Source organism: Lygodium microphyllum, chromosome 3, assembly GCF_053477565.2.
Source record: "Lygodium microphyllum isolate KBCC chromosome 3, Lygodium_microphyllum_v1.1.10, whole genome shotgun sequence".
Lineage (NCBI taxonomy): Eukaryota > Viridiplantae > Streptophyta > Polypodiopsida > Schizaeales > Lygodiaceae > Lygodium > Lygodium microphyllum.
In genome coordinates, this window is record NC_141137.1 from 42,865,365 (window position 1) to 42,937,453 (window position 72,089).

General features: G+C 38.0%; 1 pseudogene; it reads right to left on the reverse strand.

Annotated features, from left to right (window-relative positions):
* Positions 1-797: 797 nt before the first annotated feature.
* LOC148038271 (uncharacterized) lies at positions 798-28,310 on the reverse strand (annotated as a pseudogene).
* Between the last annotated feature and the right edge of the window lie 43,779 nt (positions 28,311-72,089).

Here is a 72,089-nt window from a genome sequence, read left to right on the forward strand (position 1 = left end):
GTCCCCTCTATATATTCCTATCATGTGTGCTCAGGTGACACACTTCTGGGGTTTCACTTTCAGTGTCTCGTGTCTCTCTTCTCCTCTCTCTTCCTCCGTTCCTCATCTTTCTCGCGCACTGTTCAATAGAGTAGACATCCCAATAGGTGTAACAAATCCTACAGGTGATGTAGCTCCACCATAATGATGAGACAGAGACATTGCATTGGTGCCTCCACAACAACCACTTAAGCCACCCTCTCTCAAACCTGCACGAGAACAAGGAGTAGCACCTATATCTCAAGTCAACCGCAAGCTCACTGCATCCATGCCTCCATAGCATCCCCCAAAACTACTCTGTGTGTCTGGTCCAAGTATTTAGCGTGAAGAAATAGACAAATGATGTATACTCTAGGAAGAACTATTTTGAATCCCATATGCATAGCGAGGAGAGTGGAACAACCCGAATTCTATAAAGCATTGTACTTGACTATCACTGTTACATGAAATGAATATAATGTTATGATGCTTTGTACGTTCATTTAAGTGTCTTGTTATTGTCGATCTTACACAAGATTGTATTTATAAGTCCAAGATAATCTATCTTGGAACCTAATTAACTTGTGTAATAGTTTGTCTCTACTTGTCCATGTCATTATGAGTTTGGTCTTCATTTTTCATCCACCATAGCTTGTGTCACGCTCTAGATCCGCATCTTGTAACATGGTATCAGAGCCTAGTTGGGCATAGCACCGCTCATACTCTGAATCTCTAGTCTCCCTTCACCTTTGGTGATCTCTAACTAGCTCACATTCAGCTCATGTCTCTAGTTTCAACTCCAAATCTGAGTTGGACCTTGTGGTAGCCAGAGCCAAGACTGTACCTCCCCACCTTGGAGCTTCTGGATCCCTCTCTATAGGGCATATCTTTAAGTGATTCCTTCTGGAGGTATCTTTTTCTGCTCAAGATGCTTCATCCTGGAACTCAGTAGATCACATTAGTACTCCCCAACTCTAGCATTGTAGAAATCAAAACACCTTCTCTTGTTTACGCCCCATCCTCTATCGTATGCTTAAATCTATTCATACATGCCGCTATTGATCCTGTGGATATAAGGCAAAGGAAGCCCATAAAGTAGGCTTACTTCTCACAAAAGGACTCCTAGAAATATTTATTGTATGAGTTGTACCAACTGAATACTCAGTCGCTTGTTAAACCCTAATCTAGGAAGCCATAGCCAAAACTTTAAAAATTTGATAATTTTCACAGGTTCTTCTCACTGAAGTTATCAACAATGATTTTAATCACTGAGAAATACTCTTTGAAGTTCATTAGAGTTCTGGAAGTGCCCAAGAAGCTTAGAAGTCATCTACGGAGTTTGTGAGAGAAAGCAGATCAAGTAATGACTAGTATCTACTAATACTCAACTAGTGTCAATTTGACACTGATTCTCTTGTGTCTCTTGACACATTTAAATACAATATTTTTCTCATTAACTGAAGTTTAGCAACATGGAAAAGCTTAAGCAAATAGCTAAATTCAATGGTGAAGGATTTCATGCCTGGAAGGAGAAGACCATGTATCACTTGAAGCGAAAGGACTTGTAGGACTTGTTTGATGATGATGCAGATAGCAAGATTGAAGATGATGAAGACAAGTTCGTTGAAGAAGACTAGTTCAAAACCAAAGAATGAAAGAAGATGAATAACAAGTCACTAGGTATCATTGCCTGGGGACTAAGTGATGATGTGCTGCATCATACCTCTGACATAAGAAATGCTAGAATTGCTTGGGAGAAACTTGACAAAATGTTTGGCACCCAAGCAAGGAACTCAAAGGTAAAATTACTCATGCACTTTTATAAAGTAGATATCAAATATAGTGCTTCTATGACCACACACATTAACAAGTTTAAGAGCCTAAAAACCCAATTTGCAACTCTTAAGAAGAATATTGATGAGATGAAGCAATAGTCGTACTACTTGCAAGTATAAGCAAGGATCCATATGAGAACCTTGTGTCCACTCTAAGTAATGTTCCTAGTCTCTCACTCAAAGATATTGCGCAATCACTGCTTGATGGAGAAAGAAAATTTAAAAGCAAAGATGTAAAAGAGACCAGCTCAAGGGAAAATCTCCTACACACCAAGGGAGCTATTGGACGCAAAGGAAGAGGTCAAGGATTCAACACCGACAGCAGAAGTCGGATGCAATGTCATTATTGTGGTAAGACTGGCCATATTGCCGATGAGTGCTTTCACAAAAAAAGAGCACAATATATGTAGAATGACCACAACCAAGGCCAATTCATGAATGAAGAAGAAGAAAAAGATACTTCCGCTACCATCACCAACTCTGATAGATTGTTCTAAGGAATTTGTTTCCCATAGTGGATGTAAAAAACCTACCAAGATGTAAAGTTTCAAGCCTTAACTTGACTAGGCTACCAAAGAGCTAGTCTCTTGGTCCATGTATACATGCAAGGGGGGCAAGAGCCAGCAAGGGTAGAGACTCATCATTTGAGGGGGGGTGTTACGAAATAGACAAATGATGTATGCTCTAGGAAGAGCTGTCTTGAATCCCATATGCATAGTGAGGAGAGTGGAACAACCCAAATTCTATAAAGCATTGTACTTGACAATCACTTTTATATGAAATGAATACAATGTCATGATGCTTTATACTTTCAGTTAAGTGTCTTGTTATTGTCGATCTTACACAAGATTGTGTTTATGAGTCTAGGCTAATCTATCTTGGAACTTGATTCACTTGTGTAATTGTTTGTCTCTACTACTTGCACTAAGCAAGTAGTAAGACCTTCCTATGACCTTCATCCTCATATTTGTAAATTTGATGGCAGAGATTTTCACCCGTGGCAAGTACTCATTAAGTACAAAATGATGGAGAAAGGTTATTGGCCTCTCATTCAAAGTACTAGAGCTCTTGATCCTACAAATCTTTGTGATGTGGAGGATGATCAACATGCTCAAGTAATAATCATGTTACAGTAAGATGAATCCTTGTTTCATCATGTTGATCAACTCTCCACTGCCAAGGAAAAATGGGATGAGCTTGAAAAGATCTATGGTGCTATAGGTGAAAACACTAAGATTTTCCTTAAGATTAAATTCTTCAGCTTGGAATATAGAGAAGGAGAAGACTTGGGAAATTTTATTCCTCATATGAAAGGCCTCATGACACATCTTTCTTTAGTGCAAGCAACAATCCATGATGAGGATGCTATTGCCATTCTTTTAAAAGCAGTCAAAAAGGTCTTTCCCACACTTGTAACAACCCTTACTAACATTCCCAATCTTACCTTGGCAAGTACCATCCAATCCTATTTGGATGAAGAAAAAAAGAATCACAAAGAAGGAAGCACTAGCCAGACATCTACTCTAACATCCCATGACCAAGTCTTAGTGCATACAGTTGTCAGTAAATGTAAATTTTTGTAAAAAAAAGGGGCATGTTGCAAACAATTGTTGGAAAAAATACCCAAAAAAGATTAAATGTAATCAATGCAAGAAGATAGGACATATTATCAGTAAATTTATTAATCATCTTGATGTACCTAAGGAATTGAAGGCTAATTTTGCCTCCCAATCCACAGATGATCGAGTCTTTTGATTCTTGTATCCCTTCTACCTATAACCATCCTTGTAAGCCTATTCTATAAAGGCATCCTAATTTGGGTTAGGGGGGGAATTCTCTTATGTTTTGTATTCCAATGCCACTTGGCATTGAGGGGGGGTGTTGAGAGTACAGGTTCATCAGCATATGAACCCTCCTTATGCAAGAGCGGATAAGGGCAGGTAGGTGTGAATGGTCCTAAGGGGAAGGGAAAACCCTAACCCATGCAAGTTGGGGCTAGATAGATAGCCTAGGGGTCTACATCAACCTTTGAGTGAGAGTGACCCAAGTTGTACTTTCATGAGCAACTTAATAAGCAAGACTTGTTATTGTACTTGTGAGCTCTTCTCTCCCTCTTATGCACACTTCAATATCAGCTTTCACTCTCATTTTCACATTTTCCTTCTTTCCAAAAACACCAACATCATCTAAAAAGACTCTCATAAAAGAGGTCAAATATGGATTGATATTCTGTTATGAAGCTCCTTGGAATTCTAGAGGACCATTCTTCAAACTGAAATTCATGACCATGCTAGCAGAAGCACTCGACTTAGTTATAAACATTATATTATCCATGTCATCAAGATGCATGCAAATGTGATTATAACCTAGAAACCCATCAATGAGGTTGTACATTTGGTTATCAGGCATAGGACGGCGTGATTGGTGACCGAAAACAACATTCATGGCAAGGTGGTCGAAAGAGATCATCAACTCTAACAACAATGGTGTTAAATACAAGGCGACGAATTAGCCCAGCATTGTGAGAGAGGGACTTCATGATAGTCCCTATTTTTTATATTTTCTCCTTCTTCTTTTGAATTTGTATTTACATGGAATCTCTCTCAATTCATCACTTTCCTCTTGATTTTGCACCCATCTATCTTCCTCTTTGCTTCCATTAAACCCGTTGTTTGGGTATTGACCTTTCATGAACCCTGATGATCACCTTGTAATCCTTCAATACTATATACTTCTACTAAGAGTAGTGAGTTAGTTGAGTCCATTGAAATGTAATTCTCACAATGGTCTGGGCATAGGTAGAAGTGCCAAATTTTGTCTCCTGAATCAGTAGTGATTTTACCCAAAGGCCATACTCTCTTTTAAATTCAAATTGGATTAGTGAATTCCTTGCATGAACATTAATAGACTATCTATTTTCTCTTAACAAATCAACTCTACCCTCCTTCAAATTCAAAGTAGATAAGTGAATTCATGTCACTAATAGTAGTAGACTATGTGTTTTCTCAACACCAATCAATCCATAATCCCAAAGATCTCTAATGAGACCTCTTCATGCACTCCAAAACAATCATATAGTCTTTAGTTTAATTTCTTCAAATTTTTTCCTAAGATTGTAGTAAAACACTATATTTTTTCCTTTACAACATAGACCAATTTAAGAGCAACTAAGAAGCACTCAAAAAACCTAGCACAAATCATGGGTGTTGTCCTTGTTGAGAGTTCCACACTGACCAATCACTTCAAAATTTGATCCAAGGTCCATAGATTGGGATTTTTATTTCTAAAAAATGTTTGACTTCTTTAGCCTTTTGAAAAGCTAAAGGCATAAAAGCCTTAGGCTTTTTGGGAAAGAAAAACACAATGTGTATGTGAATGTAGATGAAAAACTATATAGGGAGGTGTGAGAGGAGTCTTAGGGGCCTTGCTTCTTGATTCCAATTGTGTCTCGTGAGTGAGAAAAGAAGAGGGATGCAAGCAGGAGTGTGAACTCTTGTCGTGCTAGTGTGCATATTTCCTGCATTTTGCTGATGGCATCAATCTTGATTGGAGAAGGCTTTCGGCCATATGGGCCACACATATGCCCAGCCACAAGAACTTCTTCAACTCCAAAAACAGATTTAGCTCCTGAAAGAGTAAGATGGACTTCTTCCAGTTTAGACAAGATTTGAGCACAATCATTAATATGATCGAAAACAAACTTGCGGCATCCAAGCTCATTGAGCTCTTCATTCTTCTCATGAATTTCACATCCTTTGATCGGTACATCATCAAGAAAAGAAAGAGTAAGTTGGGGAATATAATCTCTCAATACTTTATGCATGGCATTCATCATGTGAGCCACTGAATTTGTAGCTCCTTGGGGTAGAGTACACATGCGGACTAAACCAAGAGGCATCTTCATTGTGGTAATGTCTCAGCTTTCCAAAGCAAGCTGAAATTGGTCATAGCTCGAATATAAATCACCCATGGAATAAATTGCTCTACCTGCAAAAGCCTCAGTAAATTCATCAACAATTGGACCCAAACCAACATTTCTAATAGTGACTTTATTGACATGCTGTAAATCTTGAATGAATCGCAAAGATCCATTCTTCTTAGGCACGGTAAACCATCGGTTAGAATACGGAGCTGAAGATGGCTCCAATATTCACATCTTTATCTTTTCATTTAAAAGCTCTAGTAACTTAGGAAAATGAGCCCTTGGTACTGGAATGGGTTTAAGATTCCAAGGGATGTGTGGGACCGTGAAAATCACCATTGGTGCCACAACACTTGGATCTACACAGCCAATTTCATGAGGCTGAAATGAAAAAGCTTTTCCATGTTTCTTCAATATTTGCATAAAAGATTGCTTTTCAACTGGCAAGAGAAAAGAGTCTTCACCATTTTTTAGCTCCCGTAAGCTTTCATTTGTAAATCGGTGACCAATGTCTTTGGGGTCACGAAGACTTGGCTGTTTGGATGCTATTTCAGCTAATCCCTCACTTTCGAGGGGTAGTGGAGTTGCCACCGGCTTGACCTTCTTGTTAACTATCTTGTACTTCATTTCTACTCTTGCCTCATCCTTGTTTGGTTGTCCAAAAGCTTCATGATCAGCAAAATCTTCAATTATGTCATAAATATCCAATGTGCATACCTGTATGGACTGATTTTCAGCCTGATTTTCAGCATGAACAGTTGCATATATTTCAGCCAATGTATCATTAAAAATCAGCCCATAAAACAGTCTTGAAATTTTTTCATTTTCAGCCAAAACATCAACTTGCTTTAGCTCCCGTTTCACATGACATAAATGCTTTCTTTCAGCCCTATTCATGGCTGAGAACCGTTTATAACAACCCACACTGTTGGCTGTAAATACTTGCAAATCAGCCTTTGACATAGCCCCCTTTACATGTGGAGGCAAATTTTTATTACATGAAGCACTGCCATAGCCTCCACTTACAGCAATGCAACCTAAAAACCCTTAAATTCTCAGGCATTAGAAGGTGCAGGATGATCTCTCAATCGATCTCTATTCCGGTGATGATTTACACAAACAGTCAGAAATTGGACAGCTTTGTCATTATTCTTACTTCTTATCTGAGCATAAGATGAACCATCATAAAGGGCCTTTGTCTCCAAACGAGACTCAGAAATAAAAGGTTGACCAAGAATGATAGGATAGCTACAAGAATCTTAAACAAAGAAATGAAATTCATCTTTTACATCACCAATAGTAACCCGTACATAAGGACATGCCGCATAGAGATCGCCAAAAGAATTATTGGCTGCTCTCATGCGCCATCCTAGGTCCGCATCTATGGGCCATCCGCCATTCTCATAGAGACTTCTTGACATGACATTGATCTTTGAACCATGGTCTATAAGGGCAATGCATGGAGTCTCTCTTTCTCTGATCTTGACAATGGTTTTGGTAGTCGCCCTTGCCCAATGGGTACGGGAGTAGTGACTACTTGGAATAAAACGAGCATCAATCTCTTCTTGCATGTTGTGAAGACGAGCTTCTTTCTTATGCATGGGCTACTCTTGGGATTAAGAAGACCCCACCATAACATTGTCTGCAATAGCTTCTTCAATTTCAGCTTCATAGATGTCTTCATCTTTGGTTTCTATGGTTGCAATCAATTCTTTGATTGCCTCCAATTGAATCCCTTGAGTATTCAGATTCTCTTCATCCTGCAAATACACATGAAGAGCTTGCAAAAAAGTATGCATAGATTCTTCTGTTTCTTCACCAACATATTGTCTTTTCCGTTTAATTATATCAATTATTACATCATGAAATCCTCGTTTTGCGATTCCGAGAATTTCACCCAATGTAAATTCAATTTTGCTTCCAAGAATCCTTTCTTCTAGGACCCGCTTGAGATCCGTCGCAGTCTCTATGTGAGACTGCAGCTTGTAGCCGGTGTCGAAGAGTTTAATGTTCATAATATAAATCATGGGATTCTTATGAACACAGAAGAGCTTCACTAGAAATTAAATAAGAAATTTGCATACAAAATTCAGACATTGTTATCCAATAACCACCTTAGTTAGACAAGTTTTTTTGTATTTAGCATATAATTTTAAGTTATACCATGTATACTTATGAAAAATAAGTCTATGGGAACCTACATCTGGAAGAAATTGACAGTCTGCAGGATAAATCACATTAATCAAATATGGTCAGAACCCAAGAAAGATGCCAAAAACTGCCAAAAGTCCACTAGGTCCACATGGGACCTGGAGTAACAAACTAAAGTGACCACCAAGTGACCTAGGCTGGTCAAAAAATGACCAGGGACAGAGCAGGGAGTAGCCCGCATTTTTTAGCGCAAAATGCGGGCTGCACTGTCTGAGGCAAACTGGAGAGAGCTGGAGCTATGGTGCATGAAATGGAGCATGCAAACTGAAGATCAACAGGCCCAAACTACTGAAGATGTAAACTTAGTGAGAGCTCCACTTCTCTGCCTCTTTGGTCTGACAAAAATGCATGCTGAAACAATCTATAAAAGAGGGAAATCTGAGAGAAGAGTATTTCAGCCTACTCTTATGCACGACTTCTCTCATTTTGTCTACCATATTCTTGGTCCAATGAAGCCCGACTTGTACCCAAGTACTTGAGTGACTTCGGGGCAAGTAAAGGGTGAGGATATTGAAGACATACGAGCTGTTATGGGCTGAAATAACCAGTCATAAACAGGGCAGCCCACTATTATGGTCCATTTTTATGAGCAAACATGGGTTTTTTATGGTTGTAATGGAAGGAAATGACCTCTTTTCTTCAGGACATTGTTCATGAATGATCAGAAGTGCTTCTTCTTGAGATTATGCACTCATTTTGAACTTGATTATGGGCTGAAATTTTCTGTTTTAAAACAGGGCTGAAGCTAAAATTATACTTTTTCAGTTCATTATATGTATCTTTGGCCCAAATCTTGGATGCATTTGAATCTATCAACAATATACTTGATCCAAAGGGTTGAAATCCATCTATGTACTTGAAATAAATGCCATTAGAACTTGCATTTGACATTCATAAATGAATTGAGAATCTATGTATGTATCCAGAGCCATTTGATGTAATCAAGGTAAGACTTATTCCTTCCGTTCATATATGCTAAGTACAAAGTGAAAATGCTTGAACTCTTCTTCCATACCTAAATCATTTCTAAATCCTGGATCTTATTAAACCCCAATCTATTTTCCCTTCCTGAATCTTGAATCCTAAACTCTTCTTCTGCACAAAAAGCCCCAGTGGTAGACCTTCAACTCTTAACGCGATGATAGTGGTGAACCCGACGTGAAGGTTTGCTGCGGAAGAAGAAGTCCAATGGGAGAATCATCAAGTTCGGGAGGAGATGCTTTGCAATAGTTAGTTCGTCTAATGCAAGAGAGCCAACAACAACAGCTGCAATTTGAGCAACAATTGCAATTGCAACAACAACGGAGACAAGAAGAAGAGCGGATTGATGCTGCTGCCATTAAGGCCTTAGAAGCAGTTGGGCATGAGCTCAAGCAATTTAATGGGAAAAATGTGTCCTCTTTTATCCGCCTCTACACTGACAAGATGGTCTTCTTTGGAGTGCCTCAACATGCCTGGAGCCGTTACTTTGCCCGCCTGGTTGTGCATGGTCTCCAGGACCGAATTCACGGTCTTTTCCAAAAAGATGCTGGATGGACTGTGTTCAAGAAGGCTCTTCGAGAAGAATTTTTCCTTGAAGATTTTGGCCTTATGACAAAGAAAGTCTTCACTGAATGGGTCAAAAGGCCCAATAAGGGTCTAACCACTACTGCTCTTCATCGAGAATTTGAAAGCAAATTTGCCCAACTAGATCCTGATGACCAACAAGGTATGGAAAGTCAAAAGATTGAATTATTTTTAAAGGCTGCAGATTCTTCTCTTCAGGAGAAATTGACTGACCGACTTGAAGACCCGGACTCTGAGTCGAGATTGAAGACTACTTGGAGTGATGTCACTGAAGCAGTTAATATGATTGCTCGAAGAGAGCAATTGCGCCTAAGATGGGGATCAACCCCTGCAACAACTGAATCTATGAAGGAGCCTGTTCTAGTTTCTCGACCTCCTGTCTCAATGGCCGAGCAATCAAGAAATTCTGATGTTCCTTCTTCAAAGAAGGATGTCATGGACGAGCTAATTAAAAGCATGTGGGATCTCCATCTTAATTTAACAGAAATAACTTCTAAAGTAGAAAGGCGATGTAAAAGTAGAAGAAAGGGGTCCGTCAACTGCCGAAAGGCCTGCAGGAGAAGGCTTCAAAAGATGCTGCATTTGGTGTGATAGCCTTTAGCATGACAAGAGGGAGTGCGGTGCATTCCGTGAAGCTGAAGCACAAAAATTAGTCTTTTGGAAGGATGGTAAAATTCATGCAACCGAAACCGGGCTTCCTCTTGAGCCAAACTTTGGCAACGGTGGCATGAAGAAAAGACTGGAAGATTGAGCAACAAGAACGGCCTATGCAGCTGTTGATGTTGCAACTTATGGGTTGCAAATTGAGCCAACTAATGAAATTGTTAAAACATGTAAAACTAATGCAGAATCTAAAGTGTGGACGCAGGCCTTGGAACACATGGAGCAAGGCAAGGCAACTAAGGATGATTTAACCACTGCCAGTCAATGTATTCGAGGGAGAACCGGATGGTTTGAGCCTGTGGATTCATTTTCAGCTTTTGCCTGGTTAACTGAAATTAATAATCAAGAAGCCATGATAGAAGAAAAGAGAAGAAGAGAAGAAGATGTTTTCCGGTCCTTCTTCTTCAGGACCGACTAAACGCATAACAAGAAGTAAACCAGACCAACAGAAGGCTGCTGAAAATCCACCGCCACCAGAATATGACATGGAAGATGCCCCTCAAGCAAAGAAGACAGAAGGAAAAAGAAAAAGCAAACATCCCAGTTACAAGTTGCAGTTTGGCATAGAGACCGCAACAGATCTTAAACGGATCCTAGAAGAAAGGATTCTTGGAAGTAGAATTGAATTTACATTAGGTAAAATTCTCGGTATTGCAAAACGAGGATTTCATGATGTAATAATTGATGTAATTAAACAAAATAGACAATATGTTGGTGAGGAAATTGAAGAATCTGTACATGCTTTTTTGCAAGTACTTCATGTGTATTTGCAGGATGAAGAGAAGCTGAAAACTCAAGGGATTCGATTGGAGGCAATCAAAGAATTGATTGCAGCCATTGAAGCCAAAGATGAAGACATTTATGAAGTAGAAGCTGAAGAAGCCGTAATGGTGGGAACTTCTCAATCTAAAGTGCAGCCCATGCATAAGAAAGAGACTCTTCTTCACAACATGCAGGAAGAAAGTGAAACTCACTTTATTCCTAGTATTCACTATTCGCGTACCCATTGGGCAAGGGCGACTACTGAAACTATTGTTAAAATCGGTGAAAAAGAAACTCCATGCATTGCCCTTATAGACTATGGTTCGAAAATTAATGTTATGTCAAGAAGTCTCTATGAGAATGGTGGATGGCCCATTGATGTGGACCTAGGATGGCGCATGAAGGCAGCCAATAACTCTTTTGGCGATCTTTATGCAGTGTGTCCTTATGTACAAGTTACTATTGGTAATGTAAAAGATGAATTTCATTTCTTTGTTCAAGATTCCCACAGTTATCCTATCATTCTTGGACAACCATTTATTTTCGAGTCTCGTTTAGAGACAAAGGCTCTTGATGATGGTTCATCATATGCTCAGATAAGAAGCAAGGATAATGATAAAGCTGTTTAATTCCTAACTGTCTGTGTTAATCACCATCGGAATAGGGATTGATTGAGAGATCATCTTGTTCCTCCTAATGCCCGAGAATTTAAGGGTTTTCGGGTAGCGCTGCTATAAGTAGAGGCTATGGCAGTGCATCATGTCACAAAGAATTGGCTCCACATATAAAGGAGGCAAGGTCAAAAGTGGATTTGCAGGTTTTTTCAGCCAATGGTGTGGGCTGTTATAAACAAGTTTCAGCCATGAACAAGGCTGAAAGAAAGTATTTAAGTCATATGGAGCAAGAGTTGAAGAAAATTGATGTTTTACCTAAAGATGAAGAAATTTCAGGACTATTTTATGGGCTAAATTATAATGATACAATGGCTGAATTTTATACAGCCGTTCATGCAGAAAATCAAGCTGAAAATCAGTCCATACAGGTATGTACATTGGATATGTATGACATAATTCAAGAATTTGCAGATTATGAAGCTTTTGGACAGCCAAGGATGAAGCAAGAGTAGAAACAAAGTATAAAACAATTGATAAGAAGGTCAAGCCGGTAGCTACTCCTCTACCACCTGAAAGCAAAGGACTGGAAGAAAGGGTATCCAAACAACCAAGCCTTCGTGATCCTAAAGATATCGGTCACCAATTTATACCAGAAAGTCTACAAAAGCTGAAAATTGGTGAAGACTCTTTTCTCTTGTCGACTGAAAAGCAAATCTTCATGCAGATGTTAAAGAACCATGGTAAAGACTTTTCATTTCAGCCACATGAAATTGGCTGTGTGGATCCAAGCATTGTGGCACCAATGGTAATTTTTATGGTCCCACATGTTCCTTGGAATCTTAAACCAATTCTGGTTCCAAGGGCTCATTTGCCTAAGTTATTGGAACTTTTATATGAAAAGATAAAAATGCGAATATTGGAGTCATCCTCAGCTCCATATTCCAACCGATGATTTACTGTACCCAAGAAGAATGGATCTTTACGATTCATTCAAGATTTACAACTTGTCAATAAAGTCACTATTAGAAATGTTGGATCAGGACCCATTGTGGATGAGTTTGCTGAGGCTTTTGCAGGTAGGGCAATCTATTCCATGGGAGACTTATATTCAGGCTACGACCAATTTCAGCTTACTTTGGAAAGCTGTGACATTACCACAATGAAGACGCCTCTTGGCCTAGTCCGCATGTGTACTCTACCTCAAGGGGCTACGAATTCAGTAGCTCACATGATGAATGCTATGCATAAAGTATTGAGAGATTATATTCCTCGATTGACGCTTCCTTTTCTTAACGATGTTCCAATCAAAGGATGTGAAGTTCATGAGAAAAATGAAGAACTCAATGAACTTGGATGTCGAAAGTTTTTCTTTGATCATATTAATGATTGTGCTCAAATCTTGTCTAAATTAGAAGAAGTCCATCTTACTCTTTCAGGAGCTAAATCTGTTTTTGGAGTCGAAGAAGTCCTTGTGGTTGGACATATGTGTGGTCCATTTGACCGAAAGCCTTCTCCATTCAAAATAGATGCAATCGAAAAAATGCAAGAAGAATGTACAAATGTTTCAGAGGTGAGAAGATTTCTTGGTGCATGTGTCTTCTACCTTATTTGGATTCCACATTTTTCCCATGTTACTGAAAGTCTTTATCAGCTTCTAAGAAAGGGCCAAAGGTTTCTATGGACAAAAGAACACACTCAGGCTATTCGAAAACTCAAGAAAATGCTAATTTGAGCCCCCACTTTAAATAGGGCTAACTACTCTAATGGACAGCCCATTATACTCACAGTGTACACAAGTCCTATCGGAATAGGATGGGCAGTTGGTCAAGATGACCTTGAAGACAACAGATATGTAATCTGCTTTAGAGCAAAGGTTCTTAATGAACGACAAAGAAGATATGCTCAAATTAAAAGAGAGCTTTGGGAAGTAGTAACTACATTAAAATGTGACAGGGAGTACTTCATGGGCGCACATGTTATAGTTGAGACAGATTGCCTTCCACTCTTGGGCATGATTGCCAACTATTCCACTCCTAACATAGCCATACTAAGATGGATAGCCTATATTAAATCCTTAAATCTTGATTTGAAACATATTGCAGGTAGAGATAATCCAGTTGCTGACATGCTTTCACCTGCCAAATATATGGATAATGAAAAAATGATGGATGAAGAAGAATCAGAGTTTATAAATGATGCTGTTAATGCAGGTACAAATCAGAAAATAGCAAGTATAGCTGAATCTAATATTGATTCAGCACTCAAAAATGCAGGTACAACAAAAATTACAGCAAGTACGACAGGTTCAACTGCTAAAACAAATTTTTCATCAGCAAGGAAGGATGAAACAACTAAAAAAAGACAATGGACAGCTAGTAAACAGCATAATCAATGTTTTGTCATGGTCACTTCAAAGAAGAATATTATGCAGATGATTGGCTAAAAATTGGCCAATTTTTGAGCACTATGACAAAGAAGGAAGATTGGACTAATGAAGAGTTCAAGAGAATTAAGAGAAAAGCCTATGGTTTTTTTCTTAAAGATGGTTACCTTTTGAGGCATGCAAAAAAGAAAGAAAGGGCGCATGTTCCTGTCTTAGGAGATAAAAAGACAAAGACAGGTCATGCAAGAATTCCATGAAAGCCTATTGGCTGGTCATAGAGGCATATGGGGCACTTTTGCCAAAATAAAAGAGAAATTTTGGTGGCAAAACATGTATAAAGACATTGAGCATTTTGTTGAGTCTTGTCATGTCTGTCAAATGTATTCTATGGTAAAGCATAGAGATGCGCTCCAGCCTACCTATCCTTTATCCATTCACTATAAATGGGTTATTGATTTAGTAGCCATGCCTACAAGAATTTGAAACATGAGATATCTAGTACTTTCTAGAGAAGATCTCACAAATCAAGTGGAAGAAAAGGCCTTGACAACAAAGTCCACTCATGTTGTTTGTAGATTTTTACCTGAAGAAGTATTTTGTAGGTATGGATGTGTTGCTAAAGTAACTGCTGATAGAGGGGAATTGGATGCCGATGAGGCTTGCCATTTCTTTGCTCAATTGGAAATTAATCTATCTCTTACTTCAGCCTACAATCTTGAAGGCAATGGTAAGAGTGAAAGGGGCCATCAACCAATTCTTAAAGCTTTAGCAAAATCATGCAAAGGAAAGTTGAGGGAATGGCCTAAAATGCTACCATTCGCATTATGGGCTGATAGAACCACCCATAGTGCAGTGACAGGATATATGCCAGCTGAACTCATGTATGGACAGCCACCCATTATGCCTATTGAGGAATCCATTGTCACATGGAGTATCTTGCCTTAGGATGAAGGCATGAATAGAGAAGAATTGCTGACTTTACGCATAAGGCAACTTGAAAGAAGGCCAGAAGATGTTAAAACAACCATTGAAAGTCTAAAAACAGCAAGATTAAAGAATAAGAAGAGGTTTGACAAGCATCATCGACTCCGTCCAAGAGCTATTCAAGAGAATGACTGGGTTCTTGTCTATGATACCAGTCTAGACAATCAATATAGTGCTCATAGGAAGTTAGCCAAGCGATGGTTTGGACCATATGTTGTAAAGGTAGTACATAATAATTCTACTTACTCTTTTGGCTGAAATGGATGGGACCATGATAAAGATCCCAATAGCTGGGAAACGAATCAAACTCTTCAAACAAAGAGAATCTTCAACTTATGAACTTGATGACTTAGAAATAAGCCCTTTACTTGAAGACATGCAGGAAGAAAAAGACTTAGAGAATGAAGATGAAGAAGAAGACCCTCCTTGACCTGTAATCTTATGAAATGGCACATGCCGGAGGATGTGCAGGTTAGGAGGCGGTGAATGTCAAAGATTTTACTATTCATAATATAAATCATGGGATTCTTATGAACACAGAAGAGCTTCACTGGAAATTAAATAAGAAATTTCCATACAAAATTCAGACATTGTTATCCAATAACAACCTTAGTTACACAAGTTCTTTTGTATTTAGCATATAATTTTAAGTTATACCATGTATACTTATGAAAAATAAGTCTATGGGAACCTACATCTGGAAGAAATTGACAGTCTGCAGGATAAATCACATTAATTCAGGTACAAAAATATGGTCAGAACCCAAGAAAGATGTCAAAAACTGCCAAAAGTCCACTAGGTCTACATGGGACCTAGAGTAACAAACTAAAGTGACCACCAAGTGACCTAGGCTGGTCAAAAAGTGACCAGGGACTGAGCAGGGAGCAGCCCGCATTTTTCGGCGCAAAATGCGGGCTGCACTGTCTGAGGCAAACTGGAGAGAGCTGGAGCTATGGTGCATGAAATGGAGCATGCAAACTGAAGATCAACAGGCCCAACTACTGAAGATGTAAACTAGGTGAGAGCTCCACTTCTCTGCCTCTTTGGTCTGACGAAAATGCATGCTGAAACAATCTATAAAAGAGGGAAATCTGAGAGAAGAGTATTTCAGCCTACTCTTATGCACGACTTCTCTCATTTTGTCTACCATATTCTTGATCCAATGAAGCCCGACTTGTACCCAAGTACTTGAGTGACTTCGGGGCAAGTAAAGGGTGAGGGTATTGAAGACATACAGGCTATTATGGGCTGAAATAACCAGTCATAAATAGGGCAGCCCACTGTTATGGTCCATTTTTATGAGCAAACATGGGTTTTTTATGGTTGTAATGGAAGGAAATGACATCTTTTCTTCAGGAAATTGTTCATGAATGATCAGAAGTGCTTCTTCTTGAGATTATGCACTCATTTTGAACTTGATTATGGGCTGGAATTTTCTGTTTTAAAACAGGGCTGAAGCTAAAATTATACTTTTTCAATTCATTTCATGTATCTTTGGCCCAAATCTTGGATGCATTTGAATCTATCAACAATATACTTGATCCAAAGGGTTGAAATCCATCTATGTACTTGAAATAAATGCCATTAGAACTTGCATTTGACATTCATAAATTAATTGAGAATCTATGTATGTATCCAGAGGCATTTGATGTAATCAAGGTAAGACTTATTCCTTCTGTTCATATATGCTAAGTACAAAGTGAAAAGGCTTGAACTCTTCTTCCGTACCTAAATCATTTCTAAGTCCCGGATCTTATTAAACCCCAATCTTTTTTCACTTCCCGAATCTTGAATCCTAAACTCTTCTTCTGCACTAAAAGCCCCGGTGGTAGACCTTCAACTCTTAACGCGACGACACCGGGATGTTTGCATTTTCTCTTTCCTTCCGTCTTCTTTGCTTGTGGGGCATCTTCCATGACATGCTCTAGCAGTGGTGGTGGATTTTCAGCAGCCTTCTACTGATCCGATTTACTTCTTGTCACACATTTGGTTGGCCCTGAAGAGGAGGGACCGGCAACATCCTCTTCTCTTTTCTTCTACCACAGCTTTTTGATTATTGATTTCAGCCAACCTTGAAAATGAATCAACCGGCTTGGTCCATCCGGTTCTTCCTCGGATGCATTGACTGGCAGTAGTCAAATCATCTTTGGATGCCTTGCCTCGCTCCATGCTATCTAAGGCCTGCATCCACACTTTAGATTTTACATTAGCTTTACATGCTTTAACAATCTCATTGGTTGGCTCAATTTGTAGCCCATAGGTAGCTACATCAATAGCTGTGTAGGTTGTTCTTATTGCCAAATCCTCCAGTCTTTTCTTCGTGCCACTGTTACCAAAATTTGGTTACCATCCTTCCAAAAGACCAATATTTGTGCCTCAGCTTCATGGAATGCATTGCACTCCCTCTTGTCATGCTATAGGCTGTCACACCAGATACATCATCTTTTGAAGCCTTCTCGTATGGGCCTTTGGGAAGCTGTCTGTCCTCTTTCTTCTACTTTCACATCAAGCCTTTCCACCTTGGAATTAATCGCTGTTAGATTAAGATGGAGATCCCGCATGCTCTTGATCAGCTCATCCATGACATTCTTCTTTGGAGGTGGAACAACAGGATTTCTTGGTTTCTCGTCCATAGAAACAGGAGGTCAAGATACAGGAACAGAATCTTTTATGGACTCAGATGGTGCACAGGTAGAACCCCACCTTAGATGTATCTGCTCTCTTCGAGAAATCATATTAACTGCTTCAGTGACATCACCCCAAGTAGTCTTCAATCCTGTCTCCGAGTCAGGATCTTCAAGCCGATCAGTCAGCTTCTCTTGAAGAAGAGAATCCACAGCCTTCAGAAACAATTCAATCTTTTGGCTCTCCATACTCTACTGATCATCAGGATAGAGCTGAGAAAATTTGCTTTCAAATTCGCGGTGAAGAGCAATGGCAGCTAGTCCCTTATTGGGCCTTTAAACCCATTTAGTGAAGATTTTCTTCGCCATGAGGCTAGAATCTTCAAGAAATAATTGGAGGCCATGCACGGCCAAATGAGCAAAGTATCAGCTCCAAGCATGATGAGGGACCCCAAAGAAGACCATCTTGTTAGTATAGAGGCAGATAAAAGAGGACACATTTTTCCCATTAAATTGCTTGAGCTCCTGCCCAACTGCCTCCAGATCTTTAATGGCAGCAGCATCACTCCGCTCTTCATCTTGCCTCTGTTGTTACTGTAGTTGCATCTACTGCCGAAATTGCAATTGTTATTATTGGTTCTCTTGCATTAGACGAACCAACTACTGCAAGGCATCTCCTCCCGAACCTAATGATTCTCCCATTGTGCTTTCTCTTTTGCAGCCGACCTTCACGTTGGGTTCACCACTGTCGTCATGTTGGGGGTGGAAGTTCTACCATCGAGGTTTAGAGCAGAAGAGGAGTGAGAAATTCAAAGGGAAGATAGGAAAAAGATTGGGGCTTGATGGATTCTCGGGTTATGGAGAGAGTAGATGAGATAGAGTAACCAATATCTTACATAGTCGTGTCACACAAGTTTATCATAATAAACTTGGATCCAATTACATCAATAACCTTAAGGTTCATGCATAGATCTATGTTAGATTTTGTTCCATTTCCTACAACAAATTCAAGCTCTAATGCCCTCCATTTCATGAAGATACATGTATTGAGACTTCAAGATACAAGATATAGAGAGATAGAACTCATTACAACTGACATAGAGTCCAAAGGATGATAAAAATGCATCAATAGAACCACAAATGTACTTCATCCCTGCATTAAAATAGTAATTTCCAGCCCTCAAACTTGACTCATAAATGTATACAAACTCATGGGAAAGTACCTCATTACAATCTCAACCAATGCCCTATTGTTTCGGGAGCATTGTCTACACAAGGAAGTGATTAGATTTCAAGAAACCCCTTCAAATTAATGAGTTTTAATGGCTGCCCTATTTATGATAGTTTTGGGAGAGCCGATTCAGCCCATACATTGGAAAAAATCACCTCTTGACTTGCCCCAAAGTCACTCAAGTACTTGGGCACAAGAAGGGATTCAATGGTACATGAATATGGTAAGAGAATGGAAGAAGAAGCTCATAAGAGCAGGTTGAATACTTTATCTCTGTTTTTCCTTTTCATGGACTGTCATACAACTCATTTTTGTGATACCAAATGGATGGGGCAAAAAGGTCTCTTACCTTCTTTGTTTGTATCTCCTCTTTATCTTCAGTTTGCTTTGTGTTTGCATGCTTTGGATCATTCACCATAGTCTTCAACTCTCCCTCCATCTTCCACAGGTGTGCAGGCCCAAAAAATGTGCTGCAAAATCCAAGCTAATGAACTTCATAAACCAATGTGACATAACATGTAAACTATCAAAGAACACCTGTAGTCCAAGCTGAAGGGCCTCATAGACTTTATTTTTATCAATTTGCATGATACAAACTGAAAATTACATGCCAAGTTACAAAGGAATTATGAACTAAGGAGAAAGCAAGGAAAAAATCTAAAGAGTTTGATACCAAAAGGTAAAAGATTCTACCCAAATGATTCACAAAGTTTAGAAAGGGCGATAGAATATTGATATCACTAGGAGAAAAGAGACAAATCAAACGAGCAAGCCCATCGAAGGACCTGCCAGTTTAAGGAGGTCAACTTGGCTAGCAAAGGTGAAAAACATGGGCTAGTGTTCATAGCAAATGACCTAACCATGGATGAGGAGGTTAACTTCAGTAGTCTCCTAAAAGATTTTTTTGATGTTTTCTCATGGTCCATTGAGGAGCTAAAAGATATCAATCCAAGCACAATAACCCACAACATCTGTACAATGCATGATACAATATTGCATGTGAAGCAAAGACCATACTCCATGAGCCTTAAGCATGCTCATGTGGTGAAACACTTGTACAAAATTGATTTCCTTTTTTTTTTTCATTTCTTCTGGTGAGTTGATAATAACCTAGTGCATTCAATGTTCCATTGCCCTACCATTCTCACCCCTACAAACTAAGAAGCATTGCTAATTTTCTCGAGAGAGGGGAGTGTTCAAATGCAAATGCAATCATCTCAAATTCAAACAGTCCATAGATCTATTAAAAATTATTATATTATGACAAGAAAAAGGTGTAAGGCTATGTATAATAGTTCAAATCTCTCTTAACCATGATTTTTTCCATTTCTTAGAGTCATACCAAAAATGGCTAGAGTCGATGTGACAAGGTGGTCTATGAGGGACATGGAAAGCCCCAAATCCCTTTCACCGATGCAAAGTAGGCAAAGGAAAATATGAGTGTAGACATCATGTGAAATGGAGACTTGAGGTATAGGCAAATACAAAATCTCAGACATGTGGTGGATGATGAACAAAAGGCAAAGGAATTGGTGGAATTATGCTCCCTAACAAAAGATGTGGAAATATTTGGAGGCAAGGTCAACCACCCAAAGTGCACCAAGTTCCTAACAAATTAAGATGGAAAAGAAAAACATGGACCATCATGGTGCAGACAGCTGAAGGGATGCAAATGGTGAAGATTCCACTTTCATAAGGCTTAGTGCATAGGGCCCTAGGATCGCCACAATGCCCTTTCAAACCAAAGACAAAGAAAGATGTAGTCGCCTAGTTTAATTTCACAAAACAACAGATGGGCAATGATGGAATTAAGTTTGGGGCCATACGAGACCGTGACTTGTAACTGCAATTCAAGTTCATCTACATGTTGTTCTCTAGTGCTTGGGACAATGCTACCATGAATAGGATCCACCTCACCATGTTCAAGGATTTGGTTTCAAGAGACTTGAAGGATGTAGACCACCTGAATGATTATACAAGAAGCACCATCCATGCAGTAGCTATACTACTCATAGAGCTTGTGGGCTTTGAGGAAGTCAAAGTCAAAAGTCATAAATCTACTAGGGGAAGGCCATTAGGAAAGTAGCTATGGTTACCTTCGGGGAATACTAACAACCCTTATTGAAAAAGCACTGAATTATTCCAACATCCCTAGAGAAGTAGTGATAGGTTCCCAGGAGGAGCATAGGACACCAAAAGCAAGACACGATCTAGTGACTAGGGATAACAAGAGCAGACACAAAAATAGGATGGACCCCAAGCCACTCTTACTAAGAAAAGGTAGAGAATACAAACACAAAGAGAAAGAAAGATAGAGGAAGAGAGAAGAAAAAGAGTAGAAGAGGTCTAACAAGTGGAGTTAGAAGCCATAAAAAAAGTAGAAAGAAGAGAAAGCCAGAATTGAAGAGGAGCCACAAAAGGATGATCAAGAAGAAGAGCAAGGAAAGGGACTCTAGAAAAGATGGAAAGAAGAATAATGCGGATAAGAAGCATTGTGAACAAAAGAAGACTCCATTAGGAGAACAAGGCGCGCTAGAGACTGCCATGGAGGAGTTCAAAAAGGCTGAGGCAAAATGGCAAGCCAAAGATAAGGAAGATGAAGAGAAGTATCACCTAGCCATACCAAACTCCATAGAAGAGACATGTAGAAGAGAAGAGAAACCATTAAGCAAGGCTAAAATTATAGTAAGTGCAGAAGGGTACAAGCTAGTAGAAGATAAGAGGAAGCACCTATCCATCTTTTGCCATCACCACCACCACATCCTTCTCAAGTAATAGAGAGAACCCAACTACTAATTGCACCATTATCATTTCCACCACTTTCTAGATCAAAGAGGGACAAACAAATCTCAAATGAAGGCTGGTGCTGGGTAGAAGCACTCTACTCAATCTTGTCCGACATTCCACCAGTATGAACTACCCTCACAAAATCAAAAAGGCATGCAATAGACGAAGTACAATATGAAAGAAGAACAGAGAAGGTATTGCATCTAGAGGAGACATCATCCTAGATTTCTCTCATCACTTAGGGAAAGTGACAAGACTTTGACACGCTCCTTAAGACATTGAAAGAACAATAGGAAAGGAAGCAAGTAGTACTCACCTTGGAGAAAGAGAAGGTGGCATATGCAACATTGCACTGCTAGTATACCAAGGACATCTACAGCCTCAAAACAAAGCTAGCCAGCTTGGCTAGGAGAGTTATGAATGATGACAAGTATGAGTAACTAATAGCACAACATAAACAATAGAAGAAAAGTAGGGAGAAGGTTGAAGCACAATAGGAGAAAACCACTTAAAACGTGGCTGAACTTGCATGGGGGTTGAAAGAGCAAGATCAAAAAATTGTGCAACTGCAACAACAGGACAAGGAAGAAGTAGAGTAGCTAAAAGAAAGAACACTCAAGCTGGTTGAGCAATGGGAGGAAGCCACCAAAGGGTAGGAGGACCTTAAGAAGATCATAGCCACGCTCACCAATTAGAAGAAACAACTTCAACAAAGCAAGGAAGAGCATGTTTCCGTTATAGAAGCTCTAATGAAGCAGCCAAAGCAAGGGCTAGAGAAAGTTTGGAAAAGGATTGATCATTAGGAGATAGAAAGCTTAGGACCCATGCAAGATATTGCTCGCAAATTGGTGAAGGAAAAGCATGATAGAAATATGGCAAATGATAGAGCCTAGCTAGCTGAGAAAATGATGAAAATCCAACAAAAGAGCTTTATGAAGAACCTCATTGAGGTCTTCAACCCAAGAGAGGAGGACTCAATGGAGAAATTAAAGAGAAATCTATAGTTGGCTAGAGAAGGCATGCAGAACACCTTGGTGACACTTCCACAACTTCTAGAATATGAGCCCACTCAAGATGAAGTGGTTCAGCAACTTGAACAAGAAGGCCTCATAAGGGAGCTATTTGTAAGACTGAGCTTTGTGATTCGTGAGAAGCCTGCTCTCCTATTGTTGCTAGTGGATTGGGATGTGGACAATGTTCCTAAACCATCCCAAATACAATAATAGCCCAAGCACTAACTTGAGAAATCAACCTCTTCAAGTACTCATAGATACTCAAAGCAACGAAGGAAAAAACAATTGAGTGAGATAGAACTAATGCTAAGGGCTGAACAACAACAAGTGCCTAAGGTGACCTTTCTAAGGGAGCCCTAAGAGGCCAACATACACTAGGAGAAAGAGCAAAGACTTGGGACCCACTGATAACCTACATCATTTGACCTTTCTAAGGGAGCCCTAAGAGGCCAACATACACTAGGAGAAAGAGCGGAGACTTGGGACGCACCGATAACCTACATCATCAATAGGATAGCCAAGCTCAAGTAGGTAATGTCAGTGAATGTCACATGAGGCAAGCGATTGAGATTGGAGCTGTGCTAGACAGGAGATGGTTAGACCAAAGTTGCAAGACCCAAACTATCTTAGAGGAGAAGAAACATGATGTTAGTAAAACAAGGTATTTGAAAAACCTAGACTATTGCTTGGTTTTGATTCACAAACAGACATGCTATATTCGAGGAAAGTGATGAGGCTTGGATGACCTTCTATGGGGCATTACTTGAAGAACCATGAGATCCTGTGTACCTACCCTACCCATCACAAAGGCATGGAATTGACTACAACCTTGAACTACATGGGAAATATCACTTTCCCTTGATATTCAATATAAAAGCTAGAAACCCTGAGGACAGCCTCAAGTTTCAAGGGTGGGATGTGGCTCCCTCATTAAAAAACTTTATAGGTATATTTCCAAATTTCCAAGTCCTAGATTTTGGCAACCTATAATTATCTGAAGCTCTTGATATTGTTGCTAATTCAAAAGAGAGTAGTAGAGGAAGAGAGTCTATATCCCTTGTTTTTTGATATAATGTAGGCATAGATGGATATACCATGGCTCGGCTCTAGCATATCTAGGTTCATACTCGGAACTAATATGCTAATTGCCTTCTTACTTGAATCTTCTAGAGGATATAAATGAGATTTGGTTCACTAGTTATAACCACCCGTTCTTGCCTTCAACAACAATGATTACATGCTGATCTGTTAAGGGATACATGATGAGTAAAGCTTTCTTGGAAAAATCCATGAGACCCCTACTCCTGCCAGCCCAACATCAAAGGAGAGGTAGAGAGTAGTTATGTATTATTACCCAAAAAAATGAGAACTTTCACTTCTCCCACTTCCGTCCACTTTCCCTCATATTCATTCACAATCTTGAAGGGAAAGACATCCCAAGGAACTAGCAAACCTGTCTCCTTGAATATCACCTCCTTGTACCAAAACTTCTCATTGATTGGTCCTCAAGTTTTGGATGAGGACCTAAGGAATCTTGATTCTCCCAACCTAGTTCCATCTTGAGGACCAATCTTGATTCTCCCAATTGACATCCACCCATTGATACCCCGCTACCGCATAACTTTTACTTGCATGTATCTTGAAGACCTAGAAGCATAATCAACAACCACCCTTTCCTTCAATAGCAAGTAACCTCTTACCTTCCCATGCAAGCACTTTTACCAATGCTAAGTGACCCCTAGAAGATAATGTTAACCTTTTTGTAAAGAAGCCACAAGAATCGAAAGACAACAAGTTACTAGAGTGCATTGAGGTAAGCCAAAGTTTAAAAAAGAAAGAGATGCAAAAGTCGAGGATCATTCAAGGGTGATAGCATGAACTAATGACTATATCTAGTTGGTGAAAATTCAAAGCTCGGAAGAAGAGCACTCGTCAAGCTGAAAAAAAGACTAAAATAACATAAAAGCACAAGTTTCTTGACTTACTCCCATGCAAATAGACGAGACACTCAACATTTAATGGCATGTGAGTGAGTGAGTTTGGACAAATAAACAAGACACTAGCTTGAAGAGCAAGCATCAACAGATTATGGGTGGTGGGCACCTTGAGATAAGAGGTCAAGCCCAAGTTTAAATTCAAAGGCCACATATATACGGTGGGAAACCTTATTGTAAATCATTCTTATTACTAGTGCAAAGCAAGCTTATCTTTTTCTTCTCCGCTATCTATGCTTCCATCTATGTGTAGCATGCTCACACTTATAGAATTTTTGAGAGATAAGAGAGCTTGTGAGCTTGCTCTCAATCTTTGATGCATTACTCTATCACTTTCCCTCACCTTCTTGGGATCTTCCTCGTTTGCGGGGTGGAAAGGTAGAATTTGTGTTGCAAAGACAAAGAGCTACATGGGGTCTAGGGGGGAGAGAGAGAGAGAGAGAGAGAGAGAGAGAGAGAGAGAGAGAGAGAGGAGGCGAACTCATGGGACCTTGGAGGAACAAGTGATGGAGGCGAGAAGTGTGGAGCTTGTCCCAATGTCCATTAGTAGAGTGTTTGGAGCTTGGAGCCTCACACATATTTCTGGACTACATGAGGTGAGTTGTCTTGAACAGACTAATATTTTTGAGTTGTCCTCTTGCTTAATGGGCTATGAATTTGTATTCATGGCAAATCAAGAGAGTAAGATAGGATGGTAGGAAATTTTATGGGGTGATAGACTGTGAGTAAACTTGAATTGAGAGAGTGCATGATTGATATGTATAATTCCATCTAGATCCGACATGTAGGTGAAGTGGTACTATAATCATGGACCCCAATGGCTTTCAAATAAGTATGAGCTTTCTAGTGGCACAAGGACTAGAGGTTCAGTTCAAATCATTGAAATTCACATGCAATAGTTCATGAACCTACTTGCGACAGACTCTTCACGGCCAAAAGCAAACTATCAATCTATAGAAAACTAGAGGCTGCTGCTCGAGTGGATGTGGCTGGTAGAGTTAAGGCTGAAAGAACGGATGTTGACACAGGGTCAGATGATCAAGTGAAGCAAACTATCGATCTATAGCAAGGCTATGTATCCTATAAAAGCCTAAGAGCATCAACCGTTGATATCTACATCGATCTTACACTATCTAGTTCTTAGCAATTAATTATATCAATTAAACATAATCCAAAGGCTTGAAAAATCAAGAACAATTCCTATAACAAAATTGCCAAAGTAACAACTTTGACTCAAACATTTAAGTCTCAATTCATGATATACACACTATGCTTTAAACATTCTCATCTACCAATTATGACATGAATCACACTTCACTTTACCTACACTACACCTATTGCATCATTTTCATACTTCACATCTTATCATCTTACTAGCATTCTCCTACAACTCATTTGCTATGGCCATCAAAGTTTTTGTTCTATTTCTCTTGGCTTTTTCCTTCTTTACTATTTTCATGGCATTCAGCTACATCACATATATAATACTTATAGTAATATATTACTATTACAACTACCATTTACTCTTCAACTCGTGTTTTTCCAAAAGTATGATATAGAAAGATTGATAGTCTGTACTATAGATTCCCTATTATAGTAAATAATCATGGTCACTACTAATGCAACCTTAATGTTGCAATAATTTTAATTGCAACTTCGAGCCCAACACACATTGATTCTACCTCAGAAGAACCCTACTATATATTTGAATAAATCTATTATCATAGCCCAATAGTTCCAAAGACTTGCAGGTGGTTCTCTAGAGACTAGAACCTTCCCTCTTGCATTGCTGGTACTTCATTGCTAGTACAACTACTATTCATTCTTTATCTCATTTATTACTCCTTTAAAAAGGTAACATGAATGAATATGGAAGTCTGGACATTATACTTAAATAGTAGATAAGAGCTTTTGCAAATCTTCGCCATTAAATGAAAAACATTACAAAGCAAACAAAAAAACCTACAACATCTTTGGGGGCTTTTCTACTTCAATATTACCAACCCTATTAAACTATATTGAATCTCCAAATTTTATTTATGATAGCATCAACATTTGACTTAGGCATAATACATTTGTGGACCTTTCATATTTTCCTAAGCTTCCCTCTTATTAGTTTGCTAATTCATGAGCAATAGCTACTTGTTCTTACACAAGCTACAATAAATGTTTGTACCGCCAATTTTAGCAAAAGAATTGTATGGTTTTTAGGCTTGCAATTGCAAAATGATTGCACTAGACATGCTCGTGTAGTTCACATGCAAGCATCCCTAATTTCCACATCATAAACCTTGTTAACATATTGTTCTCATGGATCTAGTTTTGAAACCTCCATTACTCTTCACCATTCCTAATAACCATAACTCCTGCAATTGTTGTTGTTGCCATGAAACACTTCTTCTACTTCTCATGCCACTACAATAGGCAAAACATCCTCTTCTCTACCTTTTTGACTGTTAAGCATTTAATACATACTTAAGAGCTTTAGATTTTTTACTTTAGTCTAAGATTGTAGTAGGTCCTATACACTCAAAAGCTTGTAGAAATTTTCTCAACCTTTCAAGGGTAACCATAATTAATGAGATCATTGAGACAAGGATTATATTGTTTGACCTTCACAACCTTCTCTGCTTAGAGGCATATATTTTAATATGTTCTAGAATTTCTCCCCTCCTTCACAACCCTTTGAGCAACATGGAGATAGCTAGCCTATTCATGACACACTATCCCACTATCATCTATATGCTTACGAATGTATATGTATGAATATATACTTATTGCCCCTTCTCAGTTACTCCTATATTGTTGTAAGTTTCACTTTCTTTGTGCTCAATGTATCCATTGATTAGTGTAGTCCAAGAGATTAAATCATTAAATGGAATCTTGTCACACTTCTTTTACTTTTGCAAGCACACCACATGTAGTTTACATGTTCACAAAAGTTGTGCCTACTACAATATTATGGCTTATATTAGCCCTAGCCATTAGCAGATCAAATGGAATAATTAGCCTAGAGTTTGTGAATATAATCATCTCGTTCGATTCCACTTAAAAGTAAATGTCTGCTCAGTGGATATCATTACTTCCATCCATCAGAGACATCATATAGTTATTCACAACGTGGAGCATACTATCATGCAAAAATGTCAGCGCACCACCAATAACAATTGGTCTCTACCAATGTTGTTGTTGCTCAACTATGCAAACTAAATTAGAAAAAATTGTCCATTCAGTAGGTATGGGTCTTTTAAAGGCAAGTTCAAACACGTCCAGATACATGCCAGATGTGTCAAAAGGTAATTTGCAGTCCAAAAAGTGGACGGAATTAAAACTTGTCCACCACTTATATGGCAAACAGCAACTAAACAACCTTAGAGGTTGATTTTGGGGTACATGATACACCATTGATATATGAAGAAGGGATCTGCCGTATCATCTCCGATAGCGAGACGAGGCAGGGGCAAAGTTTGTTGCTTAAACCGAGTAAGCGCGAGCTTGTTTGGAGACGCCGCGTGTGGCAGCTGCTTCCGCAGGCAGAGGCAGTAGACCTGTACTGAGACGGCCTACCACGAGCCCATATGTTGTGATCGTCAATAGTAATGCTGTCATTAAGCATGCCCAAGTAGCTAAGCAAGAGCAAGACCAGGAAGGAGGCGAAGAACACGGAGGACGAAGCAACAAGGAAGAAGAAGCCGCTGCCCATAGTCAGCATCTCCATCATATTCCGCTCAATTGCTTCGTGTGTTAATTGCTACCGATCGGTGCTGCAGATGCACTGGCTGTGAAAGATTGGTGTGGATATCAACGGTTGATGCTCTCGGGCTTTTATAGGATACCCGGACTTGCTATTGGATGGATAGTTTCCTTCACTCGACCATGTGGCCTGGTCGCCGACCCTGTGTCAACATCCGTTCTTTCAGCGCTATCTCAAAAATACCATCGGCCTCATATATTATTATAGCCTTAGCTCCACCGGCCACATCCAATTGAGCAGCGCTGGGAGCTCGCGGCTGGTGGGTCTGAAATACTTTACCACAAACTTTGCCTCTGCCTTGTCTCGCCTGGAGGCTGGAGCTCTTTATCATGTCGGGCCCCACTGGACGGTAATGTCCGTCGACTCCGTGCACGCTGGTACGTTCGCTGACGGGGCAAACAGTAGTTTGTACTGTTAGAAAATTATCGTGACACTGGGTACGTCTCTGTGCCGTCGATAATGACACTGCAAGACTACGTCGAACACTGCATTTGCTTTTGGCCATTGCTTGGTTGCGAACACTGCGAGCGATGGCATCTCTCTTTGAAAGTGGACGACATTTGAGGAGCTGAAAACGAGGATCGAGGTCGCGACACGTGGGTCTCTCTCTCTCAACCGTTCTCGGGTCACTTTTACGTGTACATCTGGTACAATTGGGTGGCGTGGACGTGGCAACCGACCAGAAGTTGCTACATCGAACTTCTTACTTCCAGCAATCACAAGACAAGATTGGCATTTTCCCATTAGTCGCTTGTAGGTAAGTATCCTATACTTATCAGATATTTGGTGTCATCTAGGACTCCTCATATTCGCATGTGCAACTTCTCATGTTGCCACATATGAGAAAAAAAAAATGCCACATAGTAGAGATTCCCTTGTGGGGAGTTGCATACTCTTGATAAGGAAAGATGATCCCTAAGATTACCTCTGGATTGTTATGTGGTGGGTTTTTCTCTTTTTCCTATACTTATCAGATATTTGGTGTCATCTAGGACTCCTCATATTCCCATGTGCAACTTCTCATGTTGCCACATATGAGAAACAAAAATGCCATCTTGTAGAGATTCCCTTGTGGGGAGTTGCATACTCTTGATAAGGAAAGATGATCCCTTAGATTACCTCTCGGTTGTTAAGTGGTGGGTTTTTCTCTTTTTCCTATACTTATCATATATTTGGTGTCATCTAGGACTCCTCATATTCCCATGTGCAACTTCTCATGTTGCCACATATGAGAAACAAAAATGCCATCTTGTAGACATTCCCTTGTGGGGAGTTGCATACTCTTGATAAGGAAAGATGATTCCTCAGATTACCTCTCGGTTGTTAAGTGGTGGGTTTTCTCTTTTTCCTTTTTGTGTAACTCTTTTGAAGTAAGTATTGGTCAACCGGAGAGAAAGTTTATGTATTGCTTACTTTTACAATTATCTCCAAAATAATTGTCTAAAAGACATCCAAATATTTTTTTAAAATAATGTCATAAATGTAAATAGAGATTGAATAGCTCAGCACACTTTTGCTAATGCAAAATGTTTTGAAAAGACTATTAGATCCAATAACTAAAGAAGATTCTACATGTGCAATATTATTATTTGTTGTGAATCTAAATAAAGTTTGACTTCTTTAAGATAGCTTACTATTAAGTGAAGCAATTTACTCCCATTTATCCGAGTAGCTATGACTTGTACATGAGAAAGGAAATATTCATATACATATTATATTTTTAACTACACATTCATTTTGAGATTAGACAAAAGGCATGTCTTTCAATGATTTCTTTATGGGAAACTCATAGTCCCAATAGGGAAAAATATTATGGCTTACAATGAAAAGTCATAAGACAAACAACACTTCTGAAACATTATCAACAAGGCTCTCTTAAGCATCTTAACAATAGGTTATTAGTACATATACAATTCACATTAATATAAGGAGAAATGTTTTGCCTCTTGATGTTCTTTTGTCTTATTGTGTGGACACCATAAAGTTACATTAGATAAAAGGAAAACATGAACATATAAAAGGAAAACATGAACATATATACATAGCGCTCATGATGACTTTTTGATCACGCAAGTCTAACTCTTTATCTATTCCATCGACTTCATCATCGCCTTTGCCTCCTAGCTCAAAAAGTAACCAAACATTGTCTACTAACACCACATACATTTTCACACACATGGATGTACTTTAACATAAGGTATTTCAATTCGCTAGGACCATAGCACCAACATGTGCACTTTGAGAAGTGAGCATAATATCTCTCAATATAATTATTGCCCTAATAAATTGGGCTTTGGCTATCTTTTCATGTTGATCTTAAAGTATTTCTGCAACTTCATCAATCTACATCAACAAATCATTTGTTAGTAAATGCATATTTTAGTTATAGCAGATAGAGTTGGAGTCTAATAAGCTCTTACTCATTGGATAGTCCTAAAGTGGACCCAATAATACTAACATTTCTCTATCTGGCTTGGTTTTGCTAGATGGAACTAGTGGAGATTCATCAACCTTTTTCTTTCCTTTTATCAACCTTTTGTTTTTGTTTCACATCCATTTTTTGGCCTCGCTCGAGAGTATTTAGTTGAGCTCCAGGAGCTACATGGTTGTGAAGAATCTCAAGCAACTTGCACTATCCATGCAAGTAGGTCCATCAAGTGTTGCATGTGAACTTCCATGAAGCTCCTCTCATCATGCGACTTCCTCCATCATATTGGGCTCAACCTGTGGTCCTTCTGACACTACAAAGCTTATACTTGTTTCAAAGTGATTGGGGTCCATGATGCATACATTGAGTGTGGGAGGCTTATTGAAGAGGTTGTCTAGGATGGAGCCATAATTGGTTTTAAGGGCATTTGCAACACTTATGTCCCCTAGCTATGGGCAAGGCCACTTTAGCTCATCATTTGGTAGGTGCCAAATTAGATTGAGGCAAATAAACATGTGATTGATTTGGTGTTATTGCAAATTCAAATATTTGAACACATAAAAGGGTCTCCATAGTCATGTTCATTGGGGTTCCAAAGGCGATGGATAAGGGGGACTGCTACGGCGAGTGATCAACTACTAGGGCAAGTGATCAATTTAGACATATAGGACCTCCAAAACTAAGGTTAAGAATTTCTAGATTGCTAGGGCGAGTGATCAATTTGCATGGTATGACATCCAAAACTAAGGTTAAAACTTCTAGACTTTGCCTAATCCCACCTTTCTATTTTGAAATCGAGCATGCGAAATCACAATTAATTGTGTGAAGAGGACTTCAAAAGGATTTTAGTATGAAAACATTTGAATATAGGCATTTTACCTTTTGAATATTCCATTGAAAGGTTTCTTTGAAACCATTTTCTAGGGTCTATTACTCACCCACACAAAGTTTCTAGAGCATTTGTTCAACACTTGTGACAAGACAAAACCCAAACAATTATACGTGAGAATGATGGCATCTCAATAAAATGCATGAGAAATAGTGGGTCTAATCATGTGGTTATAAAACCAATACAAAATCAAATAAACCTCTTATAACTCATAAACAAGATGAAAACATCATAGAATTTTATTGAATACTACTTGATAGACCCAAAATATTAGGGTGAGTCTATATTGTTTATGAATTATTCCTTTAGAAAGTTAGCACAAACATTACTATGGGGGTATCTTAGAGTAGTTGACATGATGTTGGGGACTATCAAGACCAAACCAATCACCTTTAAGGACATGATTTTCCCCTCATATTCATAATGCTCATAGTAGACAAAGGCATAGGTATCTATCCATGGCTCCTATATTAGAAACATAAACATCGTAAAAGACAGGAGCAAGAATGAACTCTGAGAGCAACCAAACAATCCATGAGTATATACACGATCAAGAATGATCTTCAAGAGCAACCAAACAAACAATCCACGAGTATATTCACATAAGGAACACTCACATGGAGACTCAATGTTTGCACACATGTAGCTTCGATTCGACTTTGAGGCATGAAAGTCACCTCCTACTTGCAAGTTGCAAGTCAGATCTTTCACTCTTGAACATGAACTTTGTTTCATGAATAACAATATCATAAACTCTACTTCTTCTCTCAAATCCGGTCCATGTACCTTAGGTCTATTTGTCTCATATGCCCATGCAAGGGGGCTACTTATATCTTGTCTCCTCATTTATATCATAATTTTTTTCTCTTTCTTCTTTGCCATCCAAAATAGCCCCCCCCCCTTTAGACAGGTAAAATAGTATGTACCTTCTTCTAAATAGGCCTACTATCTCCTCCTTTAGATAAGCTAAAACATCCTTCAATATATCCTACTAAAAATGAAAGAATCCTCCTCACAAATAAATCCTACATCTTTACCATCTCTTCCTCTCAAGTTATTCCCTCCATCATGCTTATATAGGCTATCATAATAGTGCCTAAATAGGACCCATCTCATGCACTCTCAAAAACATGGACTATCAGCCTCTCCTCCTATCTACATGTCTTTCTAATCATCATAATCTTCTTCTTGGCTATAGTAGCCTACAAATAACCTAACTGCACATCCTCCAAACTAAGGTGATATGTTTCTAGTTGTCATGCTCCACGAACAACTCTACAAACAAATGTATCATGATGGCATCATTTCCTTGAATCAAAATGGCATTAATCTCCTCTATCCTTCCGTGAATTTGATAGATGTAACATCATCCTAATATAACAAAAAAAAAAGATCATTATGAAGAATCCTTATTTCACTAAGATATGTTCTTATGCATATAAAATTGCATTTAATATTCTCCTTGTGTCTCATCTCAAGACATCGTGCTCCACTATCAACTAACAATATAAAAAGTAGATACCAAAGATCTTGCACCTCTTGAATACAAGATATTAACTAGGAACATTTTTGTGCTTATCATTCTCTAGTGTCATTAAAAAACCTCATGAAGACTTGAGCCGTTCCACAATAATTGTACCCTCATGATGAGGAAAGTATGCTCACAATAAAATATTCCTTCCAAAATCTCATAATCATTATTAAGCACATGCAAGACTTTGTCTCATTGTCATGAATAAGTACATGATGTTTATTTTGTTCTTAGCCTCGATTTAAGCTCCTAGAAAGATCCTCACAAAGTCATCTCCCTAGAGTAGCTAGGGTACGTCTCCTATAGTATCAGGTAACATCTAGGAGATTTTTTAAAAAAATGTTAGTTGTTTGAAAAAGATAAAGTATTTGTGTTTTGAATTACATCATGACTAGTAGCCTTGCATTTTCTAGGACCCATATGAAGACCTCACAAAACAAGTAGCTTAGTATCATTACAAAAGGTTAATTCTTTGTGTATTAAATTAGATTACGATTAGTTGCCTTGGGTTTCCAATGACCCTTACAAAGTCTGCATGAGTAAGTTAATGTTCTATGTTATGGGCTACTTTTACAAAGAGCTTCAGAGATAGAAAACTTCTACATTTGATTATTGATCATGATAATTATGTTTAAAGTAATCATGCCCCAAGATTACTTTATGAAGAAAAGTCTAAATTGTGATTACAAATGACATTGGAATTTGTGGACTGTTATGTTGATGTAGAGAACCTAAGATACCAAACATTGAATAGTAATAGAGCTTCCAAGGTTAAAGATGAACTAGATTATCCCTCACCTCAAACAGCCAATAAGACTCACGAATTATGTGGTCTTAGAGGGTGGCTCCAAATCTGTTAGCTATATATATAGTCTGTATATATAGCACCCCAGTCCCCTCTATATATTCCTATCATGTGTGCTCAGTTGACGCACTTCTGGGGTCCCACTTCCGGTGTCTCATATCTCTCTTCTCTCCTCTCTTTCTTTCGTCTCTCGTCTTCCTCGCAGTTTCCAACATGGTATCAAAGCGAGGTTCTACAACATCACAAAGCTTTCCAGCATTAGTGTTTACGCTGGATACCACAGGTTTAGCAGGTTTACTGAAGTGGTTGCCGGGTTCAGTCTCTCGAACATCAAACCTTCCTCTCTATCCTTTCGCGCCTCCTATCATCATCGCTCCTACTGTGCGTGAGGCAGTGTAATAATAGACTAACAAACGGCCCACAGTAAGAGAGAGGATGCTCTCCGGGTAGAAGCGAAGCTAAGTCCCTGTGCTGTGCATGAGGCAATGTAACAATAGAGCTATCAAGAAATACTAAGATAACATATTAGAAGACTTACAAGACCATAGATGTTGATAGAACCACTAGTAGTCCCCAATAGACTGAGCCACTAATATAAACTATCATTAAAATATCAACTACATTCATAATGGAAATATCAACTTGAAATAACAAACCATGAGGTAAAGAAAAACATCATAAAAAATATAGAAATGCTAGAAAATTAATGATAGGCTTGCATTACAAGACGATCCTTTGCCAAAGTACTTCGTAAAGGAGCTTCCCTCGGAAAAGATTAATGCGATGGCAAAATTATCGGTGAACGAACTCAAGCGGCCGAACCAGATGGCAAAATTATCGGTGACAAACTCAAGCGGCCAAACCAAATCCGGAAGACGGTACCGGCGCTAGAGGTCGAAAAGCCGATGGTGATGGGGACGACACCATTACGGCAAGTTTGAGTAAACAGCAAGCTAGGGTTAAGTGCTGAAGGCGATGGCGATGATGATACGCGAAAGGATGATCAGGTTTTGCATTCATGTCGTCATCGGTTTGGCAGGCAGGGCCGAGTTCATGAGGGATGTTAGCTATATATATAGTCTATCTATATATAGCGCCCCAGTCCCCTCTATATATTCCTATCACGTGTGCTCAATTGACACACTTCTGGGGTTCCACTTCCGGTGTCTCATATCTCTCTTCTCTCCTCTCTTTCTTTCGTCTCTCGTCTTCCTCGAAGTTTCCAACAAAATCTTCGTCAAGAACTGTGTTTTCACCCCATTCCATTTACAAATTCACTAAACAAGCAAGTCAAATTGGGCTCTTAATGCAAAGGTGAGCTTTGTCAAGCTTAAGAAATGCCTAATTACAACCCCCATATTGTCACTACCACACCTTATTATGGATGATAGTATTGTTGTGATTAGAGGTATCTCAAGAAGGAGACCCTATAGTATACTCTTCCTACAAGTTAGAATTGTATGAGAATACCTATGCAACTCATCATCTACAACCCTTATTAATGATCTATATCTTTAATCTTTGGCATCACTATTTTATTTGAAAAAAGTTCACCTTGATGACTCATCATAAAAGCCTTGACTCGGGGGTGCACCTATAATAAATCACCTAGATAATGTGCATTCAATGGGTATTATGAAATGCCCTTTCTTTACATGCTATAAGCCCATAAAATGACCCATTTTTTAATTGCATAAAATACCCTTTCTTTTAAAGTCATGTAGTATCTTACATTTTCTATAAGGGGTATCCCTTGGAATCCTCGTGTTGATATTTACCTAGATATTTACCCAATCCAAACTGAGCATGAGGCAAGGTTGGTTGATATGTGTCATAAGAGTTTGATGTAGTAATCAACTTATTCCTAGGGAAATAAGGTGTGATAGCTTTGATACTTTAGGCAAAAAGGCTTTTGGGAACAACTTGATAGCTAAAGAACCTTCTATGGACAATACTCTTCCAAGTTTAGTCTCAATACATAGTAGCCCTATCTTAGATTTGGTATTTGCCAAGAATATTAATGAACCACCTTATGTAAAGTGACATAAAGTTTCTTAAATAAGGTTAAAAACTGAAAGCATTGGATCAAATTCAAGAATCATCACCTTAAGGAAAAAAATTATATTAATGAAACACATTATGCATTCTAAGGATCTAAGATTTTTAGAGGAAGATTCTTTGGAAGGCTCATGATATCCCTATCGCAAAAAAAACCATGATACACGAAGACCTTTACATAGTGAGTAGCAATGTTTCTGTTTAAGGCAAGTTTTGGCTTTTTAGGATCCAAATATGTGTTTCAAACAAATCAAGTGCAAAGTAGGGTATTTTTGAGTCTCCAAAAAATCATAATGATCTCATAAAATTGAAAAATTTGGCATAAGAACTCAATTTTGATAACCTAAACTAGTTATTTCTATGGAGGAAAAGTATATATGTCCATAGACATCTGTACAAAAGAGTATATACCAACCTGTTATAAGGTATCTCTCAATTTGATGACCTTTTTTCCAAGTAATGATCAAATTTTTAATAGAGCTCTTTGAATGGTGGGTAGAGCTACTTTTTTGTATGAATGAAGGTTGATATACATTGATATACCACCAAATGTACATGCTACCAAAGGATCAAGGTGGAGTATATTTATCTTGCAAGTTGCATCAAATTGACATTCCAAAAATGAAATAGAGGTTCATTTGCATGGACTTTGAAGTTGGCCTTTCCATAGTGTAAGGAGATTATGAATCTATCTTAGGTTATGTAAATATCCTCACTAAGATTCAACATGTATTTCTACTAAATAAGAATTTTAAGGTCTAAGACATTATAAGGATTTTTTCAAGCACATCTTGTGTCTACAAGGGCTACCATAAAGAATAGTCAATGGAGAGAAACAAACTCTTTTGAAGTTTTGGACTTGTCTCTTACAGGCTCTTAGAACACAACTATGCCTCAATATATCTTACCATCCTCAGGAAAATAGTCAAATACAAAGGGTGAATGAGGAGATACATGATTCTCTTAGGGCCTATTGTAATCATGAACCCAAAATTTAGATTGAATAACTTCTATTTGTGGAGGTTTTCCACAACAACTCTTGCCACCAAAACATTGCATGAACAAGTTCATTTAAGGTTTTTTTTGGGCAAGTTTGTGTTTTTTCACTTAACTTCTTGAACTTACTTTCAAGGTATAAGCATCCAATAATATGCTTAAAGAGATGTGCAAACATATTAAAATTTATTAGCCATGACATTAAGGCTTTCATAGGATACTGAAAAATATTAAGTTCATTTTCAACAGCTTATCATATTTATCTTTGGAATACATAAAATCCAACCCGTAGGCTTATCCATAATCCGCCCGAAGGCTATCCAGCAATCCACAGGGATTATTAATCCAAGTTTCCACCCGTAAACTAGTATGCGGGCCTCGAGATCCAATCCCGAGTCACGTTGGCCTCTTTTGCAGGGCCCGAAAGGTGAGGGATTTACGGCCAGAGCCCCCTCTGGCATCCAAGCGTCCTCCTACTCCAAGTAGCGCTCAATGGAGAGACCTCTCGCGGCGGGCTCGGTCCACCTTCCCGGTGCGGTTAACAACCCCCTTGGTTAGGGTTAGGCAGGCAGTCGGGGATAACTGAAGCTGCCTCTCCCTTCAGGCCTTCAACCTGAAGCATTAGATATCCATTTATCCTTTAATTCTTTGAGCAAATAAAGCAAAACAATGCTCTTAAAACTGTTACAAGCACAATCATTTCCATTGGTCGTTATTTTTGGCCAACTACTAAGGAGCAAATTCTTCTTTCCGAATGCATCCACCACTCGATCCGAGATCAATTACGACTTGGCAAGATCCCTAAGGGTTTATTTGTTAACCCTATATCCTGGGTTAGGGCCATACCCTATTAACCCGAATTTAATCAAAATCTTTATTTCAATTCACCGATTGGTCTTTTGCATCAAGCAAATATCTAATCTCGTATCTTGGTCACTTTACCCAAGAAAGGTACTATATCAGGGCAATTATTCATCCTCTTGCAAGATAAACTTACGCAAGAATTTGCCCATCTCATTCCGAGAAATTGGCCATTCCCTTGTGATCAAATCACAAGATCATGCGACTCTGCAACTTGTTGCACAAGTGTCGCATCAAACTATGGGACTATTCTACCCATCAACAGTGTCTTCTACTCACGGTATCATTGATTAGATATAACAATCCGTTCCTGATTGCATTAGGCCGACATTGTCGGTCCTAGGGTTCTGAGTTTCATCTTTTTAGCGAGAGATTCTTAGGAAATACCCTAGATCACTTCTCGCAAGTATGTTCCAATGTCCCTACATTCCATAAATGTGGGCAAGTCTTTAGGGTATAGGAGTTTCATCTTTGGGAATTACGAGTGACTAGGTAATGTCCTCAACGTGTTAAATCCTAGTTAGCTCGTTGGGATACGTTGCATTGAATTAACTTTTTCTAAACGAGTCCCTTCGCGGTTTTTTGGTGTTTAGGTTTAAACCAACTTGTCTATTCTTGAAGATAATTACGCTGTCATTTTCGTAACCACATGATTCATTGCCTACTTATAAGTTGAATTACAACCCTAACTTTTCGGATTAAAATCAAAACATATGATAAGTTATAGCATAATTCCATTTGATCTCTTTATAACATACATTCATGCTTCTAAACTTTAGGGTTTTTTGTTTGAACCATGCAGCCTTTTCTAACAATTATGCAGTTGAAACGATATTTATACCAATTGACTAGAGTTATGCAGCTCAAGAACCATTTCATGCCTTGCAATTTCCTACGGATTATTAGCAGTTCATAATGACTCATTGCGAAGAAGATATGTCTTAATAATGTGACATGCAATTTATACTCCCATGCCTAATCGAAGTGCACTATCATAATTCCGATTTGTAAAGATGGGCATTAATCAATCTAATTAATGCAAAAAGCCACTTGCTAGAAATGCATAGAAATCTTATGCTTGCTTTATTTTGTTTGTTTTATTGAAAAATATACTAATGACTGAATTCTTTCATCGTGAGCTATTTCCTTTAAATTAACCAAAGTATCTGAATTGAAAAATGCGTCCTATCTCCAAAACTGATCTATGCATAATTGAAATATTATGACGTTAATCAAATTTAGGAACAAGAACCTGGAATTGTGGAGAAACGTCCACATGGATGTTACTAGACGATCCTCCTGCAGTTGCACCTTGTGCTTTCTTAGGAGCCATCGCGAATGCGGCCTTTCTATCTTGGATACAGCTTTGCGAAACTCCATTTGTAATTCCACCGTCCTTTATGAATTTTTCTCCTTCCTTTCGTAGAAGCTCCAGTGCAAATTATATACATGGAAAGGGGTTTAGCACTCGAGCTAATTGGGAGATTGAAGGAAATCCAAGGGAAAAAGCTTAATGAGCCTTTTTAAAGGCCTGGGATAGGACCCATGGGAAAGGGAGTACTAACTGGACTTTAACAGATTGAAAAAGGGGGCAAAGGGTATAAAAGACCCTTGAAGAGGGGATTTTATGTGGGGGAGAAAGGGTGTAAACGACTCTTAGAAGGGAATTTTGTGTGGGGGAAGAAAAAAAATAAAGGGAGTATGAGGACCCAAATAGGGCTTTGAATTCCCCGGGGGGGGGGGGGGGGGGGGGGGGGTGGGGGAATGTAATATGAAAGGGGGCTTAGGGAGCCCCCGTGGAAGCTTTAAGAAGCTTCCAGAAGCTTCTGTCCACGTGGATAAAGGGTGGAAGACAGTCAAAGGTCGCGGCACAGTTGGGGGCGTAATGGCGGCAGATGGTGGCGTGATGGCGCTTGGCTCCTCCCTCTCGACGACAGTGCTTTAACGGTAGCATCAGAAATCTCTCCCTCTCGATGGAAATGGTTCAACGGAAACGTCAATCTCTCCCCTACGGCAGTCTGGCGGCATCCTCCTCTTGCTCCACGGCAACGACCACCCCCTGGCTATGTCCCCTACCTACTTATATAGGTGAGGGGAGGGGGATCCTCCCTCCCCCATGCAGCATCTCGCATACTTTCTTCCTTCAGCAAGCTCCAACAAGGAGCTTGCTCACCCCTTGCTATTCCCTTCTCCTCCAGCACGATAGTCGACTGGAGGAGACACGGATTATTTTTTAAAAAAATTACCATTAATCATTTAATTATCCTCAAGACTTATAGAGGTGGTTCATGCGTGTTTTTGGAAAATCAGAATATTACAGGTACATACTTAATTAATGGACCATAGTTGGGGTTGCTTTGGGATCCTTCTTTAAGCATGGCTGAGATGGCATCAAGGCCAAAGAGTGAGATCTTCCAAGGATCCATCTCCACTAAGACTACTTCCTTTCTATTTCCAAATAATATTAGTCCATTACCCTAGTCCTCTCTTATATGGGCATGTCTCATCCAAGGTCTTCCCAACAAGATATCATAGTCCATACTTATAATCACAAGGAAATTCATGGAAAAATCCACTCCAACTATCTTGAATTGTCAATCCTTAAGCACTCTAAATGGGAAAATTTTCACATTGTTAGCCAAGGTCACATTGAATCTAGTAGCTTCCATTGGTGGACTTCACCAAGCTTCTAGTATTGTGTGGCTAAGGATGCTCACTCCTCATCTTATGTCTACTATGCCTTTTTTTGTTATATCCCCCAATGCCATCACAAATAGGATAGCATGCATCTTATTCCCTTCCCAAAAGTCATTAATTTGCAGTGATCCCGCCACTAGAGTTGGTGTCACACTAGTTATGTGTTGGGTTTCACTATTATTGGCTCCATCAGGTGGAACAACTTTCTCTTGTCTCTCAACTCACAGCTTAAAGGTGTTCCACAACCCTCAATTTAACCTCATTGGCTACCCCAAAGGCAATGACACTTGTATTCACACAAGGGTTGATAGAATTCCTACATCAACCTCATTGGTTGTTCATCGTCTATGATGTTGAGTTTCCATCCCTAGGTTGATTTGCTGTAAGGTGGTCTCCTTTAGTTGACGGTGAGGTTCTTGCCCATGGCTAGTAACTTCTCTCAAGTAGGTTGGTGAGGAGGGTGGCTCTATGCTAGATATCTTGTGGTCCTCATGATGTGGTAAGGATTCTCCCATGTGTGCATGATCTTCTTCTATCCATCCTCACACTTTCTCTATAGTTTCCATTTGATGCCTAGGATCGAGGTACTCAGCTACTTTAGCACTCCCCTTCTTCTCAGTCTTTGGTATAGACGTCTCGGGTTTTGCATTGGGCACTTGCCTTCCTGATGTCAATATCATTACACTATCTCTTTTTAAATTTATTTTTCATTCCACTCTCTTCTTCTTCTTCTTCTTCTTCTTCTTCTTCTTCTTACTAATCAAAGATACATCTATGTTACTAGGTCCAAGCACTGTTTCCCAAACTTCTTCACTTGTACCCAAGTCATCACATTCAATGGTGTGAGCATTCCATCATCACCAAGAGTCCTATCTCAAATAGTCCCAAGGGAACTAATGGAATGTTAGAGCCACTTATTGATGCCTTTCTTCTTAGGCAATCTGTGTATAAATGGGTTATGCCACACACAGGGCATTGCAACTCAATCTTGTCTTTGTTCATTTGTTCCTTTTTCAAGCATTTGTTCATTTTTTGTGTATAAATGGTTAGAAAGAGAAATAGTGGGTCTAGGAGGTTAGGAGTGGTGGAGTTTTTTTTCTTTTTTTGTTTTGGATTTTTTAAATTAAATTTTAAATTTAAGATTAAGAAAAACAGTTGTTGCCATGTTTTCTATTTTATAACAAGGGTGCTCCCCTCCCAAGCAAGCTTGTAAAATTGAGAATGCTATGCAACCATGTATGGAAAGTAATTTTCCAAGTTCCATAACTTAAATTGTAATATAGTTTTTAAAAATGAGAAATTCAAATAAACAAATAGGGCTATCACATTAAGACCCGGTTCTGGTATCAAAGGGGCATATTTTGCATGGAAAAGATTGAAATTATCAAGAAGAACTCACAATAACTAATAATGAAAATTTTGTAAGTCAAAACAATAAGCTATAAAAAGGAAAAGTACATGGTTCAAAGGGATGAATAGAATTATAAGGGAAAAACCTAATTTTGAAATTTCACATGGAAAAATGTTAAAATTGCACAAAATCTATGAGAAATTAATATTGCATGATTGGTAACTTGAAATAGGGTGTTGTAAAAAGGTAAAATGTCCAGTTAAAGTGAATTATAAGGCTAGAAGGTCAAGATCCATTTTTTCCTATTGTACATGGGATAGAATAAAAAATGACAAATATGAAGCAAAGAGATGGAGGGATAAAAATAAAAATGTAGAGGGGAGAGAAAAATTAAAAAAAAGAGGGATGGAGGGAAATTTTAAAAAATGTAAAAATTAAAAATAATAAAGAGAGAAAGGAGAGAGAGGAGAGATATAAATAAATATGCAAGGAAAGAGAGGGAAAGAGAGAGATAAAGAGAGGGAGGGAGAGAGGAAAATAGAGTGAGGGGAGAGAAACAAAGAGAGTGAAACAAAGATGCAAAGGGAGAGAGAGGGAGGAAAGAGAAAAATATAGAGAGGAAGAGAGAGACAAAGAGAAAAATATAGAGAGAGAGGGAGGGAGAGGGAGGAAAGAGAAAAATATAGAGAGGGAAACAAAGAAAAAAAGTAACAAAAACAGTGAAAGAGGAAGAAAGAGAGAGATAAAGAGCAAGATGAGGGGGATAAAACAAAGAGAGAGGGTAGGGAGAAAGAAATGTACAAAGGGAGAGAGAGAAATGTAGTGTGTCTACTATAACATTGAGAAGATTGACAACAATGATGGTCGTGATATTTGGGATTTAGAGACATATCTCAATCAACATGTCCCATGTCCGTCCACTCAATACAAGCTTGCAATTTGACCAAAACGTTTCTTATCTATAAGTCATGTGCAATGCTTCAACAAGTTCCAATCAGAAATCATCAATCAAGTGGTTTTAGACTTTGAGTTGATGATGAGTAAAAATGTGTATTGTTTATGTTTTGTAATCAAATCCTAGTTGAAATAAACATTAATAATAATAAATATTCCTTAGAAATGTCCATAGGGAGGTGCTCGTCCATCTCAAGCAATGCACCTATTATGACCCATAAGAAGAGTTTGTGGCTATATAGTGGAAGGAGCACCAGAGCTGATAAACCCGTTAAAAGGCACTCTGCCAACCTCACTCTCAATATAGAAGACATGGGGAACTGTTTAGACCTTCGCCAAATGTTCGTGCTTGAGATGGAGGCTATAATCAATGCAATACTACCCATGGATATGGGATCATTTGATCCATTAAGAGAGGAGGCTTCCATACCATTATAGAATGGGTGCCATATATCTCACTTAAGAATTCTTCTTTCACTCCTAAGTATATAGGCATAGTATGGATGGATCAATGCAAGTATGACCGAGTTGTTTAAGTACACATTGCATCCATTTATCTTGATGCATAAATAAGAATATATTTTTATTTATTCAAAGTGTTTGGATTTTTTTCAAGTTACTATAATGTCACATACTACCATCTAAAAGCACGATGTTTGAGTCTCATGACGATGCACAACAAGTGTTGTAGAAGCTTAGTATAGATTATAATAGCAGGCATGCATGTGCCAATGATTGTGTGCTGTTTTGAGGAGAATACAAGTACATGGAAACATGTCCAAGTGGTGCTCACATGTATCGCCAAGACCTATAGAGACAAACCATATATTAGAAGGTTCTCAAAAACTTTCTACTCGTACCACACATTCATCACATGTTTTGTAGCATGCATGATGAGTTTAACAACGTGACATATACAAAATAGATTCACAAAGGGAATCTAGAAAATATCAGTGGACTCATGAGCATGGGATCACATTGACTTCACCTTTTCAAGCTTGCATGAGAACCAAGAAATATTTGTCTCAATCTTGCTACGGATTATGTGAATCCAATTCGAACTGATGCCAGGAGGCATATTACACAGTGGATTCCGTCCGACAGTGGATTCCGTGAGATTTTATGGTGGATTCCGTAAACTTTTATTATCGGGGCTCATACACTAAGTGGATTCTTTGTGCGAGAAGTCAATGGGGATGCCTATCCTTTTCGAGCGTTTTGTTAATTTAGTGTGTACATGGGTGATTCCATAGCGGGTAATTTCGCAAAATACATATTTAATTTAATAAACATTTATGAGTTTAGAGTGCGTACTCGTGATAAATTAAGGTTAGGATTGATTTCTAACCAATTGATTTATTTATGTAGCTGAAGACTGCTAGGTATTCACTTTTGTCAGTTTAATTGTATTATTTTACTAATGATTGTGAATGCTTCAGTTGAAGTGTAGAGATAGCAGTAGTGGCGGTGGAAAGCATTGGAGGATAGTGTGTATTTGAGTTATCATCTATATTTTGATGGCTGCATACCTTAGGCATGGCGTCTATATTTTGTCGCGCCTATTTATCAAGGCGTTTGATATTTATTTATTATTTTTGTATGCGCATGGATGCACGATCTAGATATTTGTATTTGGACATTGTATTGGGTATGCCTGACTTCTTGGGTGCCCATTAGCTTTATTTCTATTTGGCACTAAAGCAAACTCAAAAGCCAAAAGTGTGCTATTTTAGAATTTGGGCTATTATTTGAGCTTGAAGATGATTAATACATAAAATACATGCTTTGTGGAGCGCTCACACAAGGCATGGGGAGAGATTGCATCCAATTGGTCTCTTGTTCATGTTGTACAAGCTTCTTACATTGATTTGTGTGCAAAAAGTAGAGTTATTTTGTTCTTGGGGACCTTCTGATGCTCACTATGCGTGCTTATGGCATTTGATCTGTGCACCAGTGGTATTAGAGCGAAGTTGAGATCGAGAGCTTCCAATTGCTTACTATCTTGCGCAAAGGCGGAGCTCCTGGAACGATTGAGCTCTACAGTGAGTTTCATCACGACCAGTCGACACGGGTAGATTCTTGGTGGTCAAGAACCTTTGTTTGCAGCCTCTAATCGCGAAGAACCGGCCTGAGGAGGTGGAGGACCACTCCTACATCTCCCTCTCCAAGTCATTTTTTTCCACAGACAAATAGATAAGCTTCCATATCTTTTTTTTAAAAAAAATTTAAGCTTAAAGTCAAATCTTAGAGGTGGGGTGGGGTTGGGGAGGGGTGAGGTGAGGCACAAAAGCACATAATTACAAAATTGTTCCTTGAAAGACTCTGTTCACACACGCAGACTTGCTGAACCAGTTTCAACAAATGCAGAAGGTCATACACAGTTTCTACGAAGACAACAAATCCCGCAACCGCAAAAGACAAAGACCATAAAAGCCAAGCAAAAATTTATAAGCCTTGTATACCCGACTTTGAGCTACGCTCATCCCGCTAATCAGATTTCGAGAGTGTGAGGTCTTTTGAATTTTTACAGGATGATGAAACAAAATATGGACGATTTAATGGCTGAAGGTGATCTTCGCGAACTTGAAGAGCCCGAGAAGCTTGATGTAGCTTGATGAAGAACGAAGAGCCCGACAAGCTTTGCAAGTTCAATTGGCCAATTCGCAATGATCTACCACTGACAAAGATGAACCGCAACCGGAAGATCTTATCCGACGTACCATCGATGCGACACTCGAAGCTCAATCCATCCGCAAAGAAACAAAGATAAGTAAAAGAAACTTCAAATTTCGTATTTTCAATGGAACTTGAGATGGAAAGACTGTACTTGTATTTATCAGTCAGTTTGATGATTACTTTCATGAAGAGACATATGCTAAGAAAGACAAAATTAAATGTGTCATTAATCATTTAGTTGATCAAGCATCTCTATGGTGGACCATGGCTCGCAAGAGCATTAATTGTCCCACTACCTAGGAGAGTTTCCAAAAGAAGTTTTTGCAGAATTTCTGTCCTTCTCAATTCCATGAAAAAGCCATAAAGCAATGGGATCTTCTTCAGCAAAGAGATTGTGAACCTATTTCCCAATACACTGAACGTTTTTGGAATGCCCTACTGCAACTCTAAATGCTCGAAGATGTACCAGAAGTGACTCACAAACGCAAGTTTATGTTTGGATTACTTTGACATTACTATGCTGAAGTCAATATGTTCAAGCCTACAACCCTTGAAGATGCAATTTCTTTGGCTCATGACACTGAAGACAAGATTTGAGGAAGAGACAAGCATCCACAACAATTTCAAGCAAATGGTAACTATGGTTCCAAGCAATTCAATTCAAATTTTAGAAGATTCAATCAAAGTCATTTTCTTCCATCTACATTCCGTAAGTCTTGGACACGACCACCTACTTTGCCATCAAATACCAATCAAACCCCTAAGCCATCCTCACAGCCAAATCCTAATATTCATAGATTTCCTGCCATTGCAAATAATGTATCTAAAGCCAAACCAATAGTTTGTTACAAATGCCATCAACCTGGACATCTAGCAGCCAATTTCCAATCGAAGAAACCACCTGTCCATATCAATTATCTTGGAGCAATGGAAGAAAAGGAACGTGAGCAAATGCCTAACTTTACGGAAGATGAAGACGACATTACCACTACTTCGGATATTTTGCCAGGTATGCCAATTCCACATTCTTTGTTGACAATGAAATGTTTTGTGCATAGAAAAGAAAATATTTTTTTGCATGATGATGGTAGCACACATGATTTTATTTTTGCAAAGTTAGTGAAAGAATTGAAATTACAAACTGTTTCTACACATTATCACATTAAAGCAACATTCTTAGGCACAAGATATAATGGAACACAAGAGGCGCATAACTAAGAAATTAAAATTGGTGAATACACTGAACAAAGGAATTTCCTAGTTATACCTTTGCAGTCTAGTGATATTATCCTAGGTATGCCTTGGCATCATCAGTATAATCCTGACATAGATTATTCCACTCATTCAATTAAAACTTATTTTCAAGGAAAACAAATCACATTGCATGGTATGCACCCATCAAATAAATTTCCACTGCTTACTCATACTCAAGCTAAACGTGCATTATATAAAAGTAGTAAATCTTATTTAATTTGGGTGAATGAACTTCAAGCAAAAGAAAAACATATGCATCCTAGGCATAAACAATTTCTTGCTCAATTTAAAGATTGTTTTGTTGATGATTTACCACCTGGACTACCACCTTCACGTCGTGAAGATCACAAAATAGATTTAATTTCTCGTACACAACCACGATGTAAAACACCAAAATAGGAGCCATACTTATGCAAGATAATCATCCCATAACCTACTCTAGCTGTAAACTGAAACCATCCGAACTTAAATATTCTACATATGATAAAGAATTGCTAGTTGTAGTACAAGCCTTACGACAATGGAAACATTACTTAATGGGTTCTGAGTTTATGATCAAGACTAACCAACAAAGTATTAGACATCTCCTTAGTCAACCCCAAATATCTAACCAACATATCAAATGGGCAGCTTTCATTCAGAGTTTTCATCCCCTTATACAATATCAACTAGGAAAAGAGAATGTAGTAGCTGATGCTTTAAGTAGAAGAACAACAATTCATAATATCTTTGTCATATCATTTGATTCCCTTATCCCTATGAAAGATACTTATTATTAGGACATTACTTTTCAATCTGATTGGAATAAATTAGTTGCAAATAATTGGATTCCTATTGATTCACTGTCTTACAATAATGGATTCATGTTTTATGAAAAGAGATTATGTGTTACAGTTCCATTTAGATCTTTTGTTTTGAATGAGATTCATTGTCCTCCATATCAAGGTCATAGAGGTATTATATCTACTTTGCGTACATTGACTGAAGATTTTTATTGGCCACATATGGACACTGATGTATCTAACTTTGTTTCTGAATGTTTACTTTGTCAAAGAGTTAAAAGACACCATGGTAAACAATATGGTTTACTAATGCCCTTATCTATTCCATCAAGACCATGGGAACAGATTTCTATGGATTTTATTTCTGGTTTACCTAACACTAAAGCTAACCATGATATGATTTGGACTGTTGTAGATAGGTTTAGCAAACAAGCATATTTCATTCCATGCAAGAAAACTTTAACTGCATCTCAAGCAGCTCAATTGTTTTTGAAAACTGTGTTTACTAATCATGGTTTACCAAAAGTTATTATTTCTAATCCTGATTCTAGATTTTGCAATAAATTTTGGATTACTTTGTTTGCTAACTTAAGAACAAAGATTGATTTTTCATCTGCTTTTCATCCTGAAACTAATGGTCAAACACAAGCTACTAACAATACTATCTTAGATCTTTTACGTGCTTACACTATTTCTAAACCACATGCATGGGATACATATTTACATTTACTTCAGTTTGCATATAACAATACACCACACACAGCTACAAAGAAAGCACCATTTGAAGTTATTTATGGTTATAGATTGCCTACACTTGTTGCATCTTTATCAAATAAAATTCAAAGTGCTGATGATATTGCTAACATGCACGCTAATATTTTTGATGAGGTTAAAGATATGATTGCCAAAGCCCAGCAATCATATACAAAACAAGCCAATAAGAAAAGACAGGCCATGATTTTCAAAGTTGATGACTATGCTTGGTTACGTATAGAAAAACGTAGATTACAAAGTGTAGATAAACACCCAATTGTGAAATTAGCACCTAGATTCTATGGACCATTCAAGATCATTCACAAAATCAATAACCATGCATTTAAACTAGAACTACCACCACATTGGAAAATCCACAACACCTTTCACATTAGTTTATTACGACCATTTAGAGGCCAATTACCTGTACACCTTATCTATGAAAACCCACCTTTGCTAGATGAAGAGACTGAAATCCTTGAGCCTGAAGCTATTATAAATACTGACTTTATGACCACTAGAACTGGCCGTAGATATTCTAGATATTTGGTCAAGTTTAAAAACTATCCTGTTGAAGAGGCCCAATGGATGCACGGTAGAGACTTAAATGCTTTCCCCACTCTACTAGCTCCACATTGAGCTAATAGCAATTGAGGACAATTGCTATCCCACCCCGAGGGTATGATGCTAGGAGACATATTACACGGTGGATTTCGTGCCACGGTGGATTCCATGAGGTTTTACGGTGGATTCTGTAAACTTTTATTATCAGGGCTCATACACAAAGTGGATTCTTTGTGCGAGAAGTCGATGGGGACACCTATCCTTTTCGGGTGTTTTGTTAATTTAGTGTGTACATGGGTGATTCCATAGCGGGTGATTCCGCAACATACATATTCAAATTAATAAACGTTTATGAGTTTAGAGTGCGCACTCGTAATAAATTAAGGTTAGGATTGATTTCTAACCAATTGATTTATTTATGTAGCTGAAGACTGCTAGGTATTCACTTTTGTCAGTTTAATTGTATTATTTTACTAACGATTGTGAATGCTTCAATTGATGTGTAGAGATAGCAGCAGTGGCGGTGGAAAGCATTGGAGAATAGCGTGTATTTGAGTTATCATCTATATTTTGATGGGCACATACCTTAGGCATGGCGCCTATATTTTTTCGCGCTTATTTATCAACGCGTTTGATATTTATTTATTATTTTTGTATGCGCATGGGCGCACGATTTAGATATTTGTATTTGGACATTGTATTGGGTATGCCTGACTTCTTGGGTGCCCATTAGCTTTATTTCTATTTGGCACTAAAGCAAACTCAAAAGCCAAAAGCATGCTATTTTGTAATTTGGGCTATTATTTGAGCTTGAAGATTATTAATACATAAAATACATGCTTTGTGGAGCGCTCACACAAGGCATGGGGGGAGATTGCACCCAATTGGTCTCTTGTTCATGTCATGCAAGCTTCTTACATTGCTTTGTGTGCAAAAAGTAGAGTTATTTTGTTCTTGGGGACCTTCTGACCCTCACTACGCATGCTTACGACATCCGATCTGTGCACCACGAACTCTGTTTGACCTCTTACAATGTGAGGTCAATAGTCCTTGTGAGCTACAATATCCCACCATGGCTTTCTGCAAAGGAAGGACACCTAATACTTATCTTGCTTATTCCTGGGCATTACAAAGTCAAGAATATTGATGTTTATCTCCATCCATTAGTTGATGAGCTCAAGATTTTCTAGGAGGAGGAGATTACAATGGAAAACATGAGTAAGCATATTGGGAGACAATTTGTTAGCATACAAGCCGTTCTGATGTGGACCATACATGACTTTTCACGATTTGGTGAGTGCTCATGTATATTTACTTCCATTCTTATTTTTGGTATCTCACATGGCTCATTTGTGCTTGCATTGATTAGGTACAAATATTGTGATAGGATTGGTCACATCGAGTTATACCATGCATGTCCATTGTGTGGACTCTGGAAGGTTGCATACCATGAAGAAGATGGGCTATCAGGGCCCGTGGTATTCTTGCTCAAGGGCCATGAGTTGAGAGTGAGATTCCTTGGACAACCTTCCATACAAATGAATGCCCAAAGATGCTATGAGTGGAAGATGGTCCAGAAAGAGTTACTTCTAAGTAGAATGTGACCATTTTCAATTTTCTACGAGTTGCCATATTGGACCCATTTACAGATCAACCATTTGTTGGATCTCATATATATTTTCAAGATTGTTGGTAGCTTGCTATGGGACCACATTACAGGAAAGAAAGGCATCCTAGGGGCACAATTGGATTTGAAGAAGGTAAAAAAGATAGAGACGCTTTGGCCACAAATGAGCTCTGATGGTTGTGTGAAACTACCTTTTGCTCCTTAGTTCCTATATCTAGTAAAAAGGAGCACATGGTGAAGAAAATGATCAAATCTATCTACAAACGGATGAGTATGATGTTTTTTCTCAGGTTTGCATTTTTTAAAGATGACCAATTGTTATGATTAAAATCCCATGATTGGCATAAGATATGCTAGGTTTGATATGGCCTTAGTAGTAAGACCATCGAGTATGTCATTACATTGTGTTGATCAGTAGTTTTTAATGCATTGAATTTCTAGCAATTCATACTATCAATTGTAATCACAAGGTGTCTCACATCAAAGATATGTTTAGTGATTTATTAGTTATCGTATTAGTTATCGAATTTAGTGCAAAGGATCTCACAAAAGGAGATCAAGACATCATCCATTGAGTGTGTAAGGCATGGAGCAATGGAGATGATCTGTCTCTTTGAGAAGTGCTTACCTATAAGTGTGCTCACAATAGATGGGTAAAGTGGAGATTGTAGGACCTTTCCATACTAGATGGATATTTTTCTTGGAGTACTTCATGAAAACCTTGAAAGGCTTTGTGCAATAATAGGCCTATCACAAGACTAGTATGGTTGAAGGTTGCTATTGTTGGAGGAATTGATGTATATTTTGGAGGGGCTATCGATGGTGGATATAGATAATAGGATGCTAAGGACACTGAAGGACGAAGATCGACTAACAAGAGATGTAGTGGTGGAAAATGGAATAAAGAGGAGAATAGATGACACAATGGAGGAGAAAGTGAATCGTTTTTGTATACCACACCATGCATCTATAGAGAAGTGACATGATAGATGTGAGTAGACTATAAGAGAATGCGAGATATGACAATCAAAATATCAATGTAGTTCATGCTAGTGGCTAGTTTGGTATTCCAAGTGTTTAGAGGAGAAGTCATAGTTCTTGTTTACGAGATGGTTGCATGATGCAGTGACCAACGTTTCATGTTGAGGGGGTGGAAGTCTCTAGGGAGGAGTGGGGGTTCTTGAGGGGATGCAACCCAAAGGTTATCACATGTTGTTCTTATTGTTTTATTTTTTAATTGTAAGGAGTAGTTAAACCAGACATTTCAATGTATAGTACAAAATCTATAGCATGGTGTAGTCAATGGATGATATTTTTGAGTTAAGTGCATTGAGAAAATATGCTCTACAGCCGATTGTGGGATCATGGTGGAAAAATTTGAGCAAGAAATTCAATGGTGCAGTATGGATTTGAACATTATAGGAAATGAGATAGAGTATTTTGGTAACAAGGAAAGTGTTCTTTTAGTAGATTATCATAGCTTCTCTATTATCACATTTGATGTAGAATGGTCAGTAGTATTAGAAGGAACAAGGGAAACTTTTCAACAAGGACCCTCTAGGTTCTTGGAGATAGACTCTGAGAAAAGATAGAATGATCTACGTGACACATTTATCTTACTGGATCACTGTAAACATGAAATCTTCTATCCAAACCCATGATAACCTTCTTCTTTGTGGCAAGCTATGAAGACATATTATTAAACATATAATATTCTATCCAAACTTGTGATAATCTCGTTGGTGATATGTTGTGCCATCAATGCCTTGGAGGGCTTGAGTGTGTGATGAAAGCCAATGTTTCTAGCATTGCTAGACGAGAGTATGCCAGTGGAGGAGTTGCTATTGTAGAGGGTGGAGGTGAAGGATGGCTTGCAGCATGTAGATGAGACAACCAGAGGTAATGTAGGTGAGGAGTTTGGAGTACAATAATACTTAGAGAATGAAATAGACTCCTCTTTTTATAGGGACCTATGCATAGACCGTCCAATGTATGTCAACCTATGCCAAGAGCTTGTCATGGAGTCATAGGACCCATCATATTTGTGTTTCCTTATCAAATTTGTTGACTAATCATTTTTATCAGTATTTTGTTATATTTTTTAAACTAATATTCTTTTTTATAAATATATACTATATGCTTCACCTTCACGCTTATATTTACTGTGGTAACATCTTTAATTTGGCTATGTAGGTCATTGTAGATGATCCACAGAGTAGGATGAGTTGAGAGATGATAGATGACGAGTTTCAGGAGGTCTGCATGTGAATGTCTATGGATCAAATGGCGCATTTTAGAGGTATGTCAGACCAAGAGTTGTTTTGATCATCATCTGGGCATTGTTGGACTGTTCTACCTTGGCACACTAAGATGCGTTAATCTCAAGCAAGTAGAGTCAATGCTTTTGGCTAGACAAACAGAGGGGGGCTCATGGATGCCTCGCTCCATTGGTGCGGATGGTGGTTATGGTGGGTGCCTTGGAGAGCCACATACTTCTTCTCCTTGTTATAGGGATATTTCTTGGAGATGTTATGGAGATATAGATGTTCTGACATGTGAGGCCGGTTGCTACTTCTCACTCATATACCCGTTCAAGTGAGGGTGGCTCATGTGGATGCTGTGGAGACATTGATACAAATGTCTCTATCTTGTCAATCAAGTGAATGCTTATCACCTCTAGGATTTGCTATACGCAAAGGGGCATCTACTCCCTTGACTCTAGGTTTCACTCAGTCATTTGCAGGTGGTACCCACCCCAACATGGTATGAGTACTTAATGGATGAGAAAACTAGTGCCATGAACATGAATGTTGAGGGGAGGAGGGTGATAGCGTGTATGAGAGGGTTGTGTTAGTAGTTATTTAGCCACAATATTCTAACATTGAAAAAGCATACCATAGGGATCCAAGGACTATTTGATCACATCCTTGCATGAGGAGTTCTCGGTATCTACAACAGTTGATCGATTCACCACTAGATGGATGATGGACTATATGTGTGTACATATGTTGTATACATGATTGGATGCACGCAAGGTAGTCAAGAGTGGCTCTCCTAAAAGCCAAAGTGGTTGGAGATAGAGGATTGACATAGACTCAGGGAGGAGGTTGCAAACTCTCTAGGATGATGGTAATAACATTAGGAGGCAGTGACAATACGCTTGGAGGCAGGGGCCATGCATCATCTTGGGAGCAGTGGGTGGACACAAAACTTATTTGAAATATTTCGTAAGTTTTCTTTTGGTTATATTCACTTTCTTATTCGATATAATACTTGTACTAATAATCTCATTTCTCACAATGCTACTTTTTTTTCTTAGAGCACTTGATCACAAATCACGATCCCATGGGACGGGAGACTCAATATATAGAGAAGCACAATCTGACTTCTTTTATAAGTAAATTGTATGTGCAACGGTCTGGTAATTCATGTCTTTCTCTTGTTTTCAATTTCTAGTTATTTTATCATGCATTATGCTATGTAGATTAATCATTGGTTGTTTTATATAGTAGAGTTTGTTGACGCTCCATTGCATTGAGACAAGCTCTCAGATCGGGAAGACTTTTAGCAATTGCTTGGATTCATGGAGCATGCATTTATTTCTTCTTTGGCCCTATAGTCGATGCATGCTCTTTCTACGAGTATCCTTTGATATATTGCTAATCTTTTATATTGGCTTGCATTTCACAATATTTATTGATACCTCTATCTATTTTTGGATTCTACTCCCTATCAATCCATGTAGTTCTATGAGATATCATTTGCCGATGCTTTACTTGTTTTGAAATTTAATCAAAGAATATTTTTATTCTACCATCTCACGATGTATGTGTTTGGACAATAGTTGTATACTCAAACCTATAAATGATTCATGAAACTTTTTTCAACACATGTGGTTGAAAGGGTGGCAAGGCTTACCGGATTTTCCCCCCTTTGTATCTATCACTATTAGCATCACAAAAAAAACCTGTATGTGTTGCTTTTAGTATTGCAAAGAATCTGTATGTATCATTGTTTACATCACAATAATATGCATTGCTATTTGTGTTGATGCAAATAGTACAAATAGCATACATAGTGATGCAAATAGTGATGATTTATAGAGACTTATACACATATCATTTTAATGATGATGGGAGATTTTTTTTAATTAATAATTTCATCATTTCAAATGTCGATATATGGCTCATATCTTCCAATGAGCTTTTTTAATGCATTTTTTTTCTCTCTAATCCTTCTAAATCATTATTATTGTGATAAACTTAAGGACATAAGTAATCGTAAGAGGAAAGTAGATTTGCATATTCAAGTGGATGAAGAGTATGCCCTTATAAAGACCCCTTATAACAAGCATGGCCTAGATGTAACCATTACTTCACAATATCATTTGGAGGGAAATAAAAATATTAATATTTGGGTAGATGTTCCTTGTATCCCAAAGACCCTAACACTAAGTTAAATCCAACTTTTAATTCCACCTCTTTGTTGCTCACTTTTGTTGGGGATGGTAAATAAGGTCTACTAGTTTATTGCAAATGCTTAGGTGGTAATCTTAAATTGTAGGAGAAACTTGAAGAAGAATTAAAGCAATTCAAATATAAGAAGAAAGAGACAGAAGACAACATGCAACAAACTTCAACCTTAGAGGAGGAGAATACTTCATTGAAATCACACTTGAAGAAAATGAAGAAGGAAAATAATATTGCAAAAGTAAAGTTGCAAAGGTACAAGTAAACTCGCATGGGCTATAAGGAAAGAAAATGTCTAGTACTACCAATGCTGTTATTATCCATCAATGGTGGACTATTGAAAAGATGCGTATAAGCATTAAGGTTCATGATCTCTTGTTGAATAAAATTCAATTTAGAAATAACTACATTCCTTAATAATGTGTCCCTTTTTTAAGGAAATTTTTTTATGATGTTGGAGGCCAAGGTGAGGGCCAACATTTGGAGCTTCTAAAGACATTCTTAAAATGTAAGCATCTAATTGTAATCTTGAGAGGGAGTCATGCTACAACATAGAAGTTCGAATCATATATACTTTGCTATTACATATGGAGGATAGAGGCCATAAGGCCTCACATAATACAAGATGGGGAGTAATCCTATGTAGCCTAATCTGCTCTCTATGACTCATCCGCATCAGAAAACTCCTCTCGTTGTAGTGGCATATCGAAGGGAGTCTGCAGCAGCAAATACATATATAATTGTGAGTACCAAATACAAACTGACATATAATGACAGATTTCTCAAATTAGGAATGATATTTATTACTACTTACCGGTCCTCTACGAGCATAGAGCTTCTCGATCAGGGCACTCAAGCCATGCTTCTCCCCGTATGTCACCTCTAGTGCAGTCGGGTTGTGATTCGTAAAACCTTGCTGTGGCACACAAACATTGAAAAACAACGTACTTGAGATTCATATTCTAAATACATACATCAACATGGATGTCATTAAATTAGAGTACTCTACCCTATTAATACTTACGAAATCTGCCACGAATGTTGCGTGGTTGCCGCTACCAAGGTGATGCACCGATCCTGCGTCCAAGAGCGTCTTTGTTGCGTCCTTCTGCTACTTCCACTTGTCTGGAGTGGATGTCGCCTCATCCTGGAGATTACTCCAATCGTCAGTATCTAGCCACTCCGGCTTCGATTTGCCCTGCTTCACTGCTTTGCGTGCATCAGACCGCCTTGTTGGGGGTAAAGGCGCCTCCGCCGTGCCGCCCCGTGTATTACTACACTGACAGTACCCGCCACTGCACACTGCAGGTGGCGGGCGCCCGTCACGTCACTTTATTCTTTATTCTTTTAGTGACAGTTTGAATAAAGGAAGGCCCGGTCACACATTGTGACTGTTGGAGTTCCCATTTCTTGTCTCTCTCTTTCTTGCTCTTGCTCTCCCGCCATAGCTCGCGTGCAAGCTTCGATCCTTCTCACCTTTCACGCCTATGCGACTGATAGTCATGCATACTCGTCATCATCTATCCTCTCAAAAATCTATCATTGCTAGAGGGCTAAGAAAACTCTCGATACAATGTATCGATTATGTACTCCTTGCTGGCATCTGGGATCTCCTTCCACTTGTCTGTAATGTTGTGCCAAAATACTTGTTGGCATAACTCATGCATCCTAGAGATGACAGCTTTTCCATCATCATTCATGTATAAATGGCCACAGGCCTTATCTATGAGATACGAGTAACCTGCAAGATTTTGCAAACGGGTACTTTCATGACATTAATACAAATGTGTCAAACAGAACTTGAATTGATAAGTGCTACTGCGAAAATCTTCATGCGAAAATACATACCTAGAGAAGTGGGTTTTGTGTACTTCTTGTCGGCCCAAGGAGTGATTGGTGGGGTGCGTGAAGGAGTGGGAGTAGTAGACGTCTGCCCGCCACCGCCAATGAAAGATGGTGTCGACTCCCTGGTGGCAGTGCAAGTGGGAGAGACTGCATCCGCGTCCCCACAACAGTAGCTACCTCCTCCTCGATCACGTGACTCTGAAGCAAAGCGAGACCTGCGATTGCGTATACTGGAGACCGAAGCATCGGATCATCTAGAGTCTGCCGATCGTGCTGAGGTGGAATGGGAAAGCTGTGCATCTTTTTCTCTATTCCGTTTCCCACTAGGACATCTCCATTCAGACGATCATCCTCCTTAAGTGACCATATCAAGCCTTTGTCCCGATCCACAGTGAACAACCACTCAAAAATGTACACCAAGGCCTCTGACACTAACCAACCTTCAGCCATGCTACCCTCAGGATGAGCCCGTTGTCGCACAAATCCCTTTAAGGTCTTCATGAACTGTTCAAGGAAAAACATCCATCGACTATGGACTGGACCTGCAACCTGCAATTCATCTACCATATGCACTAGAAGATGGGTTTGTATTGTGAGCATGCTAGTGGGAAGATACTTCTCCAAAAGACAAGCAGTATCTACTGCCATGCATTTCGCGGATTCAATCGATGATGTGTGAATCTCTTTTTGGGAGACAAACTGAACCAACTCGGACAATTTGTAAATGGTTGTCCGTACCTCCGATGTCAGAGACCCCGCGATTGCGATCAGCAATATGAACTATGAAAACCATGTAATTAATATTGTGTATAAACAAACGGAGGTTCTGAAATCTAATATGCAGAATCATGCCGTACATACCTGACACATCTTATGCCAATCATGGGATTTGAGTCTTGTCAGTTGGTCATCCTTTGTGAATGCTGTCTTGAGAGAATGCATTAGGCCAGTCCGCATGCAAAAGGACTTGATTTTTTCGTTTACTCGTCTCACTTCATTGCCAGACAAAACCCAAGGAGCACGCGGCAATTGCACTCGACCGTCGACGCCACTTACAGGCCAATATGGTTCCATCTTTCCCACTGCTTTCAAATCCATCCTCGCTCCTAGTGTGTCTCATTGCCCATTGAGGTGGTCCCATAGCAAGCTACCCACATTCTTAAAAATGTACATGGGATCTAAAAGGTGGTTAATTTTTAGTTTTTTCTAATAAGTCAGCTCATAGAAAATTGAGAAGCATCGCATTCCATTGGGAAGCGAGTCTTGGTCCACCATCCTGCAATCAAACCAGCTCAGTGCATTCATTCTCGTAGGAGGGCGACCAAGAAATCCTTCTCTCATGACATGACCCTCTGGCAAAAAAGCCCGATGTCCCTCAAATACCATCTTCTTCATAGATTTTGACATACGAGAATCCAACCTTGGTCCACACAGAGGACATGCATGGTAACTTGACGTGACTAGCCCTGCAGAACACACATGTACAATGAGGCATGTCATAACACCAACATCGCTCAAAGAAAACTAGCAAAATAAGAAAACACGCTTTACCATAGCATTCTCCATAACCTGGAAAGTCATGCATGGTCCACATAAGAATTGCCCTTATAGTTGTGGATTGCCTACCAATATGTTTGCTCATGTTCTCCACTACAATTCCCTCCCACAACTCCTTTAGCTCATCAATTAGTGGAGAGAGGTAGACATCCATATTATTGACTTTGTATCGTCCAGGCACAAGCAAGCTGAGCAAAAGGTGTCCTTTCTTGGTGGAAAACCATGGCGGTATATTGTAGTTAACAAGGACCACGGGCCATACACTATAGAAGGTGGAACGTAAACCAAAAGGATTTATCCCATCCATGGCAAGACCGAATCGTAGATTCCTCGCCTCCTTTGCAAAGTCAAGGAAAGTCTCGTCAATGTGATGCCATGCTTCTGAGTCAGCTGGTGTACGCTGTACACCATCAGTGGATCGATTTTTCGCATGCCATGTAGTCAAATTTGCAAAACTCTTGGTCTGAAAAATGTGACGAACACGCGGTATCAGCGGAAAGTGCCTCAAAACCTTCTGCGGAACAGTCTGTCCTTGCAAGTCATTTCGATACATGTCCGCACCGCACTTGGGACATGTGGCCAACAATTCAAACTCTCCCCGAAAGAGAACACAATCATTGGGGCAAGCATGAATGCAATTATAATCCATGCCTAGCTTTCGCAGCACTTGTCTTGCATCATCACGAGACTCAGGCATCGTGTTTTGGATAGGCAAAATGTAAGATTTCAATGTTCTACAAATTGCAATGAAGCACATTATTAGAGTAATACATAGCACATTTTAATGGCTTTCAATAAAGAATCATACACATCATAATATACCTGAATAGCTCTGTCACACTCGCATCGCTCCATCCATACTTTGTTTGTATGCTAAACAATGCAAGAAGTGTCTTCAAACGGGATATCCGACTCCCATCATACAATGGAATGGCAGCCTCCGCAATTAAAGGATCTTGGGATTCCGAGTCCATCAGAAGCAATAATTCGATCATGTCCTCTAACTTGGGCTCCAAAAAAGCAGGAGGATCGTTTATGTCTCCAGCATTCTCACCCATAGAAGGGGGTTGAGAGTTATCACCTTCTATGAGATAGTTAGTTATCTCGGACAACATTTGTATAGAGCGCGGATGAGCCCATCTTACTGGATGCAAGAGATCTGCGGACTGCAATGTATCGACATGGCCCTGACCCTCTAAAGGACGTTAAGGAGCTAACTTCTAAGATAACCCCAAACTGTTATACTTAAATCAATTACATGTCATATAGTACGTAATGAGAGAGAACTTGCCGCAATCTCGTAATTCAAGACTGCTTGGTCGATTATCTCAACTCGAAACTCTCCATACCGTTGCACATGCTCTATGGACAAACGACGTTTCCGATGAATGGCCAATTTGCATTGCGTGCATGGATAGGGGACACGTTGATTGAGCCAAGCCTCTTGATCACCACCATGTTGGTCGTGAGTGCTAGACATCTTGACTGCGATGTAATGGAATGATAATTTAATAACGATTCTATATTGTATATTGGGACCACTCCACTATATATATTTCAGGTCTTTTTTTAAAAAATTTCATACCTATCTCTTTGAGTTGGGCTCTAAACTTATCTATCTTTGAGGTCGGCTCTAAACTATGCTCACACACATACATTTTTGTACCTACATTGTAAAGAATAAAAACCAACACAAAAAAAAATTTGAAAACACTCACTTCCATTTCTCTCTCTTTCAACACTTCCTAACCTACATTGCAAAGCAACACAAAGCAACACAAAGATCGAAGACAAACCAATTCTTTCTAACCTACATTGCAAAGCAAAACAAAGATTGTAAAGAAACCAAAACAAGGCATACCGTCGTGCTTTCTTCTTCTTCCACAACCTCTTTGTGCGGGCGACGCTCCTCTCCTCGCATGCGACTCGCGGCTTGCTTCCTTGCTCACCTCCCTTGCTCACCTCCCTCTCTTGCTCACCTCCCTTTCTCTTTCTCTCCGCCTCCGCGCACTCATATGCTCATATGAAAGAAACGTTCGGGTTTCGACGAAATTTTGTCGCAGTAAGTCGTCGCTATTAGCGTCGGTATCCGCGTCGCTAAAAACGTCGCAAATACCGACGTTTTTAGCGATGTGGATAGCAACACTAATACCGACGCCGAAAAAAAAACGTCGCTACTTAGCGTCGCTATATATGTGTACCCTTGTAGTGGAAGAAGATGGAACTAGAAGGAAGCAAGCTTGAAAAAATCATTTCCTTTGATTTTTATGATCTCAACAATATGTTTGTTGATCTATTTAAGTTGCAATGCACAATGGATCATTTTTACAAGGTGCAATGCATAGAAGGGATTGACTTGTGATATAATATTAATAATAAAATCTAGTGCATTTATATTGTAATCTGCTTATGATTTAGTATGTTTATCTGGCAACTTTGGAGTTCATTTCATTTCCCTAGTACTCCTGCTATCTTAGGTCTTCTTTGGCATCCTCCTTCATTTCCCTAGTACTCATGCTATCATAGGACTTCTTTGGCATCCTTGGGGAGGTAGTACTCTTTATAGTCTGGCAAAGAAGACCTATGATAACATGAGTACTAGGCCAAATTATAAAGAGACTCAACTTAGAAAGAGTAGGCCTTATGATTATGAATTTTGCAACGGCCTACACTAAAGATTAAACAATTGTTTCTCCATTTAGTGTGTAGTCAGAAAAGGAAATTTGGAAGATTTTAGTAGTTGAGGTGGCTAAGAAGTTGCACAACATGCTATCCTGATTTTTTTAGTGAATCCTTTATCCCAATATAATTTCTAGGCAAACAAATGGTGATAAGGTTTGTGTGAAAGGCATTAAATAATTTAATGTCAACTAACACTTGGGTGGTGATCTCAAAATACTCAATTGTATGTGAAATGTGACACTAAGGCAATGGTATCACTACTATGTCAATATTGCATAAAAACAAGTAATTGTTCTTTAAGTCCTTGAAACATGTCACATGGAATGATAGGGCACTAGCATGTAATAGAAAGTCATTGTCTAATAGGTCACATTTGGACAAGAATTAGAAATCCATATTCCCTATTGACATCAACAACATTCACTTTTGTACTTTATAGTGCCTCATGCACATGTTTGATAAGCTCTTAAAAGTTGTACATCAATTATATGTACACAATGAGAAGTTACGGATTAAATTGAGGGGTCATTGAACTCCATAGGCATTGATGGAGGCATTGTTGAGATCCAAAGAGACCAAAAGGCATCATGGCTAACTCGTGATGTAGCCCAAGAGATATCTATAAGTGGGACAAAGGCCAAATGATTCCTAAATAACATAATCCAAAAGTCACCAATATTGAAGTAGAAGCTTTGGAAAGATCTCTGCACATGTAGTGCAGACTTAGAAAGAATTCCCAACATTAGGAATGCTCTAAGTTTGGTATTTCTTTGGTTAGCTTGTGTCCATCATGTTGAAACCCTCAACAAATCCTTCAATTGGATCATAATTCCATCAAGTAGTTGATGATTTCACAAAATATATGTTAATGCATGGAAAGAAATGAACATCACCCATTACCTAATACCAAATTGACTTCCCTTATTGTACTTTATTTTGTGAGTATAATTTGGTGTTTTACATATAATATTTTTAGCCTATATTTCTGTAACATATATTGTACCGTCATGGATCATACTATTTGGACACGTATGGGAAATGTGAAGCACACAAGGAATGGAGAATTCACATATCATGCTCATAGACTCTATTTTGAGAATACTTGCCATAGGGGAGGTCATTAGAAAACTAGCTACCTTGTTGAAACCTTCAACTAGTTCTATAGATATATATTTGGTCATTCAATCACATTACAAAATGTAAGCGCAACTACTATAGCAAAATCTATTAGAAATGAAATAGGAGCTTGCAATAGTGAAAGATGGTGGATCGATCATAATTTTGCAAATAACATGTCACATAGCATAGTACAAGATGAGGTAATGGCTCTCAATGGGCTTGTCCCTACACCCCATGCATTATTATCATTCGCCCTCTCTTGGCCTAGCACACCCCCCCCCCCCCCCCCCCGCCCTCATCCCAATAGAAAGGACTCCAAAGAGGTAACTTTTTGATGGCTTCAGCCACTTGTTTGTGGTGTCTCTTAGCTGGAGTAGCCACTTATCCACCACACCAACAAGCATCTTTAGTTTTGGAGCATCAAATGTATTCAATGCAATCAAGCTAACCATTACATGTGGCAAATCTAGCAAATCAAACATCTCAACTATTAAATACAAACAACATTATAAGACATAAGAGGATTTGAATAACTCAATAGATTAAGAGAGACAAGAGAAAAATGCACGATTAGGCCCAATCTCCCCCATGGCAAAAGCCATGGTTTGCCATCCTTAATTATATGTTATAGTTTTACATGGATATTTACATTCATATCTTACATATAATTACAAAGAAAGTACAAATATCAATTGAAATACAAAGTTTTAAGAATTAAGAGGTATCCTGTAACATGCTACAGTTGCTGCATAAAATTCTGTGATGTGAATCACCATCGTGTCCAGAGCATGCCAAAACCACCAAAACGACTCTTGAAAGCTCTAAATTCTGATTCTGGATGAGGGAGAAACGAAAAAACTCACTTTTCACCCTCTTCTCCTATTTTGTGTGAGATCCTATTGCTTTTATAAAGAAAGCTAGAAAAGCCTTCTGAACTTAAAGACATTAAGAAAATAGCAAGATATTCCATAAAGAAATCTTATTTCAATATAATCATGTCTTAAATCTCATATTCTAAAATAATCTATATTAAAAACATATAAATTAATAGTATTAAAAAGAACAATTATCTAATTACTACTAAAGAGTTTTAAACTTATAACTTAAAAATAGAGCAATAATTTTAATAGTATAATATCATATAAATATATAATATTATATATTATACTTAAGATAACTAATCATAATTATAAAATTTACGCTTGGACTTATGCTAATGCCCAATGCTACCCAAAGCCACTGAAACCTGCTCTATACATCAATTGAAGCATTCACAATTGTTTATAAATAAAATAAACAAACAATAGTGAATACTTTGCAGTCTTCAACTACAAAATAATTAAATAGGTTGGAACTCTATCTTAACCTTAATTTAATACGAGTGCACTCTAAACTCATAAATGTCCATTACTTTAAATATGTATTTTGTGAAATCACCCATTGTGGAATCACCCACATGCACATTAAATTAACATGATGCCCAAAAAGGACATGTATCCCTGTTAAATTCTCACATAAGGAATCATGCTTGTGTACGAGCCTCAGTAAATGCATATAGTTTTACGGAATCCACCGAAAAACCTCACTGAATCCACCGTAGAATATGCCAGTAGTTTTATGAAATACGCCGCAAAAACCTCATGGAATCCACTGTGGAATATGCCTCCTAGAATCATACCCCCAGGGTGGGATAGCAATTATCCACAATTGCTATTAGCTGCTTAATGTGGAGTTAGCAGTATAAGGTAAGCACTAAGGGCACGGGTGGTCATCCATTGCACATCTTCAATTGAATGAGTTAATTTGTTAGTCTCAATGTTTATCAAATCAAAAGATAACAACATTAAAGGCATACTATAATCTTCAAAAATTAGAGTGAGAATCATATTGAAGGCCTACTTTGAATTAAAACAACTTACATCTTCTTGTGAATCAAGTGAGTCTATAACTAGAGAGTCGGAGCTTATAAAGAATTTTATAAAATATTTACTTATGACAAAGACTAAAATTTAAAAAGAAACATATTAAAGATAAGACTAAGGCTAGATAAAATACTAGTCTCTTGGTAAAAAATAGTAATATTTAAGTTTCATGGCATATTTAGATATGATTATCTTTTAATATATGCATATTTAGACAAAACCATGTCTATTATAAGTTTTAGAGCTTTGTACAAGCTAAAACATTTTCTTTGGGAGTATATTCAAACTCCCAATGGATTAAAAGATATCCTACTAGGAAATTAGATGCTTGTATATGTTGAAATTTACAAATTTCACCAAGTCTTGGTTAACTGTGAGACCTACTTTCAAGTAAAATAACTTTCTTTGTAGATAGAATCAGATCATGAAGATAACTAGAGAGTGGTAGAGAACAAAAAGGTCTACAAGCCATGTCCCTATGATGGATTACCAAATCTAAAGGTTAGGTTTAAAAAAAAAGGGCTCAAAGTTGGCTATTATACAGTTTTCTACATATTACTGTGAAATTTGCATTCAGGGACACTTTAAGACTCAAATAGCTCGCGAAATATTTAGAATTTGTAAAATATGTATCTAATTACAATTATAGATGTTTTTAAGGGCTAAAATTTTTGTTTTTGACACCATCTTCAAAATATGAACTAATAAAAATTTACATTACTTGAAAAATATTTATTTGAGAGGATTTTTATGGTGAAGCATATGCAATAGCTAGATGACTTTCAAGTGTCTCTTCTATATAGCAATTGAAAACTCAGAGCATAGCTAGGCACTAAGACCAATGTTACGAAACGCAACACGTGGCAAATCTAGCAAATCAAACATCTCAACTATTAAATACAAACAACATTATAATACATAAGAGGATTTAAATAACTCAATAGATTAAGGCAGACAAGAGAAAAATGCACGATTAGGCCCAACCTCCCCCATGGCAAAAGCCATAGTTTGCCATCCTTAATTATATGTTATAGTTTTACATGGATATTTGCATTCATATCTTACATATAATTACAAAGAAAGTACAAATATCAATTGAAATACAAAGTTTTAAGAGTTAAGAGGTTTCTTGTAATATGCTGCAGTTGCTGCATAAAATTCTGTGATGTGAATCACCATCGCATTCGGAGCATGCAAAAACCTCCAAAACGACTCTTGAAGCTCTAAATTTTGATTCCGAATGAGGGAGAAACGAAAAAACTTAGTTTTCACCCTCTTCTCCTATTTTGTGTGTGATCCTGTTGCTTTTATAAAGAAAGCTAGAAAAGCCTTTTAAAATTAACCACATTAAGAAAATAGGAAGATATTACATAAAGAAATATTATTTCAATAAAATCATGTCTTAAATCTCATATTCTAAAATAATCTATATTAAAAACAAATAAATTAATAGTACTAAGAAAAATTATCTAATTACTACTAAAGAAGTTTAAACTTATAAGTTATAAATAGAGTAATAATTTTAATAATATAATATCATATAAATATATAATATTATATATTATACTTAAGATAACTAATCATAATTATGAAATTTACGCTTGGAGTTACGCTAATGCCTAGTGCTACTAAAACCTGCTCTAAACATCAATTGAAGCATTCACAATTGTTTATAAATAAAATAAACAAACAATAGTGAATACTTTGCAGTCTTCAGCTACAAAATAATTGAACTCTCTCCTAACCTTAAATTGATACGAGTGCACTCTAAACTCATAAACTTTCATTACTTTAAATATGTATTTTGTGAAATCACCCATGTGCACATTAAATTAACATGATGCCCAAAAAGGACATGTATCCCGGTTAACTTCTCACACAAGGAATCCTGCTTATGTATGAGCCTCAACAAATACATATAGTTTTACGGAATCCACCGAAAAACCTCACAGAATCCACCGTGGAATATGCCTCTAGTTTTACAAAATCCGCCGCAAAAACCTCATGGAATCCACTGTGGAATATGGCTCCTAGCATCATACCCTAGGGTGGGATAGCAATTATCCACAATTGCTATTAGCTGCTCAATGTGGAGCTAGCAGTGTAGGGTAAGCACTAAGGGTGCGGGTGGTCATCCGTTGCACAACTTTAACTGAATGAGCTAATTTGTTAGTCTCAATGTTTATCAAATCAAAAGATAACAACATTAAAAGCATACTATAATCTTCAAAAATTGAAGTGAGAATCATATTAAAGGCCTACTTTGAATTAAAACAACTTATATCTTCTTGTGAATCAAGTTAGTCTATAACTAAAGAGTTGGAGCTTATAAAGAAGTTTACAAAATATTTACTTATGAAAAAGACTAAAATTTAAAAAGAAACATATTAAAGATAAGACTAAGACTAGATAAAATACTAGTCTCTTGGTAAAAAATAGTAATATTTAAGTTCTATGGCATATTTAGATATGATTATCTTTTAATATATGCATATTTAGACAAAACCATGTCTAATATAAGTTTTAGATCTTTGTACAAGCTAAAACTTTTTCTTTGGGAGTATACTCAAACTCCAAATGGATTAAAAGCTATACCACTAGGAAATTAGATATTTGTATATGTTGAAATTTACAAATTTCACAGTCTTGGTTAACTATGAGACCTACTTTCAAGTTAAATAACTTTCTTTGTAGATAGAATCAGATCATGAAGATAACTAGAGAGTGGTAGAGAACAAAAAGGTCTACAAGTCATGTCCCTATGATGGATTACCAAATCTGAAGGTTAGGTCATAAAAAATAGGGCTCAAAGTTGGCTATTACACAGTTTTCTGCATATTACTATGAAATTTGCATTCAGGGTCACTTTAAGACTCAAATAACTCGCTAAATATTTAGAATTTGTAAAATATATGTCTAATAACAATTGTAGATCTTCTTAAGGGCTAAAACTTTTGTTTTTTACATCATATTCAAAATATGAATCAGTAAAAATTTACATTACCCGAAAAATATTTATTTGAGAGGATTTTTATGGTGAATCATATGCAATAGCTAGACGACTTTCAAGTGTCTGTTATATATAGCAATTGAAAACTCGGAGCGTAGCCAAGCACTGAGACCAATGTTACGAAACGCAACACCTGGCAAATCTAGCAAATCAAACATCTCAACTATTAAATACAAACAACATTATAATACATAAGAGGATTTGAATAACTCAATAGATTGAGACAAATAAGAGAAAAACACATGATTGGGCCTAACCTCCCCCATGGCAAAAGCCATGGTTTGCCACCCTTAATTATATATTATAGTTTTACATGGATATTTGCATTCATATCTTACATATAATTACAAAGAAAGTACAAATATCAATTGAAATACAGAGTTTTAAGAGTTAAGAGGTATCCTATAACATGTTATAATTGCTGCAGAAAATTCTATGCTGTGAATCACCATCACGTTCGGAGCATGCCAAAACCCCCAAAATGACTCTTGAAGATCCGAGTTCTGATTGTGGATGAGGGAGAAATGAAAAAGCTTAGTTTTCACCCTCTTCTCCTGTTTTGCGCGCGATCCTGTTGCTTTAATAAAGAATGCTAGAAAATCCTTCTAAACTTAACCACATTAAGAAAATAGCAAGGTATTTCATAAAGAAAGCTTATTTCAATAAAAGCATATCTAAAATCTCATATGCTAAGATAATCTATATTAAAAATAAATAAATTAATAGTACAAGGGCAATGATCTAATTATTACTAAAGAATTTTAAACTTATAACTTACAAATAGAGTAATAATTTTAATAATACAATATCATATAAATCCATAATATTATATTTTATACTTAAGATAACTAATCATAATTATGAAATTTACGCTTGGACTTACGCTAATTCCCAGAGCTACCTAAAGCCACCGAAACCTGCTCTACACATCAAATGAAGCATTCACAATTGTATATAAATAAAATAAACAAACAATAGTGAATACCTAGCAGGCTTCAGCTACAAAATAATTAAATAGGTTGGAACTCTATCCTAATCTTAATTTAATACAAGTGCACTCTAAACTCATAAACGTCCATTAATTTAAGTATGTATTTTGCAAAAATCACCGGTTGTGGAATCACCCACGTACACATTAGATTAACATGACACCCAAAAAGGATAGGCATCCCCGTTAACTTCTCGCACAAGGAATCTAGCTTGTGTAAGAGCCTTGAAAAATACATATAGTTTTACGGAATCCACCGAAAAACCTCACAGAATCCATTGTGGAATATGCCTCTAGTTTTACAAAATCCACCGCAAAAACCTCACGAAATCCACCATGGAATATGCCTCCTAGTATCATTTACATTTTTAATGATGCTAGAGACATACATTAACTTTGAAAGCACTTTGACAATGGTAAGCCAGGGATGAGTAGCACAAGTAAAGTCATCATGCATCATAGTAATATGATGAGGGGAGATGCACCCTATATATTGAGCTAAGGCAGCATCTTTTACAAAAGCCCCTTGACCCCTTGTCTACTAGTGAACTCATCAATATCTAGCACAATCTAGAACCATGATAAAATTCATCATGAGCTATTAAATTTACCTCTTGGGCTTCATCATCCTTGACCTTGGTCTCCTTCGTTAGGTTCAACCTAGATTTTCTTTCATCAATTGCTGGAGGGTTGACACCTTGGGTGTCGGTGGTGTTGGGCATCTTATGGCATCCACCCTAGCATAGGTGGCCTTAAATTCTCCACTACGAATAGTATCTTGCTCAAGGATGTCAATTGCATCCATAAGGGTATCAAGTGTACCCTCGATCTCTTCAAGCTTGGGTGATGAGACCTGAGTCAACAAGTATGGCGTGGTGTTTAGAGGTAAGTCACATGCTATCACAAGCATGGAGAGTACCTACCAAACATCTTCTCCACATTGTGGAGGAAAACAAACTTTGTGGGACCGAATTTCTTTTTTGGCCATGTGGGATACCTTTGCATTTGCATCCTTGCTCTCATCCACCTCCTTGTGGACTTTGGAGTTAACTTGGGACACTCTTACAAGGGTGGATCCCGTAGAGGCTCCCTCTCCATCACCATGAATGCTAGTGGCCTTTGAATATGAGTCCTTGAGGGGGGCAACAACAATCGGAAAGCTCTTCGGCCACAACCTATGATTCATGTGCTATGGTAATTGGCTCAGCTTAGGGCCATTTCATCTTTCAACAACCCACTGATTTTACCTACCTAGAGATTGGCATAGTATGGAGATTGTGTTTCTCATTTAGTAAAAGTACAAATATGGCAGTCTAGGAGAGGAAATGCAAACCAAATATGTAATCCTTTTGTAAAAGGCACGGGTTGGCTTCTTCACACAAACCTAGTGATGTGCTTTTTGAAGCCATCATATGCATTGATATACTTAAAAAGATTAATGGGAATCCAATCATCTTGGGATGATGGGATCCCTCCAATGACAAGTGAGTGTTCATGTATTTGATGGGCCCTTTGAGATTAGACCCATGCCAAAGTATTGTGTTGTAGTAAGAGATGGAAATGTTAATAATTTGAAAGTGATCTTCATGACCTCTAAATTTTGTCTTCCCCAAAAAGGCCAACAAGCTGCCTCAAGGAAGTTGCTTAGTTGGGAGTCCATGCTTTCGCATACTAGATGTGAAGGGATTTAAGGTAGGAGTGCATGGGTGAGAGGGACGCAAAAAGAAATGTATGAAAAATGAGAATGAGAGCCCAAAGAACTCAAATATATAGGGTTCGAGATAAGAACATTTAAAAAGTAGGAAAAATAAAATTTTAAAATATGATCATTAAAAAACCAAAATCTTAAAAAGAACAAGATTTACAATAAAAGAAGAATCAATGTAACAAACAAGCATAATATATCATTCTTCACTTTCATTTCCATCATCGAATTGTACATGGATCTCAATTTCATTCAATGCTATAGATAACATGAAATATTTTTCTATTCTCTTTTCCACATGTAAAAAAAATTAGAACTTTTATGCATGCATCAAAACAAAGAAGATCATAGATAAACTCAAACAAACATATCTTCCTATGTCCAAATCGAAAGCTTCTCTCCACCAATCCATTTAGCATATGAATTTCAATATCAAAGGTTGGTCCACCATCTTCATTGGACTCTGGAGAGATTTGGTTGCCTACATTTTTCATTCACTATTAATAATGAAAGCACATACACAATATAGAATGTTGAATTAAATAAAAAATATAATGCTACTACCAAGAACCTGACATGAATATACATTGTCTCTATGCACACAATCCACTAGATCCCAATCTTCTGCAAAAATAGATGTAAGGAATGTTTCACCTATACATAGAAGTACAACAATGCATATTAGTAGCCTTAAAAATATGCGCAAAAATATGAATTGACACAAACCACGACTCAGAGTCCCATGGATCTTGAAGCTTTAGATAAATTCATGGAGCTACATGGACCACTAATCAAGGATCAACTACTTGATTGAGCCAAATGATATGCAAGGAAGAAGTTTAAGAGCACCATATGGATTTGGATTTAACAAATCATGGTGTCTTACTTAGTGAGGGCCTATTGCTCTTGGTTGCATGTACACCCATGACTCTTTCTTGAACATTGCTCATATCCATTTTCCATCCTAATCCTTCTTTTATAAACATAGATAGCCTTGATGGAATCTTTAGGATACCATTGATGATGATGCCATTAGAATGATTTAGCAGGAATAAACTTGTAGTTTTTGTGGGGAAGGAAATGGGATAAATACAAGAAAGGGATAAATGGTGGCTTTTGAGTACCAATTGACAATGATGCCCTAATGTTTATGGCTATGGTTGCGGAAGAAAGGAGGTATTGGAAAGATTGAATGAATGGATTAGTAGAATGGAGAGAAAGAATGCCAAAAGTAGTAGTTCTCAAAGAAACACACAAAAAAAGATTCTTTTGAACTGTACACAATATGAATTGCATTTTTTGAGAGAAATGGAGCCTTTTGGTAGAGGAGGAAATTTTTTTAACTTTGGTCCCTCACTTTTGGACACCTTGTGGGGTCCCCAGCTAGGATGGGGGACAAGGTTGCTAGAGGTAAAAGTTGGGGGGGTGGAGCTAGTTGGGAGGTAAAAGTTGGGGCGGTGGAGCTAGGAATATGCATACCACCTCCTCTCCCATGGTCCACCTCAAATCTCTTATGATTAGGAGATTCATTAACTCTTAAGTTAAAGGGCCCTTTTTTGAGTCTATATTCCTCCTAATGTGGTATAGGAACATTGCATGAATATGGTACATATATGAATCCCTTTGTGTTTTAGATAACTCCTATTACTAGAAAGGGAAAAGGGAAACTACCATTGTCTTTTGCAAAGAAGATTAGGAAAGAAAAGAAGGATGTTGGAAATCTATCTACTTCCAATAGTACAACACAACAAATACTAGACGATTTATTATTTGCTCATTACAATATGGACACTACAAAGAAAGTAGTGGATACAATTTCTGAGGAGAGTAATGTGGAGCTATCTACTAATGCATTGGACTTTGTTACTTTCACGAAGTCTGTAGGTAAAAAACTAGTTTTTGAAATTGGAAAATATTAACTTGGATACAGAATTTGCTATAGTGAGTGCTATATCAAAAGGTTCTATTACTATACATAACCTTCTGGATCATAAAACTAGATAGTTCAATTTTTCTCTAGTAGAAAATGAGTTGGAGTTTTAGGATTTGGATGTTTTAGAAGCCTTGACAAAGTTGTAGAAGGTTTTGACTTTTATATAGCACTTGCCATCTACGGTTTTTTTGGATGGCTATATATGTTTATCTCAAATAAAGTTATGATCATGAGGTCTCTAAGATGGTGGAGCTTTTTATCTATTTACAAGA